Below are 72,089 nucleotides of genomic sequence, written 5' to 3' on the forward strand. Positions count from 1 at the left end.
CTTCATTAATGTAGTCACATAATTTAACTTTATTAGTGTGGTGGGGTTTGCGAAACACAAACTAAATTTATTGATTAGAAATAATATAAACATTTATATTTCCTAATAACGACGAAAAAATGTTTAATGGACCTTAAATACATCTATGAAATACATTATAGCTTTAACTTATCTGTAGCAACATTATTGTCTTAAAGTTTTCAAATATCTGAGCACAAAAGTTTTGTGCGTGTAGGGCATAGTTGTTTTCCTTTCTTTGGATCTAGGACAAGCCACGCACCTGTTTTCTTAGTGTCAGTTCCATTGGAACTTGTGTTACATTTCCTTTCCAGCCTCCGTTGAAGATTTCTTGGAAATCTACTTGATGACTACTTTGGATTTGATGTAACTTTCTACAATCCGAAGTCCAAGATTCTTTAGAAAATCCCTCCTCTTCAGTTTAGATCCAGTCTTTCAAGACAGTACTAACTGTACTTTAATTGCAGCAACATTCGTTGTTGAACAGAAGACTGTTAATGGCCAGTGCCCTGGATTTCCTTGATACATCCTAGTTTGAAAACATTTGGTCAACCAGATCGACTCCTCCTTGAGTCAAGTTAGAGATGATTATGATTTCTGTTTTTTTTCCTTTTTGTATATCCTGTTTCCGTACCCATCTTTTTGTCATGATGCATTGTTGGTAAACAGATCTACGAAGGCAAATTTACAATTTTTTTGCGACGTAGGAAACTTATATGGTGTTGCCTTTGAATCTAAATAAAGAAGAAGCTACTTGTTTCTTCTCTGTTTCAACAAACTCTTTCGGATTTTCAGATTTTTTTATAAAGTTGCGACAACTATAAACTTAGTTTTCTCTAAAAGATGAGTGGAGAGCGGAACACTGGAAAAATAATTATTTATAGTTACATTTCTTCCCATACCAGAAATTACAGGAATAATTATTCTGGCTAAATCACTAGGAGATCTGCTCGTTTTGAAGAGGGCTTCAGGTTGTTCCCTTTCATATATTTCCAGATTATCTGCGGAAAATGTCCACGAATCTAGCAGAGAAAATATTATTATTCCATATTTTCCTGGCTTATTAGGCATATATTTGGTAAATGAAGATCCACCACGGAATTAACGTGTCGTTTATCTGATGTCACCTAATCGGAGATACAGTAATGTTTTTGACAGTTAAACAAAAAATCTTCAAAGCAGTTTCTCGCAAGAGCCAGTTTGTCGGTTTCTCTTCTTTGCGTTCTAATTTACTTATCTTATGAACGCAAGTACTGAAGTCGAAAACGAAAACGCCACTAAATGGCTGAAAGAATCTCCAACTAAGACTATGAGAACTCAAGCCCACAATATTATTATTGTCTTATCTTGGACATTCCTACGACAGTTCCGTCAGTTGCCATAGATCTTCAACGTTCAGCCTCTATGATCTATATAAGGCAGCAAAGCACGTACTTGCTCACAGTCAGTTTTCTCCACAGCATATTGGTGAGCTGAAAAATATTTCAGAATTTCTTGCACAGTAAACTTCGAGTTTTCAGTCACATTTTGTTGCATAGGCTGGGTGATACATCATAATAATAGTTTCCAAAATTGTTTACTGATTTTTTCATTTCGCTGACATCAGGCAAATATTAAATAATATTGTGGGCTTGAGTTCTCATAGTCTTATTTGGAGGTTCTTTCAGCCATTTAGTAACGTTATCTATTCCTGAGAAAATTATATTGCCACTGGTTGCACCCTTCGCAATCAGTTTGATCTTCAGCTTCCTCTTCTTCATCACTGTCATTGCTACTAGTGTTCGAATCATCAAGTCAGTCATCTGCTTCAAGCACTCCCCTTGGCTTAAATCGTTCCTACTCTACCTCTAGCAATAGCTTTCTGAGACTTTCATTTTCTTCTTCGGAAGACATCATTAAGGAAAAACCAAAGCAATTTAAAAATATGAACTTGAAAATCAGGTACAATTTTAAATAAAACTTTCTTGCATACGGGGAACTTGCAATAGGCATGCGTTACAATTTTACCTGAAATCTACAGTTTATGATCTGATTAATAAATAATTCATGGACAACAACAAAAAAATGAAGCTAGTGTCTGGACAGATATCACTGGTGAATTTGGAGCTAGCGAAGAATTAAGTTATAATTAAACCCAGACCTTTCGCTGTCCACAGGCGTTGATAAATCTCAACGTGTATTGCAATTTGAGCTAATCATAATTGTGAAATAAGAGAGATTCAATTATTAAGGTGGGATTTGAGAAACCCTAGCGACCAGAAACGCATCTCTCTTCCTCAACAAACGAAGGTAAAGTGTCATGAAGTACAAAAATGCCATCTACATTGTAAAAGTAAGCTACCGAACCGTTTAAGGTAATTTTAAGTGCCATCTCGTGCCAACGTTTTGAAATGCACTGGCTGGGATGTGTGAAACTCCAACGCAATAACGAAGAGTTATCCACTGTTTGTAGCGCGAACCACTTCAAGACGTGTAGGAAAAGAATCAGTGATGCTCTGGAAGATATCGACAGGGACGTGGAGCCATGTCGACTGTGCCTTGCTGCTCGGTACAGCGGATCCCACATATTCTCAAATGGGTTTATACCCATGGAGCTTGGTGGCCAGGCGAATACGGTAAATTTATCCTAGTGCTCTTCGAACGCGCACGTACACTGGCAGCCGTGCGACTCGTGGCAATGCAATGCTAGTAGATGCTATCGTGTTGCGGAAAAACAAATTCCCTTTAGAGGTCGATAAGGTACCTAAAAATAGATGCGTATTTTTGTTCATCCGTTGTGCTTTCCAGATTAATGAGAGCATCCAGGGAATGCTACGAATACGTTACCCGCGGGTAATGATGCTTCCTCCGGCCTGGACGCTTCCGACGATTCCTGCAGTGTGTATGCTTTCAGACGTTTCATGTCGCACATGCCAACGGCGATCTGTAGGATGGAGCATTGAACGTAAAGGCCACCAACTGTCAATCAGTGGAAGTGAAGTTACGGCACTGGCGTGCTGATTTCAGCCTCTTTCGCTGGTGAATGTCGTCTATAGCCTGTGGCGTACCACAGTTGCCTCGGCGCCGGTTTTGGACAGCGCCATTTCGCCACGTGTGGTATATTTTAACCTCGGTAGCACGAGGAAAGTTTACAGACATAGTTGTTTCGGAAATGCTTCCATCCTTGGCTCGAAGGTCAATGATAAGGCCCTGTTGGACGTCAGGTAAATCGCTCCACATCCGCATTACGACAAAGACTAGATGTTTTCTGCGTTAGCCGGCCATTGTGGCCGAGCGGTTCTAGGCGCTTCAGTCTGGAACCGCGCTGCTGCTACGGTCGCAGGTTCGAATCCTGCCTCGGGCATGGATGTGTGTGATATCCTTAGGTCAGTTAGGTTTAAGTAGTTCTAAGTTCTTGGGGATTGATGACCTCAGATTTTAAGTCCCATAGTGCTCAGAGCCATTTCAACCATTTTTTTCAGCGTTAGCCGACGTGCTTTATATACCCTCCACTGCTAGTGCTGCCACATGAAGTCTGTGAGTGACGTTGACGTTGAACATAGGTCGTGGTCCCATTGCTGCGGCTGGACCGTGTATACAGGCATGTAGTTCACTACCAGACTTGTTCAGGGTTGTTTTCTTGGTATTTTAGCGTAAGGTACTCTTGGTCTGTGGGCGCTCGTTACACAGTAATTACACTTCGTTCGGTTTCTTACCCCCACTTGCCTTTGTATCTGTATTGCCATGAAAATATCTGCATGACATTGAAAATGTCTACGGCATGCGCTGTGTGACTTGTTTGGAAAGAAACTTGCTCCATTCACTTACAGTTCTTCCTGTTGACAACAGCAATGCCCACTTTGTTCTTCCCCCTCAAGCGTTCCTTTAGCATGGCGCGGTTCGGTCTGGAATTCTTTCTTGCAGTGTGAGTGGAACTTTAAAAGTGTTACAGCAGTATGCACAGATTTACTGATAAACCGATGACCGATATGCAACCTCGTATAGGGGTTCACTTAATACTATTAAAGTACAGCACAAAAATTCTATGCCCAGCTGTCCCACAGTGACGATAACCACACCACAGTTCTTTCGCAACTGTACATTACTGTTTGTTTAGTGTTGTCCATTTTGTTTGTTGAATATCGCAGGCTTTCTTACTTTTATAAGGATTTTTCCACAGAAGCAGTGCTGACGAACCAGCAGAGTCACAGACTAGAATACTTAACGTCCGTATGCTGCCGAATCATTGATCATGTTCTAAGTAAAATTTCAATAAGTTTACTTGAAAGGGGAAAAGCTATACCCGCAAATCAACACGGGTTCAGAGAGCGACGGTCGTGTGCAACTCAATCTGCGCTTTTCTCTGACAGTTTCCTACGAACCACGGACGAAGGGCAATGGCCAGATTCAGTATTGCCACTTACGGGAAGCGTTTGGCATAGTGGCACACTGCAGACTGTTAATGAAGGTCCGCGCATACAAAGTAGGTAGTCAGATACGTACGTAGCTCGAGGCCCTTTTAGTAGCAGTACCCACCCCCTTGTCCTGAACGGCGGTTGTTGTCCGAAGACAAAGTTATAGCCAGGGGTAATCACAATCAAGTCTAACACTGAAAGCACGTCTATTACGAACATCAATCTAAAATAGAGCTGAGAGCCTGGACACAGAATACCGCTATTTATATAAAGATGGAATATCTCAGGTTATACAGACCTTCCAAACACAGAAAATTTCGAGAACCTTCCAGAACTGCTAAATACTAATACATTTTAAAATACATAGTTCAAGAGATATGAGATCATCTTCACTGAGATGCCGCATTGAACTTAAGGTCTTAGTACATTTCCTACTTCTTACTAAGACATTCCCAAGTCAACTGAAGGCAGTCTCTGACAGCCTGCACGCTTTTGACAGTTCTCAACTGCGAAACACAAGTGGCTTACAGAAAAAACAATAGTCATCTATAGAGCTATGAAGTGACGTTGCCATAGAGACGGTTACAGAACTGTGTTGTAGACACTCTAAGAAGTTACGCCCAGAGTACAGGAAGTGGTCGGAAGTTTTGTACGCCTATTTAGTAATTTATGTTGTTTTTTTACGAATACATGGAAATGTAAATTTTTCGATATTTCACTACAAGAACAGTTCATTTTTTCTTTCATTTATAGTGGAAAACTGACAAAATCAATTCCCAGGCAACGTCGGGTTTCAGCTAGTGTTCGAATCCTGTATTAGTGGTGTGATAATTACATAGTCATGTGGATTAAATATCTAGGTGTAAGATTGCAAAGCGATGTGAAATTCAACGATCACGAGAGGTCGACTGAAGAGTAGGCGAATGGCCTATTTTGGTTGACTAGAAGAATTATAGGAAAATGTAGCTCATTTATATATGAGACCGCATACACAACACTTGAGCGACCCATACCTGAGTACTACTCACGTATTTGGGATCACCTCCAGGTCGGATTAAAGCAATATACCAGAGCAATTCAGAGATGTGCTGCAGTATTTGTTACCGGTCGTTTCGACCAACACGCGAGTATTACGGAGAAGCGTCGCCAAGTCAACCGGGAATCTCTGGAGGGAAGACGACGTTCTTTTCACGAAACAGTAGCGAACCAGCATTTGCAACAGACTGCAGAATGCCCCTACTGCCACGGACGTACATCTCGCGTAAGGACCGAAAAGACAATGGATCGTACGGAAACATATAGAGAATCATTTTCCCGTTTTGGTTGGTTGGTTTAAAGGCGGGAGAAGGGATCAAACTAAGAGGTCATTGGTCCCCTGTTAGTAATAAAACAATGCCACAAGAGTGATACTAAAACGGACGAAACATATAAAACAAAACGGAAATAAAGGAAAAGCCACAAGAACGAATGGAAGACAACGAACACTAAAGGGAAGAAAAGAGAACGAGAGATCCACAGAGAGACGCTACAAATAGAAGAGAGTAAAACATGAAAGCAGATTACAGTGGCTGGCCAACCATGTGAATAAAACGGGAAAGCCAGCCACTCTGCAACACATCAAAACCCCAGCCTAAAAGCACTAGGTTGGACGACATAGAGGGACAAAGGACATGCGCCAAAACCTACATAGAAGTATAAAACCCACTCTCACAGATAAAACGTCAAACTAAAGCTGTTGTGGAGGCATTGTCGCCCAACACCGGAGGCAGGGTGCTGGGAAAGTTAAAAGTCTGCCGCAGAGCGGCTAAAAGTGGGCAATCTAGCAAGAGGTGGATGACTGTCATTTGGGAGCCACATTGACACTGAGGTGGGTCCTCGCGACGGAGTAGGTGACCATTCGTCAGCCACCTATGGCCGAGCGGAGCCGGCAGAGGATAATTGATCCCTACGAGAGGCCTGCATGGAAGACTTCCACAAATTCATAGTCTCCTTAATGACGCAGTTTTATGTGCGTGCTGATATGCAATTCCGTCTCCCAAATCCGTAAAACCCTGCGGTGTAAGACAGAAAGCAGGTCAGCTTCGGAGATGTCTATCTCTAGAAGCGGTTTCCGTGCCGCCTGTTTGGCTAGCCTGTCGGCAAGTTCGTTGCCGGGGATTCCGACATGTCCTGGGGTCCACAGAAACACCAGGGAGCGGCGAGACTGTTCCAGGGCATAGATGGACTCCTGAATGGACGCTAATAGAGGGTGGCGAGGGTAGCACTAGTCGATAGCTTGTAGGCTGCTCAATAAGTCAGTACACATGAGAAATGACTCGAAAGGCCATGAGCGGATGTACCCAAGAGCACGAGATATGGCCGCCAGCACTGCAGTGAAAACACCGCAGCCAACTGGCAAGGAGTGCTGCTCAATATGTCCTCCATGAGCGTATACAAAGCCTACGTGACCATCAGCCATTGAGCCGTCGGTGTAAAGCACTTCAGAGCCCCGGAACACGTCAAGAATCGAGAGGAAGTGACAGCAGAGAGCGGCGGAGATAACGGAGTCCTTAGGGGCATGCAAAAGGTCCAGAGGAAGCTGCGGCCGAGGCGTACACCATGGAGGCGTACGTGAACGGACGGCAAGTAGAGGTGGTAAAGGGAAGGACTGCAGTTCGGAGAGAAGGGACAGCACGCGAATCGCAATCGTTAGCCTTGATCTGGGCCGCCGATGCGCGAGATGTACTGCCGCGGACAGGAAAAGGAGACGGTAATTCGGATGCTCGGGGGAACTATGAATGTGTGCTGCGTAACTGGCGAGCAGTTGCGCATGTATGATCAGCAATGGAGGGCCACAATCCTCCACCAGTACGCTGGTCACCGGACTCGTCCTAAAAGCTCCTGTCACTAATCGAACAGTGGTGCACAGGGTGCACAGTGGTGCACAGGGCCGAGTAAATGCAATGCTGTAGGGGCTGCCGAACCATAAGCCACACTCCCATAGTCAATTCGGGATTGGACAAGGGCTCTGTAGAGCTGCAGCAGTGTACAGCGATCTGCACCACAATTGGTGTAGCTCAGGGAACGGAGGGCATTGAGGTGCTGCGAGAACTTCCGCTTAAGCTGACGAAGATGACGGAGCCAAGTCAATCGAGCATCGAAAACCAGTCGTAAGAATTGATATGTCTCCACTACAGTGAGCAGATAGTCATTAAGGTAAAGTGCGGGTTCCAGATGAAAGGTACGATGCCGACAGAAGTGCATGATACACGACTTTGCGGCTGAAAACTGGAAGCCGTGGGCTGGAGCCCATGACTGCGCCTTGTGGATGGCTATCTGGAGGCACCGCTCAGCAACAACAGTACTGGAGCAGCAGTACGAAATGCAGAAGACGTCTGCATACAGAAAAGGTGTGACGGAGGGCCCGACAGCTCTGCTAAAATTAGAGAGACACTCAATACAGAGCCCTGCGGGACTCCATTCTCCTAGATATGTATGGAACTTCGGGAGTCACCAACTTGGACACGGAAAGTATGGAGCGACAGGAAGTTTTGGATACAAATCGGGAGTGGTCCCCAGAGACTGCACTCATACAATGTGGCAAGGATATGATGTAGCCAAGTCTTGTTGTATTATGTAAGTCAAAAAAGACGGCAATCAGGTGTTGCCGTGTGGAAAAGGCTGCTCGGATGGCAGACTCGATGGACACAAGACTATCAGTGGTAGAGCAACCCTGGCGGAAGCCGCCCTGACATGGAGCTACCAAGCCACGTGACTCCAGGACCCAACCCAACCGCCGACATACCATACGTTCCAGCAGCTTAGAAAGAATGTTGGTGAGACTGATGGGCCGATAGCTATCCACATCAAGCGGGTTTTTACCGGGTTTGAGCACTGGAATTATGCTCCTCTACCGCCATTGCTATAGAGAGACGTCATCGCACCAGATCAGGTTGAAGATGGCGAGAAGATGTCGCCTGAAGTCAGATAACAAATGTTTCATCATCTGGCAGTGGATGCGATCACGCCCAGGAGCTGTGTCGGGGCAATGGGCAAGGGCATTGAGGAGGTCTCACTCTGTAAATGGGGAGTTATAGGATTCACTGCAGCATGTAGTGAATGAGAGGACATTCCCTTCCAGCCGCCGTTTGAGTGTGCGAATTTCTGGGGGTAATTCTCCGACGCAGAGGCTCGAGCAAAGTGCTTAGCAAAATGCTCGGCAATCGCGTTTGCGTCGGTACATAACTCGGCATTTATGGTCACGCTGGGGACAGCTGTTGGGGCCTGGTACCCGAAAAGTTTGATCTTTGCCCAAACTTGGGAAGGTGACGTGTACCACGCAATGGTGGAGACGTATCTCTCCCAACACTCCTTCTTCCGTTGTTTGATAAGGTAGTGAACACGGGCGCGGAGCCGTTTAAAGGCTATTAGGTGCTCCAGGCAAGGGTGCCGCTTATGCAACTGTAGAGCTCGCCGACGCTCCTTAATTGCTTCAGCGACTTTCGGTGACCACCAAGGAACTGCCTTACGCCTCGGGCACCCAAAAGAGCGAGGGATCGCCTTTTCAGCCGCAGAAACAATTGTGCTAGTCACCTGCTCAACTGTCACATAAATATTACCGTGTGGAGGAGATTCAACGGTGACAGCAGAGGAAAAGATCCCCAGTCCGCCTTGTTCAAAGCCCATCTGGGCAGGCGTACTTGTGCCTGACGCTGGGGCAGTGACAGGAATACAGGGAAGTGGTCACTACCACACAGGTCCGTTATGTGCTCTCCAGTGGATAGATGGGAGATGTCCTGGGCTGCAAATTGATAAATCAAAGGCCGAGTAACTACCAGGAGTCAGACGGAAATGTGTGGTTGCCCCAAAATTTAAGAAGCAGAGGTAGAATTTCGACAGTAAATTTTCGACATCTCTTCCTCGGCCAGTAAGTATGGTACCACGCCACAAGGTGTTATGGGCATTAAAATCTTCCAGACGTAGGAAAGGTTTTGATCAATCAGTGCAGCTAATACATTCAGGGGTACTGCACCATCTGGAGGAAGATGTACATTGCAGACAGTTATGTCCTGTGTCGCTCTTACTCTGGCAGCTACAGCTTAAAGAGGAGTTTGAAGGGGCACATGTCCACAACAGTCCGTGTTTAGGACAAACGCAAACTCCACCTGACACTCGGTTATAGTCGCTACAGTTCCTGTAATATCCCTTATGGCCGCGAAGGGCAAGGTTCCACATTTTTGGGAACCAGGATTCCTGGAGGGCAATGCAGATAGCAGGTGTAAAGCTTAACAGTTGCCATAGCTCAGCCAGGCGGTGGAAAAACAGCCGGTTCCACTGGTGGAACATATCGTGAGACTGGGAAGGCGTGGAACGTTCAGTGCGGCAGTTTTCGCGTCAGAGTCACCTGCTGCCACCAATTGATTGCCTGAGCAGTCTATATCCATTGTGTCTGAGGGTATGGCGAGATCTAGGTCCTCAGCAGACGCCAAAATCTCCACCCCACCCTCAACCACAGAGCTTGTAGGTAGCGGCGGTGTGAGTGCCACTGCAATTTCCTTGGTCTTAGGGGATTTCTTTTTGGATTTATCTGGCTGCTCCTTGGGTTTCCCTGGCTTGGAGGACTTCACTGGCTCAGTTTCCAGGACACTCATCCTGAGTGTGAAGCCCTATAACCAGCTGCTTATGGGCTCTTCAGCCACTGGCGAGTGTTGCCTTTCCCACTACAAGAAACCTGGGAAGGGAGTGACGTAAGAGACCCCTTCCTAGAGAGAGAAGCCGAAGAAGACTTAAGCTTCTCTGTCTTAGAAGTGGGGACGGACGTCCCCGATGGTTGGGGGGGGGGGGGGGGCGCGTTGCCCGCGAAGTTGGTGGCACAGGAGCAACAGGGAGGGAAATGCCCACACCATCAAGTGGGCAGGTCTAGTCTTCCGGCTCCGAGAGGTGACCTGAGTTGGCAGAGCTGATGGTGCCAGAAGTTGTAGAGGTGGCATAAGATGATGTCATACACAAAGGATGCTGGTGTTCAAATTTTCTCTTAGCCACATTGTAGGTCAGTCTGTCCAAGTATTCCATGATTTTCCTTTCTATCTGGAGAATCCTGCAGTCAGGTGACCAAGGCTAACAGTGCTCTCTGCAGCTGACACAGATGGGAGGCGGGGCACATGGTGTACTGGAATGTGATGGGCGCCCGCAATCTCGGCATGTGACGCTGGATGTACAGCGGGAAGACATATGGCCGAACCTCCAGCACTTAAAGCAACGCTTTGGGGAAGGGGATATAGGGCTTTACATCACACTGGTAGACTATTACCTTGACCTTCTCGGACAATGTATCACCCTCAAAGCCCAAGATGAAGGCACTGGTGGCAACCTGATTATCCTTCAGACCCCGGTGGACACGCCGGACGAAATGTGCATCTTGCCGCTCTAAATTGGCGCACAGCTCATCGTCGGACTGCAAAAGAAGGTCTCTGTCAAATTGTCAGATATGATACCCTGGACCATATTGAAGCTCTTAAGGGGCGTGATGGTTACAGAAACATCCCCCAGCTTGTCACAAGTGAGTAACTCCCGTAACTGGGCAGTGAATGCTGTTTTGCTCAAGACTGATGTAGATCTAATTTTGGACAAGCCCTCCACCTCCCCGAACTTGTCCTCTAAATGCTCAACAAAAAAGTGGGGCTTCATCGTCATGAAAGATTCCCTGTCAGCTCTCGAACATACAAGTTACTGGGGCAAATAAGATCCGCTGCCACCTTTAGCCTGACGTTCCTCCCATGGTTTAGCCAGTGAGGGGAACGATTTGGGGTCATACTTCTGTGCATTGAATTGTGCTGGTGATCGCATAGAGACTGCTGGTGTTTCACCACCAGCAATAGATGGTGGACTACATCGCGTGTCATCTGCCAGCCAGCCGCAGGAAAGGCTACCTGGCAGGATGGCCATTGCCAGGACTTCCGATGCCCCAGGAGTATGCGCATCTACCCCTTGGCTTACGTGAGGAGTTAACAGCGCAGACATCAGCAGAGTGATCCCTGTGTGGTCAGGGGGCTACAACCAACAGGGAACATGGCAGCCTCACCACAATGGACTGGCTACCGTGCTGCACATCAGGTGCAAAGATGTCCATGGTCATCGGCGACGTAGAAATCGACACGGCATACCACATGGTGCAAAACGCGCCCAGGAAGGTGTACTCGCCCAAGAGATGGAGAATGGGCAGGACTGCATTGCGACGACGAGAAAATGGACAAGTTCTCAATGCATGATGGACATGATGCACCTTGTAGGGCGCCCTTCCCTAATTGGCTCGCTCTTCCAGAAAATGTTGAAGAATGGAGGTCAAACCCTACAAGGGACCATCACATTAAGGTCGAAACGAGTGAAACTCCTTTTAGTCGCCTTGTACGACAGGCAGGAATACGTCGGGTCTATTCTAACCCCCGGACCCAGACGGGGGCATTTTTCCCTCTCTCATTTTCGAGTGGAACCGGAAAAGGAACAAGTAGCAGAGATACAATCTAGCCTCGATGATGAACCATATCATGGATTGCAGATTTTATATGTTGGTATAGATATACCTAGATGTAATTGTGTTACCAATCTGAATTAACAACAACTAAAGTGTTCCTGCTCAACGAGGATCGAACCATAGCCCCTTGGACGAAAATATTCAAAAAATATCCGTAAAATGCCTGTGAAATTTCATGTGTGGAGTTCGGGGCAGTCTGAATCTCATTTATATTTAACGGTGTCAATTCGTTCATACAGAGAGTACCTCAGTCTACTGTTCTTTGAAGTGACTAGTGACCATTTCCTAATGAAACTAAGAAAATTGAGCACTGAGAAGCACGGCAACTTTCACATGTTAATACAACCAAATTTTTCCCCACAAATTATTAATAAATATGGTGCGTCAGTTTCCAAAAGTAATTGAGTACAAATTTTTTTTCTTGCAGAACTGATATTAAATGCTTCAACCTGGTTTGGTCTAATATGGATAATTGGAAAAATGCGTTCATATCGATTTTTTTATACAAATAAATGTACACATCGTTGTATTTTTACTTGGCCTGATGGTTCAGCGTGGAATATCCACGCCTATATTTTATTTAAAATAATATTCACGACAGTATAGTATGCGGAATGTGACTGAACTTTCATCCTATTCTCGTGATACTGATGAAAGGGACATCATCGTTAGTAAAATAATAAATGTCAACAACGTAATATAATATTCTGTAAAAAATTATACCTCACGTTATACCCATGTAAAAAGATATTGACAATCTCAATCTTTTGTTATCTATAATTTTTGTAGAAAATCCTTTTCCTTGTTCGAAATGTTGTAGTTATAGGATGTGATTGTGATTGATGTCTCACAGCACAGAGGTCTGTTAAAAGCTATATTATGTTGCTAACCGATATTTAAAAAGTAGAGTATAAGGATTACTGAAATGAATGAATCTTCTTTGTTGTGAGTTTTATTTCAATGTAGTTTTCTGCTCAGCCACAAAAGAGCGCAGTTTATTAGCGAATGGTGAATATTAAGTCTTGTAACATCGAGAAATATTTTCAAATGTTAATGCACATAGTGAAGGTGCGAAAAGATTTAATATAATTTATTAGGAGTAAAACACATCGTTAACCACGATGGATAAGTGATTATAAAAATAATTGATCATATCTTTAACATTAACAGTATTTTATTTGAAAAAACGTGTGTGAAATCGGTTACCATAATATTTACATGTATGTGAATAAAGAGTGGGAAGAAGCCTAAAACCTAGCACCACCGATGTCCTCTATATCCGCAATTGGAAGGGAGGCGCAGATTGATGTTCTAGTATAGTCACAAAGAAAAAAAAATTGCAGTTCAAGGACGTTGAACGGACGTTTAACGTACTTTTTCGAAAACCGAATTACATGCAGTGATGTGACAGTTAATCAGAAGACGCACAGTTTTATGGCTTGGTAGCTGGACGCCCAAAGAAGATAAAGGCCAACGCGAACTTCTTTAATTCACACGTGTGCTCCTGCAGCAGGTTATATCGCCGTCATTCCCAGATGACCACTTTCGGTGCATGTGTCATGATAAACGACCCACGTTCATAAGGGATGCTTTCGCCATTCAGCAGTTTTTATTTCCCTTTTATATGGGCCAACTGAGAACGGTAATAAACATCCGCTGCGCCGAATACACGAATGCCACGCAGTATGTCCCCAGACAACTGTTAATTTTAAAAAATTATCATCGCCCGTTGGCTGATCATCCAGTGAAATATGATCACTTAAGATGCCCACCTTTTCTTACGATCTACATAAATTCTGAAGTGTGCCACGGACGTCCATTTATAACTTTTGCTTATTTTACATGAGTTACTTCACTATCATGACTTTTCTTTATTGAGGAAGCTGCTGATTCTCCAAAATTGTATTTTTAACATAAATGACTCAAAATATGTCACACTGCTGAAATAACTTGAAGCACACTACATTCCTCCCAGAAGGTCCTGCACAGATCTAGTGGTTCCTCAAAAGATCTGACAGGTTCTACATTGGTAAGTTTATAGGGACTGTCACTATTCAGTCTACTGCCACCCGAAAAAAGCATCGCAGCACAAATTTTTCTAGATTAGTTTTAAATTTTTCTGCTCCAGATCTGTGATTTCCACCCTGCCGCCGAACCCCCTTAGGAGGCTGTGAGTGTCTTAAGAGGACAGAATATTTCCTCAGTTATTTATATGTGCACTAATTTTGGTTAAATGTTCAAATTTTTTTAAATTGACACATTGCCATCCATGGAGAAGAAATAAAAGCTTTAAGGTTCGCCGATGACATTGTAATTCTGTCAGAGACAGCAAAGGACTTGGAAGAGCAGTTGAACGGAATGGACAGTGTCTTAAAAGGAGGATATAAGATGAACATCAACAAAAGCAAAACGAGGATAATGGAATGTTGTCGAATTAAGTCGGGTGATGCTGAGGGAATTAGATTAGGAAATGAGACACTTAGAGTAGTAAAGGACTTTTGCTATCTGGGGAGCAAAATAACTGATGATGGTCGAAGTAAAGAGGATATAAAATGTAGATTGGCAATGGCAAGGAAAGCGTTTCTGAAGAAGAGAAATTTGTTAACATCGAGTATAGATTTAAGTGTCAGGAAGTCATTTCTGAAAGAATTTTTATGGAGTGTAGCCATGTATGGAAGTGAAACATAGACGATAACTAGTTTGGGCAAGAAGAGACTAGAAGCTTTCGAAGTGTGGTGCTACAGAAGAATGCTGAAGATTAGATGGGTAGATCACATAACTAATGAGGAGGTACTGAACAGGATTGGGGAGAAGAGGAGTTTGTGGCACAACTTGACTAGAAGAAGGGATCGGCTGGTAGAAAATGTTCTGAGGCATCAAGGGATCACCAATTTAGCATTGTAGGGCAGCGTGGAGGGTAAAAATAGTAGAGGAAGACCAAGAGATGAATACACTAAGCAGATTCAGAAGGATGTAGGCTGCAGTACGTACTGGGAGATGAAGAAGCTTGCACAGGATAGAGTAGCGTGGAGAGCTGCATCAAACCAGTCTCAGGACTGAAGACCACAATAGCAACAATAACATTGCCAGTTGGATCGCCATGCGACCTTTGCAGACGTTTATATAAAACTGTAGCGAAAGGCAGGAAGACTTGAGGAGGATCGACGCTTGGTGCAAGGAGTGGCAACTGAACCGAAACATAAACAAATGTAACGTTTGGCGAATACATAGACAGAAAGACTCTTTGTTGAATGATATTCAATTACAGAACAGTTACTTCCATAAAATGTGTTGGAGTATGCTTGAGGAGCGATTTGAGGTGCAACGAGCACATAAAATTTATCGCGGATAAGGCTGATGCCAGACTGAGATTCATTGGAAGAATTGCCCAACAACATAGGAAGTAGATTAGAAATACTCGCTCGATCAAGAATATTGCTGTTCATTCTGGGATCCGCACCAGGTACGATTGATAAGCAACGTAAAGAAGTTCCTTAGAAAAGTAGCAAGTTTCGTGACAGGTTCATTTAGTAAGAGTGAAAGCATCACGGAGATGCTCAGTCATCACTAGTGGCAGACGCTGCAACGGAGGCGCTCTTTATCACTGCATGGACGACTGTTGAAATTCTGAGTGTGTTCTTTCCTAAAAGTGACAGTCAGTATATTGCTTTCTCCTATGTATATCTCGCAAAAAGGCAATTGAGATAAAAGTTGAGAGATTTGAGTACACGCAGTGGTTTACTAGTGATCGTTCTTCCTGGGAAGTATTCGCGACAGAAGTATTGTAAAAAGACGCTTTTTTACCGCGTTACAATGCGATGTACTATCGTTGAAATATGTTGAACATTTCCATGATATTCAAAGTGCCTAACTACGGGTATATTTGTTTATAGATTTGTACGACAATTTTTGTGGTTAAGTGCATCATAAGGTGACAACTACTTTCCGAAAGTGGTAATATGAATAGTACCTTAGCGATTATGACGTAATAAATTACTATACAAACATGAAAATTTTATTACCATTCACGAATCACAGCATCTACAAAACATCATACTCCGCAAGCCACCGAATGGTGTGTGACGGAGTGTACTTTCGGGACCTCTATCTGATCTCTCCAACACTGTTCCACTCGCGAATAGTGCGTAAGCCTCTGCATTGGCTCTAATTTCTCTAATTTTCTCATCGTCGTCAATACGATAGATATATGCGGGGGAAGTAATATATTGTCCGACTCCTCCTGAAAAGTGCTGTCCCGAAATTTCAGTAGTAAATCTCTCCGTGATGCACAACGCCTCTCTTGTAACGTCTGCCAGTGGAGTTTGTTTAGCATCTGCGTAACGCTCTCTCGTCAGCTAAACGATCCCGTGACGAAACCCGCCGCTCTTCGTTGAATCTTCTCTATCTCCTTTCTCAGTCCTTCCCACAATCATGCCAATTGTTCTATGCGCTATGTTCTGCCACCTTCCTAGTAATATTCCAGTTACTAAGTCTGATGTGTAGTTGAAACTGCTCCTGATATTACAACGTCAGGTAACATCCTCTGATTGGTTTGTTGGGACCCACTGAAAATTCCAGTCTTAAGCCAACCTCTTCGTCTCAGTATAAAGCTTGCATCTTGTATTTCGTCTTCTGACTGGATTGATGCAACCATCAAGAATTCCAATTTCCAGCTAACAACGCCGGCCTCTGTGGTCGAGTGGTTCCAGGCGCTTCAGTCCGGAACCACGCGGCTCCTACGGTTGTAGGTTCGAATTCTGCCTCGGGTATGGATGTGTGTGCTGTCCCTAGGTTAGTTAGGTTTAAGTAGTTCTAGGTCTAGGGGATTCATGACCTCAGATGTTAAGTCCCATAGTGCTTAGATCCAGAGCCAGCTAACCTCTTTGTCTCCGAACAAAACTTTCACCCCTACATCCTCAATTATTTGTTGAATGTATTCCAATCTCTCTCTGTCCCTGCTGCCTCTTGTACCATGATGTCTAGACACGTGTCCTGTCACCCCATCGCTTATTCTTGTCAGTTTTCCCTATGTTCCTTTTTTCGCCAATTCTACAGAGAACCTCCTCATTCCTTAGCTTGTCGGTCCACGTGATTTTCAACCTCCTTCTTAATACCACTTCTCAAACACTTCGATTCTCTTCTTTTCCGATTTTCCTACAGACCATGTTTCGGGGCCATACTATGCTGAGCCTCAAATGAAGTTTCCTGGAAATTTTTCCTCAAATTTTAGCCAGTGTTTGGTAGTGTCAGATCTCTTTTAGTCAGAAGTTCCCACTTTTCCTGTGACAGTCTGCTTTGTCGAGTCTCCATCCTACGTTCATCATGAGTTACTTTGTTTCCTAGGAGACAGAATTCTTTAATGTCGCCTACTTCATTGTTACAATATTGATGTTTACTTTATCGCTAATTTCGGTATTGCTATTCCTCATTACCTTAGTAGTCTTTCGGTATACTCTCAGTCCATACTCTGTACTCATTGTACTATTAATGCCATTGAACAAGCCCAGTATTTCTTCTTCAGTTTTGCTGAGGACATCAAAGTTCTCAGCAACTCTTATCATTGATGTCCTTTCATCTGAATTTTTATCCCACTCCACAAACTTGCTATTATTTCCATTGTTAGATATCACCTCTCTTCTTACTCCCATTCTACTGCTGCAGGCTTAGTGTCAAGGGCAAGGTTGTAGTGGCCACCCATTGTGAAATATCAAATATAATATATTTGATCTGAAGTCGAGTATTGCCTCTTTGGTATTTATAAGACCTTGGAGTCAATCTTCCATTGGCCTTACAACACGGAGACTACAGATACTGTTGCCTTGCATGAAGAAGATTTTATTCACTGTACCAGTCAGAATTTGAGTCGTGTTGCAGTCCTACTGACGTATATAGTATTACATTTGCGCCAGGCCAGGACAAATGCAAATAATATTGAAGTGAACACTGATTGCTTTCCATTCATGAAACATTAATAAGCTAATACGAGAGACATACTGAATGTACTCATGTTTGAATATATACTGTATTTGTGTTCAGTAATTCATCGTTTCTTTTTTACATATTGAGAGAGTATATGTAGCTGTGAGATCTTTTATTTTAAATTAATTGTAAGGGCGAATCTTTTATTTTATTATTAATTGTTACGTGAAATTTATAGAGCTATTTATTCTTTGTTTCCTTTGTGAAGGACAGAATTTAACTGTCGAAGGAAGTTGAACTGTCAATATGCTGTCAGATTGCACTATTAAGACAATGTTATACCGGGAAACTTACAGTATCAGTTGATTTTTTTTGTTAGGCACCTACTTGTGCGAAATCATCCGAACAACACGTAAAGTTCAAAATTTTACTATGCATTCAGGAACTGATGGAGGAACTTTGCTAACTATATTAAATCCTTATGTAGAGTAGCAGAACTGCAGATGATCTGAAACAGGCGGACGGTCGCGATGATATACGTCCCCCTTGACTCCAGTGAAACGTTCTCACACTCCTACTTTTTAATAGAGTTGTCTATTTCCATTTCTTTTCTAGTCTAATTAGAGTAGTTTTTGGTCTGTGTCTAATACGTTTCTTTCGCGAGAAATCAAGACGGGTGAAACTAACTTCCATGTAAGGTGCAGACAGATTCTGATCTTGTAAAATATCGGTGTAGGTGTCATCGAACAATCGATGCAGTATTCGGTCTCGAACTTAACATGAGGAGACGCAACTAAAGAGGACTAAGCCCAGGTTTATAGGAAGAGTTTGAGACTGTTGACTGGAACACACGTTGTAAAGATCTGATGGTGGGAGCAGAGAAAAACAGGTAACGTAATGTTATCCACAACCTATACACAACCTAGGTTGCTATTATAGGAGTCAAAGGGATGAGGAAGTTGGGATATAGTTGAGACAGAAGTGACATAGGATTGTAGGCTCCTATTCGACCTGTATATTGGGCAAACAGTAAAGGAGACCAAAGAAAAACTAATAGAAGGAGTTCGAGTTCAAGAAGACGACGCAAAATGTTTAATCTGCTGGGAAGTTTCAAAATGTTTAATATTTTCCGATAAAACACAAAATCTGTCAGAGACTGGATAGGTATTGGATGGAGTTGACGGTGTCTTGAGAAGAAGCTGTAAGGAAAATATTAAGAAAACTAAAGCCGTAGGTAATGAAGTGTAACTGAATTAAAAAAGGGGTTCTGGAATATTTACGTTCTAAATTAAGACATTAAAATTAGTGCACGAGGTTTGCTATTTGGAAATTAAAGTAAACGAAGATTTTCGATGTTCAGTAGTATAAATTCAGATAGGGAACAACAAGGAAACTGCTTCTCAAAAACATACATTTTTATTGAATTTGTGTTTTAGGACGTGTTCTCTGAAAGTATTCATCTAGGGTTTCGGCTTGCGTGGAAGTGAAAGGCGGACAGTAAACCAGAGAGACAGGAACAGAAGATTAGGAAACGTGGTGCAAAAGAAGACTACTGAACACACGACAGGTAGATCAAAAACGAATGAATAGCTATTGGATGGAATTGTACAAAAATGAGTTTTATAGTGCTGAAAAAAGGGATCTGTTTAAAGGACGCTTCCTGAGGGGTTAACTCACAGTATGTTAGGCACTGAAGGGACAGTCACATTAATGTGACCACCTGTCAAGACCTTGAATAATGACCTTTTTGCAGTGCGGACTGCTGCGAGATGTGCAGGAAGAAAGGCTGTGAAGTTGTCGAAGGTACCGACAAAGATGTGGAACCATGCCGACTCCATTGCCATTACCAGGTGCAATAGGCTTCTCCGTTGAGGATCCGTGACGCCAACAGCATTATAGAAACGGTCGTACAGATTCTCGATTTTCTTTATATCTGAGGAGTTTGGTGGCCAGGGGAGCACGACAAACACATACCGATGGTCTTCGCATCACGCACGTACATTGCGAGCTGTGTGACACATTGCGTTGTCCTGCTGGTAGATGCCATGGTGGCGTTGAGAAACAAATTGCATGTAAGGGTAGACATAGTTGGTTGGTTGGTAGGTTTAAAAGCGGGGGGAAGGGATCTAACTGCGAGGTCATCGGTTCCTTGTTCTCAGCAGAACAATTCCGAAGGGAAAGAAGAAAACAAAGAAGATTTATTGCACAATAACAGGAGAAAGGAAGATTGTTTGGTTTGTTTAAAAGAGGGGGGAAGGGATCAAACTACGAGGTCATCAGTCCCTTGTTCCGAATAAAACAATACTACAAGTGTGAGAATAAAATAAACGAGACTGACAACACAAAACGGACTGAAAGGAAAAATCACAAGAATCGTGAAGGGTAACAAACGTGTAAATCTAATAAAGGGGGACAAGAAAACCACAGGAACCCAGGAAACGTGATGAAGAGAGTAAAACAACAAAACAGATGACCATGGCTGGCTGACCATGAGAATAAAAAAGAGAATCCAGCCACTCTGCAACACATTAAAACCTCCACCCTAAAGGCACTAGGGCGCCGCACCGACACTGAGGCGGTTCTTCAAGGCGCAGGAGGTGACAGTGGTTCGCCCGAGCGTGGCCAATGTGGATCCGGCAGAGTACAACTGATTCCCTGAGAGAGACCTGCATGGAAGGCTTCCACACATTCGTAGTCTCCTTAATCACACGCAGTTTGTTGTACATACTGTTATGCCATTCCGCCTCCCACAGTCTAAAAACCTGGCGGCTTAAGTCAGAATGCAGGTCAGGTTCACAGATGCCCACCACCAGAAGCAGTATCCGCGTAGCCTGTTTGCCAGCCTGTCGGCAAGTTCGTTGCCTGGGATTCCGACGTGACCTGGGATCCAGACAAACACCACTGAACGCAAGGACCGTCATATGGCATAGATGGACTCCTAGATGGTCACTACCAAAGGATGATGAGGGTAGACCTGATCGATAGCTTGTAGGCTGCTCAAGGAGTCAGTACACAGGAGAAATTACTCGCCTGGGCATGAGCGGATGTACTCAAGAGCACGAGATATAGCCACTGGCTCGGCAGGAAAACACTGCAGCCATTGGGCAAGAGGTGCTGTTCTATATGTTCTCAATGAACATAGGGAAAACCAGTGTGACCATCGGCCATCGAGCCATCAGTGTTAACCACTTCATGGCCCAGGTACATGTCGAGAATCCAGAAGAAATGGGGCTGTCCTTGATCTGGAAACCAATAAACATGCCCATCTGGACGTTAGATTGATCGCTCCAACTCTGCGTGACAACAACGACTGCATTGTTTTCCATGTCACCCCCAACATTCTTTATATATCCTCCAATGCTATTGCTGCCACCTGCTGCCTGTGAGTGGCGGCCACCTAAATGTGATTAGAATTTGTAGGCTATTGATTGACTAAAGTGCTGTTTAAAATGAATGTAAAATGTTCAAATGTGTGTGAAATCTTATGGGACTTAATTGCTAGGGTCATCAGTCCCTAAGGTAACACACTACTTAACCTAAATTATCCTAAGGACAAACACACACATCCTTGCCCGAGGGAGGGCTCGAACCTCCGCTGGGACCAGCCGCACAGTCCATGACTGTAGCGCCTTACACCGCTCGGCTAATCCTGCACGGCAAAGTGAATGTAAGCCGCAAAATTTATACAGAAATGAAGAGTTTGCACACGACAGAGATGCATATCGCGTCGAATTAAAACAGACTGAAAACCACAGCAATGCGCAGGAGGTAAACTGCTGCTGTATTAAAGGAAGATCAGATTCTCAGTAAGGTTTTAACGGCTGCTGGATTCGCTAAAGACTGTAATAGCGCAGAAATGAGAGCGAGATAGAGGCTGGAAGTGGCCGTGTGAAATACGGGAAGCGTATAGCGTGGCCGGCGGTGTTCTGGCCAGGCTTGCAGCGATGTGGGCCGGTGTGGTGGTTGGCCGTGAAAGGGGGGGAGGGGGAGGGGAGGGGTGGAGGGAGAGTGCAGCGGAGCGTTATTGGCGCCGATAATGCGCTTTACGACCGCGGGGGCGGTACGCGGCCACGGGCCAGCCGTTAGCACGGTTTGGCCCCGCGCCCTTGCCTTAGGCCCCAAACGAGTGGGGGAATCCCCGGGCAATCGCCGGAATCACGCGGCTTCCTGCGACCACTGTGCCAGGCCGGCCCCACCACCCATCCTCCACCTAATTACGTGGTCACAAACATCCGCACGTGCTGCTAGGTCTGTCTTCAGCTTCTATGGAAGGACTCGATACGGGACGCGCCGTATCTGACTCACGGTAGTGCAGGAAATTTAAATGGATTGAAGATCCTTTGTATTTTGTCCACCCCTGGCAACTGTAGCTGTACACTTATCATCCGGAACATTCTGACCGTCGATATAAACTCGACTAGGCGGTAACAGTGTCACCTGGCGGGGAATGACTGTTAGTGTGTCACATGCACGGTGCTTGTAATAACAGTGAGAGTGCTGTTCATATGTAGAATGGGGAAGGCGAGTGATCTATCTCAACTGGACCGAGGGCCGATTTTGATGGCTCGGAGGCTCGGCACGAGCATTTCGGAAACTGCACTACTTGTCGGGTATTCGAGGAGTGCTGCGGTGAGTGTTTTCAACACGTGGTGAAACCAAGCTCAAACCACTTCCTGACGTCGTGTGTTTGAGCGGCCAGCCCCACATTGCAGATCTCGGACGCCGTAGGCTGGGGAGACTTGTAAAACAGGAAAGACGGAGAACTGTGGGGGAACTAACATCAGACTTTAGTGCTGGGCAGAGTACAAATGTGTGTGAACATGAAATTCGCCGAACACTCCTAACGATGGGCCAGGCGACGATCTATGCCAATGTTAACACCACGGCTGAAAAGTGCACGTGACTATCGGCACTGGACGTTGGTGCAGTGGCAGAGCTTAGCATGGTCTAATGAATCCCGATACCTTCATCATCATGCCGAGGAATGAGCACAAATCCGTTGTCTTTGAGGGTAATAGCGTCTTGACACGTGTATTGCGAGACGAAGAAAAGCTGGCGGCGGCTCCATTATACTCAGGAGAACATTCACGTGGGCATTCATGGGTCCACTGGAGCTCGTGTAAGTCGCTATGTCGGCCAAGGAGTACCGTACACTGGTTGCGGAACACATAAACTCCTTCGTGATGATTATTTTTCCCGACGGCGCTGACATTTTTCAACAAAACAATGCTTCATGTCACAAGGCCAGCAGTGTGACCAGCAGTATGATGAAGTGGTTCCAGGAACACAACGTCTAGTTCCAATTGATATGCTGCCCTTTCCCAACTCGTCAGACGGAACCCGATCGAACAGATTTGGAGTGTAATTGAACGTGGCGTCAGAATTCATCGCCCTCGTCTCCCGTAATTTACGGGAAGTAGATAATTTGTGGTGTGCAGGCGTGGTGCCAATACCCTCCAGCAAGCTACCTCATTGCTTCTTTTGCACGCCGCGTTGCCGCTGTTATCCGTGCCAAAGGTTAACAATCGGACTATTAGGTAAGTGATCAAATTGTTCTTGCTGATGAGTGTATTCGACGAAATAATAAGCAACCTGTTGCATAATAGAAATTTAATTCTCTTACCAGCTTCGTCCACCTACCACACTGTCAGCGAGTGTCAACAATAGGATGCATACATGAAGCTGCCGTAATGCCAAAACTATGCGGGATTGCTAAGATGCTGGAATCGGTAAGGAAATTAAATTCCTTCTATGCAACTACTTGCTTATTATTTCGTTTGATTGAAGATCTCCCACATAGAGGTTATGCATAACTGTTTTGGGAAAGTTGCGATTTCATGAGAATAATGTGGTACAACGCTTGAGGCATGCTCCCATAGGTATAGATGTGTTTCCTGTTCTGGTTATAACTTGGAGCAATAAATATAGGAAATACAGTGACTACATAATATCATGCCGTAATTGTGAAATAGCATTACAAAAAGGGAATTGCAAATGTCTGCCGTAACACCAGAGAAAATACATCGGACGTTTCTTATGAGATACGAGGTCTATAGTGACGGACATGAGTGCATAACAACAGTAGATATGGACTACAGCAGAAATGAGTTACGAGGAAATCAGAAGATAGCGATAAACGTGGGACAGCAATTAAGCCGCTAAAAGACACGAGTTAGATAATGAGGGCAAAAAGTAATGGGGGAGAAAAAATAAAAGATTGTGGTATTTCAAGAGTTATGTCACCAATGGAACCATGAAGTATATGTCCTTAATTTGCCAAACGACTGCGAAGTACCAAACAGGGAAAGTAGCATCGCAAAAAGCACTGTTATCCAACAAAAATGTGTCAGAGGAATAACTCGTAGCCGAATGGATTACATGTATAAATTTTTACAAAAATGTTATTTTAGAAAATTAGTTGCTGTTTCATAAGGATACTGTATTACACATCATTAGGAATACTATGCTTCATAACAAAATTTTTTCCTACTGCACCCATGCTTTGTGAGAGAGACAGAAATACACTATGTGAGCAAAAGTACCCGGAACCTGTCTGAAAATCAATTACAAGTTCGTGGCATCCTCCATCGGTAATGCTGGAGTGCAATATAGTGTTGGCCCACCCTTAGCTTCCACTCTCTCAGGCAACACCTAACTGAATAGTTAGGTGTTGGAAGGTTTCTTTGGGGATGGCAGCCCATTCTTCACGGAGACTGCACTGAGCAGAGGTATCGCTTTCAGTCGGTGGGGTATGGCACGAAGTTGGCGTTCCAAAATATCTCAGACATTTATTAAGGATTCAGGTCAGGACTCTGTGCAGGCCAGTCCATTACAGGGATGTTACTGTCGTGTAACCACTCCGCCACAGGCCGTGCGCTATAAACAGGTGCTTGATGGTGTTGAAAGGAGCAATCGCAATCCCCGAATTGCTCTTCTAAATTGGGAACAAGAAAATGCTTAAAACATCAATGTAGGTCTGTGCTGTGATAGTGCCACGCTGAACAACAAGAGGTGCAAGCCCCCTCCATGAAAATCACGACCAAACCATAACATCACAGCCTCCGAAGTTTGCTATTGGCACCACACACGCTGGCAGATGACGTTCACCGGGCATTCGCCATGCCATTGGATTGCCACATTTTGTACCGTGATTCGTCACCCGACACATTTTTTTTTACTTCTTAACTGTCCAATGTTTACGCTCTTTACACCAAGCGAGGCGTCGTTTGGCATTTATGGTGTGATGTGTGGCTTATGAGCAGCCGCTCGACCATTAAATCCAAGTTTTCTCACCTCCCACCAAACTGTTGTAAATTCTTGCAGTGGATGCTAATGCAGTTTGGAATTCCTGTGTTATGGTGTCGACAAATGTCTGTCTGTTACACATTACGACCCTATTCAATTGTCGGTTACCTCTGTAATTCAACAGAAGAGGTCAGCATGTACTCTTTTGTGCTGAAGGTGTCTCTTCAGTTTCCACTTCACTATCACATTGGAAACAGATGACCATGTATAGGAGCGTGGCAGTCTCGCGTACAGAAGTATGGCAAGTGACACCCAATCACCGGAACACGTTCGAAATCTGTGAGTTTCGTGGAGCACCCCATACTTCTCCCTCACGATGTCTAATGAGTACTGAGGTCGCTGATATGGATTACCTGGCAATAAGTGGCAGCAAAATGCACCTAATATGAAAAAACTTAAGTTTTTTGGTGTGTCCGGATACTTTTGGTCACACAGTGTAGCGTGAGTGGAGATCAGCATCCAGATACTGTCATACATGAGATTTCCTCTGGAGGGTGGAGTAGCAGACAATGAGAGGTTCCCAGCAATGGGACTGACTTTTTGAAACCATTAACGTTGGTGAGCCTTAATGTTCAAGTAATCGACGGAAAAGTATTTCGGAACTGCACGTTATGATCTGTAGTTTGCAAAATACTAATGGTTATCAGACAGACGCCGTAGCGTAACAGTTATCGTGTGAGTTCAAATCACGTTAGGAGATTTTTAACTTATTCTATGTTTTAATCCGTATTGAAATCATTTTCACCGTTATATATTGTTTAATTAACTGGTTAAAATGTAGTGTTTCAAGTTTCTATTCATTTGTTACATCATTTTATTCAGCTTATGAACCGTTTCAATTGCTGCCATTTCTTCTTCTTTTCATTGTTTCTCAGCATGCAGTCTTCGTGCATGTGATTTTAATTGTTATATTATTATTTATTATTTTGACTTAATTTCATCTCTCTTACTATTTTACATTTTTTGTTCGTATCACAGTATACATTATTTTTATTTCTCATTTTTCTGAAATTTTATTTTACATATAATCCCTTCTGTCGTTTAAATCTTCATCCGTTTTATTTTGTGCCAAGTGCAATAAGAATTTATGTTTGAAATCTTTATATGACAATGGCCTTCAAAAATAATGTACATCTTGTAACTGAAAATACATTTATGACACCACTGCTCAGTCACTATGAATTAATTATTTCGTCTTTTATTCTCTAACTGATAGATCGGCATTTTTAAGTGTTTACATATTAAAATGAAAATAATAAAATTGACATGCACAAAAACTTGTAACCTCCCCACCGTAATTTAAAAGAATTGTAAGTGACAATACTTAATACAAATGGGAGCCGAGTGTAACCTCCCCACAGAAATTTAAAAGAATGGCCAATATTATTTAGGGATGCTAATGGACATTGCGCTAAACGTAACCTGCGCACAATGAAATGTACTGACAATGGCAACAAAAATGTGAAATTCGCAATCTGACTCAAATATAAATTCCTGATGAAAAATTAAAGTCCATTCAGTGATAAGAAAATACAATTAAATCGAAATATCGGTCTTTGGCCCTGTGTAAAACAATCAGAATTAAAGTCTTACCTCAGAATAAATGGACGTCACATATCTGCTCTTGTTGTTGCGCACCGCTTGGAGGAACTGCATTGCAAATAATAATATTCTCCTTTTTTGTGATTTTACTAAAAATTTTCTTTTAAAGAAGTGGAGTGAAAAGGGAAGTGCAACGAAATCTTTAGTTCCATAAAAAATTAAATTTTTGAAAAAATGGTTTTGAAATAAAAATTATTATTGGGGAACTTGTTGGAGAATAGTTACAATAAATAAAATTTTTCATTATCTAATAATTATATTAATTAACAGTATACCTTATTCCTCATCTTGACCAGTGTTGCCGACCGCCTACATCACACAACCGCACTGGGCTGCTACTACTGACCTACCGCTCTGCATGACGACTACAGACTGAGTTCTGCTCTCAACTAGACAGAGCTACAGACACGCAACGACTGAACTGACAGACTCGCAACGACTGACTGACTGAGAACCGCTCGCAACACTCGTGCGGTCAAGCGCATACTCTCTGGTCACAGATGCTACAATGCCTCGCCATCGCTGCTATGTTACATACGTGTTTCATAACCCTCCACTGGGGGGGCAAAAATTTGGCAGCGATGGTGAGTCATTTGGACTTGCCAAGCGCGGCAAAATTTTTCTTTAATTAACAAAATTCTACAACTTACAGAGTATTTAAATGTTGTGCACACGCACTAAGTACAAAATATATCAGACAAAGACAAAATGTGAGTACAAAACATAGTAGCAAATCAGAAAAGTATATAGAAATTATTTGACAGATAATAAAGTGCACAGGCACTGAAAAAATTCTTTAGCATATTCAGAACAAATAAACAGACTGGCAAAAAATATTATGTTGACAAGTGACATAAGTGTACTCGCATTGGAGTTCAGCGAATCGAAAAATGTATAACCTATGAACATAAATGATGTTACCAAAAAAATTTTTTCTTTATGTGACAAGAATCAGGATAGGAAAGGGAAGGATTGCATCATGGTTGTAGCACTTTAGATTGCACACAGCTGCTCTGAAAGTCCATATCTTTCCACAGAAGTACAACACCAAGTGACACAACTTGAAGTTCTTTTCCCATCAGAATTTATCAGTGTAGCCAAGACACTGAACTGTCGTAGTAATGTTCCATGTTTTCATTTTGGCAGTACATTAGGTACACCAAACAGTGGGACCATAATAACGTCTTCATTGCTCACGGTGGTGGACAGCATGTCGTGTCAACACCACACTCTTACAAGGCACACCAACGTAGAATTAGTGTAAAACCAAATATAGTGCTCCATGATCACTAGGATAAACAGGACAAATGGACATTGCAGTAATTCAGGGTAGTCAGCTTATGAGGTGAAGGACATCAAGTCACATAATATTGACAATTACAGACTTAATTAGTAGTTTGTGGCATTCATAGCCCAGTTATTGAACATTTCTGTACCAAGTATGTAGCATTACAGAAAAATGTTCATTAATTGTTGTACATAGAATCAGTAGCCTTCTTTTCCTGGTTACAAAGCATTATGAAATAATCGCATTCTTTTCAGTTACAGAGTATAATCAAGAATCATCAACCTTCTCCTAATTACAGTTAATTAATCATTTGTCATTCCAATAATCATTAGCCTTTGCCTAATTACAGTTAATTAATCATTTGTCGTTAATTAATCATTTGTCTAATTACAGTTAATTAATCATTTGTCTAATTACCGTTAATTAATCATTTGTCGTTAATTAATCATTTGTCTAATTACAGTTAATTAATTGATCATTTGTCATTTCAATATAGTAAGAATTATTAGCCTTAATTAATTACAAAGCATTATTAAACAGTACCATAGTTAATTAATTATGTGTCATTCCAATCTATTAAGAATCATTAGTCTTTTCCTAATTACAAAGCATTATGAAACAGTCACATTCATTTCAAATTACAAAGTATCAACATTGGAAACAAGAGCTAATCAATGGCATAATTAATAACAATTCGTGGAGTGACATTAATTATTGGCACTCAGTGGCCAGCAAGTATTGAATAAAATCATCATTCAGTATTATTCAGATTATTACGAAGTCATTATTAAAAATCAGTTAATTACAGTCATAGCATTAATAATCATGGGCATTACAAGTACTCATTACAATAAACAGTGTTCCTCATTCAGTAGTATTCAGATCATTACAAAGGCATTATTAAAATCAGTTAATTACAGTCAAATCATTAGTAATCACAAGCATTATAAGTGGTAACATTACAATAAACAGTGCTCCTCCTTCAGTAGTATTCAGACCATTACAAAGTCATTATTAAAATCAGTTAATTACAGTCAAATCATTAATAATCACAGGCATTATAAGTGGTATCATTACAATAAACAGTGGCAGTTATTAGCTAGTGACAAAGCATCATTTTGAATATAGTCTCATTAAGAGGTCATTAATCAAGTGACATGCTATTCAGAGTTGATCAGTATTATTCAGAATTATCATAAACTAGTGACATTATGTGGCACTGGTAATACATGTTTTTTGTTAGCAATGCATTGCGTTGGGATCGATAATTAATTGCTGAGGCATAATACTTTTTGCTTTTGACCTATTGCTGCAAATGAGGATAGGTAACGTCATTCGTCATGAGTCAGCTGTAGCAAGATTATGTAACAAGGCAGTACATGTGATCACATTTATAAATGATAAACACAAATGGGTAAAAAATAAAAAATGCAAGTACTAGAACAGGTATAATAAGTAACAGGTTTAGTATCACGAAAAGCTTCTCCTGGAAAAAATACAAAATGGATTATTGACCTGTAAGAAGAAACGCACACTATGCTGAAAAGTAGTGAACTTCGAATTAACAGGTAGTGAAATGTGTATAAAAAATGTGTTCCATAGCTGTCCTTTCCAAAACTTTCAGTCATCCTACTATGCAATGTAACACCTGCTGTCAAAGCAAACTGCAACAAATACTTAAATAACTACGTAGCATAAATACATAACTTCAACATTATCCTCATCTGTAAAGAAAAAAAAACTTCATTATCCATATCATCATAACTTCACCATTATCATCACCTGTAAAGAAAAACTTCATTATTCATAATACCATTTCCTTCATCATTATTCATCAGTATTCATTATCATCTGCAAAAAATCACTTCATTACTCATTACACAACTATTCCTTATCTCTAGCATATTTCATCACTAAAACTAAGATGTGTAGTTCTCTCTGACAGCCTGCATCAATCACCTTGTATTCTGAAAGAAAAAATTAGTTAAGACTGCTATTCTGTGATGAGTATAGTATATTCTTGTTAATGTTTGTTAATCCTGATCCATTTACTCTTCCTCATAAAGTTATTGCATCTCCTTTCGTTTATTCCGTAGGTGAAATTCCATTTATGTTAAATTTATTTCTTAGAATCATCATTCCTTTCTGAAATTGATGAACAAAGATTAATGTCCTGCATTTAAATCATATACCCACTAGATAATGACTGGTTTATGGTAACATAATTAACCCTACAGCATAACATGACAGAAAACGTAATATGTCAAAAACATTGACAGTGTTCAAAAACAAAGATATACACAGAATAATACAATGCAGCAGCAAAAAAAAAAAAATGTGAAACAGTCACGATGTTGAGATGTCATAAGGCAAAAAAAATGTCAAAGTCGACTGGTGTGTGTTATATCTTAACTATTTCATAGTCCATACAAACAAAACTGGAGTACAGTCACATACACAAAAAAATGGAAAATGTGCACGGTCTGATGTGTAACGACAAGAAAAGCGACCTGCTAACCTTACCTTGCCGGGCACTTGCCAAGAAAAAATACGATAATCATCAATAAGTAGTCACATAAATATAATTGCAGAAATAGTCATAAATGTGTAAATTCATCTGGAAAAATATGCATGGTCTGATGTGTAACGACAAGAAGAGCGACCTGCTAACCTTACCTTGCCGGGCACTTGCCAAGAAAAAATACGATAATCATTAATAAGTAGTCACATAAATATAATTGCTGAAATAGTCGTAAATGTGTAAATTCATCTGGAAAAATATGCACGGTCTGATGTGTAACGACAAGAAGAGCGACCTGCTAACCTTACCTTGTCGGGCACTTGCCAAAAAAAATATGATAATCATCAGTAATTAGTCAGGTGAAATAATTGCGTTAGTAAATGGCATCATAGTGTGTTGAATCATACAGTGGTTTCACTCAATAAACGGTTTAATATTTGAAATGTGGTGATTGCCTTTCGATTTTCTAGTTCTCAAAGTTTCGACGTGTACAACATTGGGGTGAGGGATGCTGCGAATCCGATATGGACCTGCGTATAGAAGTTCAAATTTACTGCACTTACCTTTTAATTTACTGGATAAATAGTGTGTACGTATTAATATCTTCTGTCCAACGTGAAAGTCTCGGCGTCTACAAACCTGTTTTTGCTGTCTTCTCCGGCGCTCTGCGGCACGTTTGATGTTGTTCAGCGCAATGTTAATTATTTCGTGGTGTCGTAGGCGACGACTTTGGGGAATTCTATTAATTCTTTAATTTTGTTTGGTGGTTCAACGTTTTTCAGTATAACAGACGGAGATAGCATAGTGGATTCATTCGGAATGTAATTAATTACGTCTTGGAATGAGAGTATGTGTGTATCCCAATCAATATGTCTTTTGTGGCAGTATATTCGGCACAGCTTACCAATTTCTTTCATTAATCTTTCACAGGGGTTCGAAGAAGCATGGTACTTGGATATATAGATCGGAGAAATGTTTCTGGCTCGTAACATGCGTGTCCATACGCTACTACGAAATTGAGATCCATTGTCAGAAATTACTCTCATCACATGCCCTACATGAGATAGAAAATGTTTTACAAATGCTTTCGAAACAGTTTTAGCAGTAGCTTTGCGTAATGGAGTGAAAGTAACAAATTTTGAAGTGAGCTCAACAGCGACAAAGATGTAGCAAAAACCTCTGTTAGTTCTCGGAATCGGACCAAAAATATCTACTGCAGCCATATGTCTTAATTTAACAGGTATAATGGGATATAAAGGAGGAATATGTGAAGTGGTGTCTGATTTAGCTTTCTGGCAAATTTTACAAGACGCTAAAACTCGTCGTATACGTTTCTTCATGTTGGCAAAATAACAGTTCTGTCTCAGTATAAGAAAACATTTTCGTGCTCCGTAATGTGCGTAACTTAAATGAGTGTACCAGATTAATTTGTTAACCAGTTCGTCAGGTATGCATAATAACCAATTGTTGCTGTCAGGATGAGAGCGGCGAAACAGAATGTCATTGCGTACAGTGTAATGGTTTCTAATCGTAACATTATTCTTATCTTGCCAAAGGTGTTTAATTTCTTTCCACACATTGTCTTTGTTTTGTTCTTGTGCTATGTCCTGCAATGACGATGAAATAAAATTTTCAAATGCAATTTGCTGAATGTACATGACACTGAAATTTGTTTTGCAGAAGTTGGTTGCTACGTCTTGCTGATTGTTGCCGAGAGAACGCGATAGTGCGTCTGCTATAACATTTTGCGTGCCGGGAATATGAACAATCGTAAAATTAAATTCTTGTAAATATAGTTTCCATCTACTTAATCTGTCGTGAGTAAATTTAGCTGAAAGCAAAAATTGTATTGCTCTGTGGTCTGTGTAGACGGTGGTGTGTCTGCCGTAAAGAAAGTGCCGAAATCTCGTAAAAGCCCATACAACACATAATGTTTCCAATTCTGTAACGGAGTAATTTCGTTCAGCAGGTGACAGAATGCGACTTGCAAATGCGATGTTTTTGATTACTATTGAACCATCTTCTTCAATTTCCTGGAAAATATGTACGCCTAAAGCGGTGTTAGAACTGTCGGTGGCAATGGAAAAATTTCTACTAAGATCTGGGTGCGATAATAGTGGTGCATTCAACAAAGCATGTTTCAAATAACATTCTCGTGAACAAAATTCTGCGTGTCAAAAGTAATGTTTCCGTTACTGTAATATGCAATCTGTGCTGTATCTGGTTAAAATCTATCGTACGTGCCGTTATTTATTTTATGGGAGGATGCTGTGGCATATCCACTATATGAACTGTTCTGTTGTTTCTTACTGACGTGTTACGCTATAGATGACACCTATTGTCTGTTTCATTCATCATAATATGTTGTTGCTGATGTTCTTGCTGCTGAAAAGATCGACTATTATTAAATGTACGCTGAAAATTGTGCTCGTTATTTTTACGTCTGTCATGATAATAATTTCTATACGGCGCATTGCGATAGGAATTGAAATGGTGTGTTGTCTGGACGCAGTTATTTTTTTGCTGCCATGCGTTACTATTTGTTATACCAGGGACTATACGTGCACGCGGCGAAACATTAAAGTTTGGTTGACCTTGTAGACTGCATTGTTGGTTACGTATGCTAAGCGGCTGACTTTCATGCTGTTGTGGTGGAAAACGTCTATTGTTACCAAAAAATGCATTTGCTGTTAATTTTACACATACTGATGATTACGATTCTATCTGTTATTAAAATTACGGCGGTTCTGGAGTGCCTAAAGAATGTTGTCACTTTCAGTAAAAATTTGTCACATCGGGTTTTCTTTAGTCATTTTTCTTAATTCTAGGTAGAGCAATAGTTAAAGAGCAGTTTGGATAGATATAAAGGATAGTAGAAGAAAAGGCAGCAGTGCAGAAAACTAAAGATGAAACAGCACTACTACAGCTCGGGGCCCTATGCTCGCTACGGCACATATTCATTAAAGCGTAATGAATCCCCTGAGGTCTTTTACGCACTGCAAATAAATTTTAGCTTTTGCGTTGCAAGCAATAGCGGTAAAATTCCAAAGGCAAATTGTTGTATCCGTGCTAATTCCAGTTTCTGCATTATAGGCAATGCTGTTGTAAATACAAAAATAAATTGTCGCATCTGGTTCAAAGCTAGTTTCTGCATTACAGGTAACAGCGGTGAATGTACAAAGATAAATTGTCGTATACAGTGCAAATCGTGTACCTGTACGCTATCATTATTAAATTCCTTACATTTTCTTACAAATGCAAATTGCTCATAATCTATGTTCTCGTCACCGAATTTGAGAACACGTTCAGGCTTGTATGTGAATCCGTTCGTCTGTGTCATTTCGGATTTAAAGTTGCATAGCTTTTCAGATTTTAAGTCGCGTGACTTTTCGGATTTTACGTCTCGTAGTTGCTGTAAATTGCTCACATTATACACGCTGCGTGACTCTGATAAATGCTCGCAACGTGGCGGATTCTGTGACATATTGGTGACTGAATTAATTGTTAATTCTGTTACTTTAATACTTTCGTCAATCTGGTTGTTGTGTCGTTCACTTTTATTAACAACTTCCGTATTAACAGTGTGTAAAACTTCCACTGACTCTAAATTAACTTCGTCGCGAATCTGTACTGCGTTTTTAGGGCATTGTTCGGTGACTACATTAATTCCGTGGATCTGTGTTGCATTTGAATTATCTAAGCCTTGTGCAACAGTGCCAACTTCTTCATTACTGTTATTAGCACAAGCCTTAGTATCCGCATGTAATTGTTCTTTACTGTCCTGACATTGAACGGTAACAGCTGTAATCTCTTCCCTAACTTGTTTGTTCTGTTCGTTAACATTATCGTGTTTTTCTCTCGGCTGTTTAATACTTTCAGAAAATTGTTTGTTCCGTTCTCTAAATTGTTTGTTTTCTTCTTCCAGTCGTTTGTTCTGCTTATCAAGTTTTTCATTAATTTTATTCAATTTTTCGCCCTGTTCACTAAGTTGTTTGCTCATTTGTCGCAACAAAGCCATAATTGGATTCGACTCAAGGTCAGCATTTCTATTCTCTGTGCTGTTCAATAGTGGATCTGGAATTGTTTCACTTTCTGTAACCATTTGGTCATTTTGAAATTTACAAAAAGGTTTGTCAGTCAAATGTATACTATCAGTCATTGTTTCGGAATTAAATAAATCTGTCCTACTTTGTGTGATCTGTTCATTTTCATTAGACAAATTTGTCTGTACATTACTTGAGTTTTCCAAATCGGGTGTGTTAAGCTCTGCAGCGCTCATTACAATAGAGCGTTCTGCGTCATCAATTGTCGTCAAATTAACAGACGAGACAATTGAGTTCGCTTGTTCATCATTAATATAAAAGTCATCACTAGTGGTTATAATGCACTGATTGTTAGTGGACGCAGGATTGTCATGATTACACTGCGTGTCACTAGTATTATTGGTGAAGTTACTTAATTCGCTTATTTCGTTCATAATACCTCGCGATACACTATTCACAGTCCTTCGCGGCATTTTAACAACGGTCACAATTATTCACAAAACAATAAGCACAAATGCAAAAGCAACACACAAATACAATAGAGTAAAGAATTGCCATTGACCTGTAGAAAGAAAGTCACAAGTTAATAAAAGCGTAGCGCCAAATCCTAATTATATCTAAGCAAATAAGAGCAGATATCTGACTGTCGTTCAAAAGACTCTCAACGAAATTCGATCCTGGCAGGGTCGCCAAGTGTAACCTCCCCACCGTAATTTAAAAGAATTGTAAGTGACAATACTTAATACAAATGGGAGCCGAGTGTAACCTCCCCACAGAAATTTAAAAGAATGGCCAATATTATTTAGGGACGCTAATGGACATTGCGCTAAACGTAACCTGCGCACAATGAAATGTACTGACAATGGCAACAAAAATGTGAAATTCGCAATCTGACTCAAATATAAATTCCTGATGAAAAATTAAAGTCCATTCAGTGATAAGAAAATACAATTAAATCGAAATATCGGTCTTTGGCCCTGTGTAAAACAATCAGAATTAAAGTCTTACCTCAGAATAAATGGACGTCACATATCTGCTCTTGTTGTTGCGCACCGCTTGGAGGAACTGCATTGCAAATAATAATATTCTCCTTTTTTGTGATTTTACTAAAAATTTTCTTTTAAAGAAGTGGAGTGAAAAGGGAAGTGCAACGAAATCTTTAGTTCCATAAAAAATTAAATTTTTGAAAAAATGGTTTTGAAATAAAAATTATTATTGGGGAACTTGTTGGAGAATAGTTACAATAAATAAAATTTTTCATTATCTAATAATTATATTAATTAACAGTATACCTTATTCCTCATCTTGACCAGTGTTGCCGACCGCCTACATCACACAACCGCACTGGGCTGCTACTACTGACCTACCGCTCTGCATGACGACTACAGACTGAGTTCTGCTCTCAACTAGACAGAGCTACAGACACGCAACGACTGAACTGACAGACTCGCAACGACTGACTGACTGAGAACCGCTCGCAACACTCGCGCGGTCAAGCGCATACTCTCTGGTCACAGATGCTACAATGCCTCGCCATCGCTGCTATGTTACATACGTGTTTCAAACTCCAAGTGAAAAGAGAAACATAGGAAGAAGAAATGAGAGCAATGAAACAGTTAATACGCTGATTAATATGGTACAACATAGGAATATAAATTTAAAAAAAAATGTAAACCAGTTTATTGAATAAAAGTAACAATCAAAGTAATTTAAGGATTTAAAAATAAAATCTATTATAACATCTGGCGAAATTCAGACCCACAACCATTAGCACCGGAGACCCAAATTGTAACCGCTACACCACGGAAACATATTGATTAACATCTCTTATTTTAAGCCTGTGGAGTATCAATTGAGATTCTGAAATAATTTTTGGTCGATTACTCGCAAACCAGGGCTCACTGGGGCGAATCGCTGCAAAGTGTGATACCTTGGACCCTAACTCACATCACTAAAGACTGTTCCGAAAAGCCTATCCCACCGCTGTGGAGCTTTGCTTGTAAGATCTCGGTGTGAAATTAGAAAGAATATGATTGGCTTCCTGACGAAACTGAACATGGAGGATTCAATATCTTCATTTATTTAGTTCGTAGTCATCACTCTTAATGCTGGTCTGATGCGGCATACCACGAATTCCTCTCCTCTTCTCAGCGTAGCAGTTTCATCAGACGTCCTCCATTATATTCACTATGTATTCCAATACCTGTCCTCCTCTACAGTTTCACTCCTCTGCAGCTTCCTGAAGTCCATGCCAGTTTTTGGCTGATATGTTAGTAGATGTAGTGTCATTCTGTCCCCCCTTCTTGCCAGTTATTTCCGTGAACTACTTTCCTCGACGACACTGCGGAAGAACTCCTTGTTCCTTACCTTATAAGTCCACCTGCTTTTCAATATTCTTCTATAGCAAAACAGCTGAAATGTTTCGAGTCTCTTCTGTTCCGGTGTTGTGCTCTAAACGTACATCCTCAGATATTTCTTACTTAACAATGTGTGATTGAAGTAGGCTTCTCTTGGTCAGGGATTCCCATTTTGCCAGTAACTCCAATTTTACCCGTCTTAGTCTGCTTTTATATCGTCCTTGCTCCGTCCATCTTGGGTTATTTTGCTTCTGAGATAACAGATAACAGAATTTCTTAACTTTCTCTACTTTGTGACCCATTCCTCTCCCCACCCCCGCCATACATTCCAATTTTACATTTCTCGTTATGTAAAACTTTGAACATAGCTGCTAAGGTTCAGTGACCGTGTCAGAAATATATTGTAACAAATAAGCCCTCGGTCACAAATATTAAGTCAAAATTGACCTGGTTTCGACGCTACTATGAGCGTCGTCTTCAGAATTAAATTAACTGTACTAAAACATTAGGTATATAGTACATTAATAAAATTAAAGTTTGTACTGACTCGAAAAGGTGCAGTACTTACAAGTCACATATTAAAAAAGATCTCAGCCGGAAAGGCGACGTCATGAACACTTGTGCGATGGCTAGTCGCTAAGGGCTGCTCGTACTGTGGACAAGGGCTGCATCAAGACTGAGGTGCCCACTTTAGAAAGTGTGAGCAAGTAAACAAGGCGTTGCTACGAGCGCCATATAGTAGCCGCAGAAACAACTAGGCTACTGCACATTCAAAAATAGACACATGAAATTGTGATGCAGCTGATTCAGGCATAACGTAAGCATTAATAATAACAGGATGAAGTTACATATTTATCTGCTTTAAGTGGAGATACATTTTGTAACGTAAAACCGTTAGTTATGACATACAAGAAAACAGCTAAGATATGACAGGAAAACAACATTTCGGTAAACTGCATGAGGAATCTGAATCAAAGATCAAGCAATGGCTTTATCTAGTCAAATAACTTTTTACTGCCCAGCTGCAGCTGTTCGTTGAGAATGAGGCCATCATGACGAGTGAGATGTTTGAAAATCTCCAATTCCTCTAAGACATCTAACCTACGCCCCTTCTTTTCGGTATGCAGAATATTGTTATCGCCTATGGCTTTAGGCACGTGTCCAGTAATTAAGAGATGATCAGCAAAGGACGAATTTAGGGGACTGGTGCCGTTCTTTCTCAAAAGATGTTCTTTACATCTGACGGTGAGAACACGTCCGGTTTGCCCTATAGAACAGGAGGAGTAGGTATCGCAGATGATCTTATAAACGCCAGAACTTTCTGTAGGGGAGCTAATGGATTTCAAATTACGAATGAAATTTCTGTTTGGATTATTATTGGTAGAGAAGGCAACATTGCAGTTGTATTCGTTGCGAAGCATGCGCTGGACCTGATAGGAAGTGGGTCCTATGAAAGAAATAGAAAAAGGTTTTTTATGGGTTGATTTCAGTGCATGAGGTGTTGAGCGTGGTAGTTCTTGCAGTTTTCTGTTTTAGGATATCGTCCACTATGTTAGGCGTATATTCATTATTGACTGCTATGATTTTAAGTCAGATATAAAGAACATCTTTTGAGAAAGAACGACACCAGTCCCCTAAATTCATCCTTTGCCGATCATCTCTTAATTACTGGACACGTGCCTAAAGCCGTAGGGGGTAACAATATTCTGCATATCGAATAGAAGGGGCGTAGGTTAGATGTCTTAGAGGAATTGGAGATTTTCAAACATCTCACTCGTCATGATGGCCTCATTCTCAACGAACAGCTGCAGCTGCGAAATAAAAACTTTTTGACTGTATAAAGCCATTGCTGCATCTATGATTCAGATTTCCTCATGCAGTTTTCCGAAATGTTGTTTTTCTGTCACATCTTAGCTGTTTTCTTGTATGTCATAACTGACGTTTTTACGTTACAAAATGTACCTCTATTTAAAGCAGATAAATATGTAACTTCATCCTGTTATTATTAATGCTTACGTTATGCCTGAATCAGCTGCATCACAATTTCATGTGTCTAATTTTTAATGTACAGTAGCCTAGTTGTTTCTGCGGCTAGTAGATAGCAACGCCATGTTTACTTGCCCACACATTCTGAAGTGGGCACCTCAGTCTTGTTGCAACCCTTGTCCACAGTACGAGCAGCCCTTAGCGACTAGCCATCGCACAAGTGTTCGTGACGTAGCCTTTCCGGCTTAGATCTCTTTTAATATGTGACTTGTAAGTACTGCATCTTTTCTAGTCAGTACAAACTTTAATTTTATTAATGTACTAATACCTGATGTTTTAGTACAGTTAATCTAATTCTGAAGACGACGCTCATAGTAGCGTCGACACCAGGTCAGTTTTGACTTAATATTTGTGATCGAGGGCTTATTTGTTACAATATATTTATCATTATTCTCATATCTTCTGTTTCTTATTACTTTCGCCTTCGTTTGACTTGCTCTCAATCCATTCCCTTTACCCATTATACTGTTCATTCCATTCAGTATATCCTGTAACGCAGTCTCGACTTTCACTGAGTACCACTGTGTCTTCAGAGAATCTCATGAATGAAATTATTTCACCTTGAATTTTAACTCCGCTCTTAAATGTTTCTTTTATTTCCGTCACTGCTCCTTCCAATAGATTGAACAACAGGTACGAAAGGCTATATCCCTGTCTTAAACCCTTTTAATTCCGATCCCGCGGTTCTTGGTCTTCCATTCGTTTTGTTCCCTCTTGGTTCTTGTGAATATTTTATAATACCTGTTTTTCTCTATAGATTATCCATGTTTCCCTCATAATTTCGAATATATCATTTTGCAACTGTTTTACGTTTTTTACATGTCGGCATATCCTATGAACCCTGCTTGACTTTTCTACAGTTTCGATTCTATTATCAATATCAACGTAAAACGCTTCTCTGCTGTCTTTACCTTTCCTAAAGCCAAACTCATTATCGTGGAACATATTTTCAGCTTTCTTTTCCATTTTTAGTGAGTTATTCTGGTCAGGGACTTGGATGTATGAGCTGTTAGGAGGATCCCTGCACTTTTCGGTTCTTGCTCTCTTCAAATTATTGTGGATTATATTTTTCAGAAAGGCTGACGGTATATCGCTAGTCCCATATACATTCTACACAGCATCTTGAATAGTCTTATTATTGCCAGTTCTCCCAATGATTTTAGAAATTCTGGTGGGATGTTACCTACCCTTCCTATTTTATTTACTTTATTTGATGTTAAACCGTCACAAGGATTCACGAGTGGCGCCGCTATACCCCTATACCCGACTGATGGCGGTTCGCGCAGGTCGAGGCACGGATGGTGATTACATTGTTGCCGCTTCCAAGCCACGGTTGCGGTAAGCGCATATACATACTCTGCGCTTGGAGAATACATGGCAGGCCGGGGTGGCCGAGCGGTTCTAGGCGCTATAGTCTGGAACCGCGCGACCGCTACGGTCGCAGGTTCGAATCCTGCCTCGGGCGTGGATGTGTGAGATGTCCTTAGGTTAGTTAGATTTAAGTAGTTCTAGGTCTAGGAGACTGTTGACCTCAGAAGTTAGGTTCCATAGTGCTCAGAGCCAGTTGAACCATTTTCTGAGAATACGTGTGTACAGCGAATTATGTCTCTCGCTTGCTTGTGGAGAATTTGTCGATTGCCACCACCATCAGTCGTGACAAATCACAATAAACGGAAGAAAGATTCACTAAATAACTCGCTACGATCACGTTTAATGCTGACGTTGACTACGACGTTCAAATGGGAGCTTTGAAAACACTCCAAACGCTCGTAGGTGATCGGGAAATGTGTGACGTAGATGCGCAGAACAAACGTGAACTCGACAGCCATCGTTCGCTAGTAACTCAGGCTCCCTCGGCGAATAGAGACGTAAGATGCTTTTGTTACATGCTAGCCCCGAGATGAGTCAGTGACGTTCCCCCATCATCTCAGCGCCCTGTCTGCCAACTGCAAGTCAGAGCACATCCTCCTGGGCAGCGCTTGTATGCCACAGGGTGTTCGCTGCGCCTACCTCATCCACTGCGCGTGAGGAAGTATTAGAAAACAGTGCTCAGACGAAGGCGCACTCATGATTTTTCACATCGGATGAAATAATAAAGAATTGTTTTGTTCGTCGTGTGTTTCCCTGCTGCCTGCCACAGCGTTTTGCTGTCACCCTGGCAAACCATACGATCCTAGACACTAATTTCATTGTGTAGTCGTTCCTATCTCCCTCTCTATCATACGAAACCAAGTCACAACAGGCAGGAGGCGGAAACGTCCTGAAACCACGACCAAACAGCGTTCACTGCATCCCCGACTCATTTCAAGTTTCATCAAACAAATGTTATGTGTTTTCTCGTGAAATTGTGTACAACTGCTGTTTCCTCAAGTTCTCGGTATTTAATGAGCTTTTCGTTTTCCGTAACGAAACGGATAGAGAGTCCTTAGTAGTTGCGTATTCACTCACGAGGAACCCTATACATTTTATTAACCTTCCGACTGACACACTCCTGTACCGGACATATCTTCTTTACTTACATTGCGAGAAATTAGGATTTCAGCCGCTTACAGGGGCTGAACTAAATCAGTGGTGAAGGTTGAAAATTTGTGCCTGACCAGGATTCAAACCCGGATCCTCCAATTCTCTTGAACGGTTGCCTTAATCTCTTTTTTTTTTTTTTTTTTTAATTCGATGCTGTAACAGAAGGAAAATCTGGTGTGAAAGTGACTAACATCGGCGAGGTTGCCTATCTAGTCTCCACAGCATTGTCTCGTTTCGCTTATATCTTCATACACCTCTTCCACTTCAAGCATTGGCCCTAATACTCCGAAAAACCTATCTAACCTACAAACGGAAACAATAGCTAGTGCCACCGCCACTTGCACACTAAAAGAAAACTAGGACGGATGTTTGCCACCACTTCAGGCTCTGCCCATGAACAAAACCGAAATAAGTCTGTGATCGTTTGGGTACCACATCGGCCATAATACATCGGCACTGAATGTACCTAGAGACGACCTTGCTCACATGCGTGGTGATTCTTATTAATATTTAAAAATTTCGAAGCGATGTAGATAACGCTACATTTCCGTGATGCATCTACATCTACGTGATTACTCTGCTATTCACAATAAAGTGCCTGGCACAGGCTTCAATCAACCACCTTCATGCTGTCTCTCTACCGTTCCACTCTCGAACGGCACGTGGGAAAAATGAGCACTTAAATTTATCCGTGCCAGCCCTGATTCCTCTTATTTTATCGTGATCATTTCTCCCTATGTAGGTGGGTGCCAACAGAATGTTTTCGCAAACGGAGGAGAAAAATGGTGATTGAAATTTCATGAGAAGATCCCGTCGTAACGAAAACCGCCTTTGTTTTATGATTGCCACTCGAATTCACGTATCATGTCTGTGACACTATCTCTCCTATTTCACGGTAACACAAAACGAGCTGCCCTTATTTGTACTTTTTCGAGGTCATCCGTCAGTCCCACCTGATACGGATCCCACACCGCACATCAATACTCCAGAATAGGGCGGACAAGCGTAGTTTAATCAGTCTCTTTGGTAGACCTGTTGCACCTTCTGAGTGTTCTGCCAATGAATCACAGTCTTTGGTTTGCTCTACCCACAATATTATCTATGTGATCGTTCCAATTTAGGTTATTTGTAATCCCACACCGCACAGCAGTACTCCAGATTAGGGCGGACAAAGCGTAGTGTAAGCAGTCTCTTTGGTAGACCTGTTGCACCTTCTGAGTGTTCTGCCAATGAATCGCAGTCTTTGGTTTGCTCTACCCACAAAATTATCTATGTCTTCGTTCCAATTTAGGTTATTTGTAATTGTAATCCGTAAGTATTTAGTTGAATTTACAGCCCTCAGATTTGTGTGACTTATCGCCTAATCGAAATTTAGCTGACGCAGGTAATTTAATATAAGACACATGGGGCCGAAAATGTCGGGAAATGCCCCAAAAATTGACGACAAATACATGTAGCGTCACCAATGACGTGCCCCGCCCGCCTCACGTGCAGCGGTTGAGCTTGTCGATCCTAAATGCCGGTAGTGGGTAGTGCAACACATCGCTTCACTACGGTACTCAGTTTTTGTTCTGGCATTACCCAACGTGATACGGTAGTGCTCCAAGTAACGGTAACGCAAGACCACACTGAATCTGTCCATTTACGAAAACAGCGTAGCCCGGCAGAGCAATGTGTAGCACTACCCCTACCAGCGAGAGACGGTGGACAAGCCATGTTGAAAATTTGTCATCCTCTTTTAAAGCATTTCCCAACATTTTCGGCCGCTTGTGTTTTATGTTAAATTACTTGTCTCAGCGTTATTACACTGATTCGTGGTTTTTTAAACCTTAGAAACAATCTCTCTGCATAAAAATTCATAAGTGGTGTCTGTTCTGTTAGACACGACCGGCAGAAGAGACACCATGTTGTTCTCCTTTGTCTTCTTAGGTGGTCAGAAATTAGGTGTTACGCCTCTTCTCCCAAGCACCCCAACTATTTTGCTAGACATATTATCGGACAAAGGAAGAAGTACAAAAGGTAGATCGTCAAGTGATTGTTCAGCAATTTCGTGTTACGTTTTTCTTTTCTGTGTGTGCTAACATTATACTCCCATAGCCATTCTCTCGGAAAACGTACTTAACATGATTAATCTTGGAATCCAGTTGGTCTCTTCACAAACATTCCTTCATCTATTAATGAATTTAAAACAGCTTTCTTGTGTACTGGATGGTGAAAACTGTGAGCTGAGATACAAACCATTGTGTCATCTTGTGGCATACACGGTGAGTCAGGAGGGAAGGTGCATGCTTTGAGGAGTAACGGTATTAGTGACTCTTTCCGAGAGAGAGCGCATTTAACATAGATTATTATTTATTTTCTATATTATGCAGACAGTGTCATTGTTTACAACGTACCACGGGAGTGTACAGGTGGTAGAGACGAACAATTTGATGCAAGAACAGCGTGTTATGCAGTCAAAACCACAATTTAATGCAGGCCACTTGTGCTCTATCAGTTCGGAAAACTACCTCAATTGGCTTAGAAAAACCATCTAGCTACTCTGCAGCGCTTGGGCGTAGTGTGAAATTTTCAGTATTCTTGCGCTCCCAACGCGCAAACAATTAGTCATAGAGGAAAAATGAATAAGACGTTTATTGCAGAAAATTTAATGTAGGGTAATCTTGTTGTGCAACGCTGCTTTCACGGGAGGGCGTGGTTTTCAAGTTAGTCAAGAAGGACGTACAACACTGATATGAAATGTACTGTTTCGGAAACCATTGGTAATAGGGTCTAAGTAGGCTGTTTACGTTTTTATGTTGGTAACGCCACGTAGCGCTCTGTATTAAAATCACTGACTGTTGTGTGCAGTCTGTGGCTGGTTGGCATTGGAATATTCGCTATTGTAGTGTTGGGCAGTTGGATGTGAACAGCGCGTAGCATTGAACAGTTGGAGGTGAACCGCCAGCAGTGGTGGATGTGGGGAGAGAGATGCCAGAGTTTTGAGAGCGGACGATCTGGACGTGTGTGCGTCAGAAAAAGGAAATTTGTAAGACTGGATGTCATGAACTGAGATATATATATTGCCTTCAGTAGTTACAATCTTCTATTTAGCTGGCAGTATTGGCGCTCGCTGTATTGCAGCAGTTCGAGTAACGAAGATTTTTGTGAGGTAAGTGATTCATGAAAGGTTTTGGTTATTGTTGGTCAGGGACATTCTTTTGTAGGGATTATTGAAAGTCAGATTGTGTATAAAAAAATACTGTGTATCAGTTTAACGATGATCAGAATAAGTAAAGTGAAAACTGTTTGAGTACGCTTTTTGCTCAGCTGTTTGTAAATCAAATAACGTAGAAGTTCACTAGCACAGTAACTCATAATTTCTCTAAGGGGGTGCTTCAAGGGCTTATGCCCATATAAAGTTGCTTATTTAGAGTCACTACCTTTACTCCTGATGAGCCATGTGTAGAGTGGCCGAATAGTCTTTCGTCACTTACGTTCAACCAAAATATTCAAAATGGCAGCTCGCCTTCCCTCGCTGTCTAGACGGTGAAACCGCTGTCCGGATCCATGTTACTCATGTGGTTGATGAACTGCCCCAAAGCTTCAGTGACTTGTGCCTACACCGTAGATATTCCCTCAGCACATCGATAAAAGAAAGATGATAAACAATTTCGCTGAAAACTGCAGAATTTACACAGATTCAACGTGGCTAGTAAATTGAGAATATTTTGTACGAAAATTGTCTCGAGAAAGTTCGATCATAAATTTCTCTGTTGTTGTACGTAACTTTAATTTACTTACTGACAACATCGAAGAATACTGTAATGATCCACCTTGCTATAAGACAAATTACAGTTGTTACACACAAAAATTATAGTAATCTGGGTCTTTGGATCACAAAGCCGCTGTAGGAAATTATTCTTTCGTGCATTCAGTCATTGTGTTCTATAGACACTTTCAAGAATCTTCAGGTGTCGCACTGGAAATAGCAAGAGGCGGGAGATAATTTTTGCACGGACCAATACACAAAAAAAAAAGATTCCATAAAAAGTTTAAAAACCACCGGCCAGGCTAGGTGCTATAAACTCTAAGTCAATGGTAAAGCGACACCAGGCAGAACTACAGACGACTGCCTGGGTAAAGAAATATGCCAAGAATAGTTGCCAAGAAAAATGTCGACTTTTAATTAGCAGGTTTCAAATTGACCCAACTTTTAATGTGTCCTTTTAGTTCTATAGCTGCTACCTATTAATTGGCATAATAGTTTCTGACAGAGTGGACTGTGTAAATAGGAGTGGCACATGTGTATGTTCCTTTAACTGACGACTTTGATGTGTTTTTCCATTTCGCCACATATATATCACCACTAAATTAAAAACTTGCATGTCACTCGTGTAAAGGGAAAAGTTTCATTGCGTTTTATGGTTTATACATAAATTTTATGTCGCCAGCGTCCACTCAGTTTTACTGGAGTTCTGTACTGCCCTGTTTAACATGTTCGTTTACTACTCATAATGCACTTTAACGTTTTTCATGTAACTTTCTATATAATGTTTCCTTTTCCATTTTAAATGTAAATAACTAATTCAAATTGTGGACAGCCGGGCTTGTGGTAGCGCGTTCTTCTTCCAGTCAACAGATGGCAGTACTTATGCCACTCTGCTTTACCAGTTTGCTTCTTCCTCCGCGTACGGTACTCCATGCTCCGCGCTCGCTGGTAGCACGCCACGTCTTGTACTCGTCCACCGCAGCGCTTAGTCACAGCGTCAAGTATAAGTGTACTGGTATTCTTAGAATACTTCTTTGCCGGGCAGTCGTCTGTAGTGCTGTCTGGTGTCACTTTGACATTGACTTAGGTTTTAAGCAACTAGCTCGACAGGTTGTTTTTAAATATTTTTATGGAATTCTTTGGTTTCTCATGTGTATTGCTCCGTGTAAAAATTATCTCCCGTCTCTTGCTCTCTTGCTATTTTTAAGTACGACACTTGAAGATGGGTGTATAAAAGTCCGAAACCGGTAGTGTCCGCGCCTCCCCCGTCGGAGGTTCGAGTCCTCCCTCGGGCATGGGTGTGTGCTGTCCTTAGCATAAGTTGGTTTAAGTTAGATTAAGTAGTGTGTGAGCCTAGGGACGGATGACATCAGCAGTTGGGTCCCATAAGACCTTATTACAAATATCCAATTCCCGGTTGTTTCCTAAGTAAAAGGACCTTACAACTGTAGCCGATAGTGTTGTTAAAGTTTAAAGGTTCTGAAAGACTATCTTGCGACATAATGCTTCAACTAGAATCCGAGAGGTATACTTTCGGAAGTGGAACATGGCTCAGCGTTCTGTCAACTTTAACCAGCAGCCGTGGTCAGTATTACCTCTGCTGCACAAAGTGACTAAGGGAGTCCTACCGTCAAATGGGACGACTCATTAAGTTTGTTTACTTATGGAAGTCACGTAGCAGCTGCGCTTCTGTATATTAAGTCCTGTGCCAACAGGCGCCGTCACAGCATACGTGACCTAAGGACCAACGGCTTCTCCCGCTTCCTTCTTTTATTAGCCAAGAGCAAACATTCCCCACATCTATACCGAAAAAAACCGGAGACGCAAGATGACTTTTCGAATGAGTTTTGTGTGATGGGTTCGATGAAGTTTAAATCTTCAGAATCCCTTATGATCAGGGACAGTCAATATTTTGTACCTATTGCCAATTTTGTATCCTTGTTAGCATTAAAATGTTCTAACCGCCTACCAGTTATACAGCGAAGGCGATTAATAAAGTAGGGAAATAAGTCTACCTTATAAAATTTACAAAGCAGACCTACAACAAGTTAAAACATATAATAATACACTACAGGTCATTAAAATTGTCACACCACGAAGATGACGTGCTACGGACGCGAAATTTAACCGACAGGAAGAAGGTGCTACTCTATTCAAATGATTCTCTTTGTAGAGCATTCACACAAGGTTGGCGCCGGTGGCAACAACTACAACGTGCTGACATGGGGAAAGTTTCCAACCGATTTCTCATACACAAACAGCAGTTGACCGGCGTTGCCTGGTGAAACGTTGTCGTGATGCTTTGTGTAAAGAGGAGAAATACGTACCATCACGTTTCCGACTTTGATAAAGGTCGGATTGTAACCTATCGCGATTGCGGTTTATCGTATGGCGAAATTGCTGCTCGCGTTGGTCGAGATCCAATGACTGTTAGCAGAATATGGAATCGGTGGGTTCAGGAGGGGAATACGGAACGCCGTGCTGGATCGCAGCGGCCTCGTATCACTAGCAGTCGAGGTGACAGGGATCTTATCCGCATGGCTGTAACGGATCGTGCAGCCAAGTCTCGACCCTTGAGTCAACAGATGGGGACGTTTGCAAGACAACAACGATCTGCAAGAACAGTTCGACGACGTTTGCAGCAGCATGAACTATCAGCTCGGAGACCATGGCTGCGGTTACCCTTAACGCCGCGTCTCAGACAGGAGCGCCTGCGATGGTGTACTCAACGACGAACCTGGATGCACGAATGGCAAAACGTCATTTTTTCGGATGAATCTAGGTTCTGTTTACAGCATCATGATGGTCGCATCCGTGTTTGGCGACATGGCGGTGAACGCACATTGGAAGCGTGTGTTCGTCATCGCCATACTGGCGTATCACCCGGCGTGATGGTATGGGGTGCCATTGGTTACACGTCTCGGTCACCTCTTGTTCGCACAGACGGCACTTTGAACAGTGGACGTTACATTTCAGATGTGTTACGACCCATGGTTCTACCCTTCTTTCGATCCCTGCAAAAACCTACATTTCAGCAGGATAATGCACGACCGTATGTTGTAGGTCCTGTACGGATCTTTCTGGATACAGAAAATGACCGACTGCTGCCTTGGCCAGCACATTCTCCAGATCTCTCACCAATTGTCTGGTCAATGGTGGCCGAGCAAGTGGCTCGTCACAATACGCCAGTCACTACTCTTGATGAACTGTGGTATCGTGTTGAAGATGCATGGATAGCTGTACCTGCACATGCCATCCAAGCTCTGTTTGTCTCAATGCCCAGGCGTTCAAGGCCGTTATTACGGCCAGAGGTGGTTGTTCTGAGAACTGATTTCTCAGGATCTATGCACCCAGATTGCGTGAAAACGTAATCATATGTCAGTTGTAGTATAATATACTTGTCCAATGAATACCCGTTTATCATACGCATTTCTTCTTCGTGTAGCAATTTTAATGGTCAATAGTGTAATCACTGTACCAAACACTTTATGTCCAAGTTTTATGAAAACTTATTGCCAAAATTTTCATAACCAATACCACCTATCGCCTACTATGAAAGTAGGAACGGCCAGTAGTGGGCGGTACGGACCACGTTGGCTACCACTGCTTAAGAGCAACGAAATATTAAAATAATTTCTGTAGAGATACATAATTGGAACACAATCACAGAACACTTTGCCACCAACATGTTACGTGGCAACATGTAGAATTAATTATTTGAGTTCATTATATTAATATATTTTTTTATTTCATACTACAAAGTGTATGTTTTGTTACGTGTACGCCGATGTGAACTGGGGAGTGTAGACGGATACTTCACTGTATGCATGAGGACGCATGGCAAGATGAAGTGCTGAGTTTAATCGAAGAGCTTCCAGCGCAGGACGACAACTGAAGCACTACCACTTATCTTGCAACGATTCTTAAGTTACAGAAAGGTTACATAAACTGTATCAAAAGAAATCCAATTCTTTGCATTTATTAGTCAAGGAAACGTCATCTGTCACACAAGTCCGCGAGGGTGTTGCATGCGTTGTAATTAAAGCTGAAATACAGAGCAGTTGACAGTACTCTGTGTGCTCGTTTCGTTATGTGCGTGAGCCAACGTGCTCTCAATACCCTTCGTCTTCGCGGTGCTAGTGTCGTAAAATTTTCGAAGACTCAGTAGAGTACATTCGCCTTATCACACGACGTTAAACCGCAAGTGGAGGAGGACCTGGTGGCATCACAGCATTGAATCCCACGTTCCACTACAATGCGAAGCTAGAAATGAAGAATCTGTCGTGTCAGATTTTTGCGTCGCGGAGAGGAACGTAGCCAACGATATGCGACATCGTTCTTACGTTACCGCCGTGTCGTATAAAGTTAAACGTGACTTTTTTTCATTTTAGAGTACCTGAGATGAATATGAGTTGTTTCGAAGCATCAGAAAATTGAAGATCTCTTGGAAACGCGTCATTTTAGATACAATTTGCCTTAATAAAATCACAGGAAGCTACACGTTGCTAGTTAAACGTTTCCCAAGTCTTTTTTATATTTTTGGAGTTATAACTTGTGTTATCAAAGTATATCATTTCTATGCTACGGCACAATGATGATCTGTCAAAAGCGGGTCGTTTTGGTAGAGTCTCTCAGGGTAGTTCATGGTGTCGTGGGCAGCTGTTCCGCTCATGTGGTCGTAGCGGTCGAGTTGCTAACGCCCTCGAAATCCATAGATGGTAACTACCTCTCTGAACCTAAGTAGATATCAAGTAGACAGTGTGCAACACACTACTAACGACTCTATCTACTATTTCAAAATTTGGGTTTTCTTAGTGGATGAAAGAGTAAGCCTTGGTTCTACTGTTCACTTCGAGTTAACATCAGCTCTGTCGCTAAGTTTACCGTTATTCCAGTGGAAGGGAACTTGAAAAATGTGCGTGCCTTTAACCTCCACATGGCGGTTCCAAACGAAGCCATAAAACGCAATTTACAGTCTTAAGGAAACGTTCAGTTCAACACTGAATGGTGTGTGGACAGATTTTTCCCGTTCGTCGTCCTTAACGGAATCAGATCTATGGAAGTTAATTAACCGATCCCGTTTTTAATGAGTATTGGAGTCTGTCAGGGATATATTACATACAAAGGACAATTACCAGCTTGCTTCATATGTAATGAAACAGATCAACTCGAACAAGACTGACCGAGTCCAAAATTCAGTCTTGAAATCGACCTAACTAAACATAGACATTTACTTTCGGACCTCGTAGCAGGCGTAAGTAGTGAAGCGGTAGGAAACAGTAGCAAAACGGCTGAGTGTAGTTTAGTTGCTGTTAATTATTCCGAAACTGTAAACACTAAGCCTGAACAAGAAAATGTTTTTCCAGTTGTTTCAGACGAACGTGTCTCTCCGCCTTAAGCCTACGTGAAATCCGACCGTTTTAGAAACGGGGAATACTGATCCATTTCCTGACAGTTACCCCCCCGGCTACTATTATGGCAGAAATTGATCGCACAGCTGATACTCGCGTTGTCGAAGCAACAAACGGTAATCAATATGGCCTCAAACAGCCATTGCAGTTGCGGTTGAACAGTTTACAACAACGAACTCAGAAACGTGAGCGATGGAGGTCGTTCACAGGGACGGGGTGGGTGGTGCTCCAGAGCGAAATCTTGAAAGTAAATCGATAACACGTTCAACGGAAGCTTCTACGGGTTCACCGTCAGAAATAATAGTATAATCACAGATGGAGGATATTGAGTCTACTGGTAAAGAAAAGCTGGATAAACTTTCGACTGAAAACTAAGAGGAGAATTTCTGCTGGTGGTAACGAAGTGGGGTAAAACGATGTAGAAAAGAGTCCGCAACAATTTATGTTAGTGACCTATGGAAAAGTGCAATTGAAGATATAACACTGTCTGACTCGAAGTGATGTCGCAAGCCGAACAACAGTTGTCTGCGACAATCTAAGGGAAGAAAAAAGTACAGAAGCTGGGAATTTGGGGTCGAGCAGAACGAAGTGGAAATACAGGAAAAGAGAAGCGAAGTCTAATTCACTCTCAGTCAAAACTCCAAACATATTACAGGATCAGGTAGAAAAAATACTTACTACAATATTGACTGTATCAATGATGCCTTAGAGCCAACTTTCTTGTAGTCAAGTTGTAGCATAAATGTCATTTCTCCTCAGCTCGATTGAGGAGGTCTTCAGTATTTAGCAGCTCTATCCATGTGACCTTCAGCATTATTCTGTAGTACCACATTTCGAAAACCTCTATTCTTTATTTTTCGGTTCTTATATCGTCCAAGTTTCAAGTCCGTACTCAGTAACACTCCACATACATTCAGAAAACGTTTGCTAATAGTTAACTTTGCATTAGGTGGCAAAATAATTTCTCGCCTTTATGGACGTTTTTCTTGCTGTTGTCGGTCAGCGTTTTATGTCGTCTTATCTTCGTCCACCGCCAGTTATTTTGCCGCCTAAAAACCAGAATACGGCAACTAATCTTTGTGTCTGATCTTCCCACAGATCGACTTCCAGTTATCTTTCTATTGTTTTGTAAATCATTCACATTAGTAATCTGGGTCCGTGAGTTACGAAACTGACGCATAAAATTAAGAATAGAATGTGAAAATGGCTCACAGTTTTTAAAAGGCTACTTTTACTATTATGGTTTCGCAGTTGATAAAGCAATTGTTCTCGAAATAGAATATCCACCATCACGATTTACTGTTTATTTAATTATGTCCTTCACTTTGGGACCCTACTTGACCAAGTGATGTACTCATATGGTTTATCTCGGAAATAATCGCAGAACGTTTCATGGCCTTGAAAGAAGGAATGTTGTTCTTCAAAACATCACAACATACTTCTGATCCAGAGACATACGTCGCTTTAATGGCACATTGAATTTTACCATTGGCTTGTCTCTAAATTTCTGCTCGTATATCCGTCATTTAGACAAAGTAGACTTCAATATTTCTTTAGAAATCCATTTCAAGTCGTTGGCTGATCTGTCTTCTTCCCACACCAGCACCTTTCGAAACTTCACTACAATATTCCTCTGTTCACAAGGTGAAATGATATCTTCTTTCGTTCGATATTTCTGTGGCATGAAACTACGTCCAAGAATAGGAAAATAGTGGGTAAATTCAGAGAACTCTTTAGTGCATTCCATAAAATGTGTCAGCACATAGAGCTTTACAGAATTCTTGTTCTGGCTGGTGCTCAATTGTCTGAAAGAACAGACACCACGTGGAACCCGCAGCTGCGACACATGTTAGGTGAACTGAAGGGGGAGGGTTAGAAAGGGAAGGGACTACTGACATCAGCTGCATGAGGACTTGTACGGCATCAGCGAACTGCGCATCTGCACTGAATGTGGCTCGCCGAAATGGTCCGCGCAACTGCGATTAACGCTGTATCAAAATGACGCAGTGGTTAAGGGCTCTTCAGGAGCACCTGGATTCGAATTCGTGTCTGGCACACGTTTTACTCGTCGCCGCAGATGCTGCATAAAGTCCTGATGAAGATGATATTAATAATCCCTTCACTTTCCTTTCCTTCCCTTTCTCCGCCTTTCTCCTTCAATTTACATGTCTGAAAGAACAGATACCACACATTCACGTAATTGATTCTCCTCGATGGGCAAAGAATGCAGCACATTCAACAAGGCTCCGCAATTAAGAACGACCTCTTACAGGAACCTCGTAGTAGAGAGCATGGAGGATATGTGTAGGGACTGCGGGCGGGAGACGCTAGGTGTGAACGTAGGTTGGTCGTGAGGCATGCCGGGACAGTCCGCGCAGTTCTAATAAACATTGTGTCCAGGTGATGCAGTGGTTGACGCAACTGCCTAGTAGGCAGGAGATCTAATGACGGTCCGGCACACATTTTCACTCGTCGCCACTGATGCAGCGTAACGTTCTGATGCAGCTGATATCAATAGCATCATTCGTTTCCTTTCTCCCCCTCCTTCAATTTACGTATTATGATTCCACTCTATTAGCATATTCATACAATACTGGCCGGTACTTTTTTTCTGAAGTCAAAGCATGTTGATGTAAATTCAGTTTCTTTATTTATTCTTTGTGTATTTTTTCTTCAATGGAGTTTGGTCCAACATCATCTTGATTATTTTTCGATCCCTCTTTTTACATTTCTGCAACTTCTCAGAGTCGGTTTAAAATAAATTTCATGCACAAAGTCTCTGTGGTTTGATCACTGTATTGAAGTGTCCCGGTTTCTTGTATCTTGAAGCAATTTTTTCTTACAGTGGTCTTCAGTAAGTCTCGAGGCTGATTTCATTTTGTGGTAACGAATTTCGTGTCTAATCTTTCTCATCGCCTAGGTATACGAACTAAAAACCTGCGAATTATGTTCCGTTTGTTGCGACCACAATGCTGAATACAAGAGAATGTGGCTGCGATCGTGATACGAGTTTCAAAGAAGCCGAATATAAAAAGTAAAATAAAAGCAGCTGTGGGGCTCCTAAAATGTTTGGCTGTGCTCACAGTAATCATCATCTATATGAGGAGTTTGACCTTTTGGTCCATTCCGTCTTCTTGAATGGTGGTCAAGCCGTGTGTTCATTGCTCTTCCTTAAGATCTTTTTCGTCGTGGTTTGTATTGGTTTACTGTTTTAGTGATTCTTCCATCGGGCGTTCGGTTTATGTGATTTTCTCCATCTTAACCGATTTTTTTTTATTGTATCAATTGTGTTTTGCATGTTCAGTTTACCTCGACTGTCTTCGTCTCTATTTTTACCGATTAAAATACAGGGTGACGCGAAATTCGGTTAACACTTAAAAATGCACTAATTCACGGACTAATGTTGGCAGAGAGGTCAAACCTGACGCACATGCCTCACTCAAATTACATGATTTAACTGCACCCGAAAACGAATGCAAAAATGTGATGTACTGCTGGTGTACTGCTTCTCAAACGGGCAGCGCCACGGGTGCGAGATACGCCGATATGCAACAGATTCACATCATCCCTAGCACGCCTGTTACCAGCTGCTGGAAAGCACACTCATGCAGCTGATACACGTGAGAAAGATCTCTTGTGTACACCTTTTGATGAGGGCTGCGTGCTGAGCTACCACACCCGTCATGCTTGGCCTCTCAGGTTCCTGACCTCATTCCGCGTTATTATTTGTTGTGGGGTTACCTGAAGTCTCACGTCTACCACGATTGTTCATCTCTGTTCGGGATGCTAAAAGACAACATCCGACGGCAATTGGTATCTATACCTGCTGAAGTGCTGAACTTTGTTGATCACAAGATTCTTTCTCGACTACACGTATTGCTGATGAATGACGGCCGACGCGTTGAGTATTTGTTGTAAAGAACATTGTCTTAGTTAAAAATCAATTGTTATCCTAATTATTGGTTTTGCATCGCACACAGCGCCATCTGTTTGTCATGCTGTGCAATTTATCACTACAGGCGTATATGTTAATTTTTGCCCCTCTAACTACATTATTCCATGAACTAATGAATTTTCAAATGTTAACGGACTTTTGGCGTCACCTGTATATCCAGCTATGTATTCAAGGATGTTCATTTCACATGCTTCTATTTTCTTTTCAACTTCATTATTAAGGGTCTAGTTTTTGTAAACATAGAACAGTGCAGATGTAATCTCAGTCGTACAGGTCTTCAGCAGAATATGTCTGTGGACTAATTTTCTGTGAACGTTCTGCGTTTAGTTCCACAGAAATAGTTGGATGGGTCTAACTAATATTGTATTCAATTATTTACTCCATATGTAACAGCGCACCCTAAATGTTTAAACGTAATAACGTGCTCTATGATCTGGAAGTCAGTTTCCTTCTTAACTCGCATGAGTTAGTGCTCTAACAAAACCTTGATTTTGTCTTTGTGGTGGAGATTTTCAGATGATATTCTCTGGCTGACTTACTTAAACTAAGAACAGCTTCTTGTAGGTCATTTTCATTCTAATACTTAGTGGTTTGTCAGCAGAAAGCTGTGCACTTGCGTCCACATGATTAGTTTTAAAAAGTTTTATTGTCTGTAAAGAAGTTATTTCATAATACCAATTTATTTTTCAGTTTAATGCCCGTGTACAGTAATACACTTGCGGACACGCCCAGATAACCTTTGCAAACCATTGAAATGGAAGGTCTTCGATTTCGAGTCCAAGCAAGCGTTCACAACATCAATCAAAGCTTAATCGTTGTCAAATCGTTGTCCTTTAAAGTCTTCTTAGGTTTGGGAAAAGAAAAAAAGTCTGACGGAGCTGGAAAATATTCATGATTACTTAACAATTTGAACCCGCAGTCACGCAGAGTTTCCGGTGTGGCTAGCACTTTGTGCGCCGCAGCCTTATCCTGATGCAAAACATTCTGCAAGCTCATTTTGCACGACCGTTTTTCTTTATCTCTTCTCTCAAACGGCTCAGGAAGGTGCTACAGTATGATGAATTGATAGTTAGTCCCTCTTGCTAGTAATCCATCATAATAACTCCTTCTGCATCCTAGAAGACCGATGCCATATCTTTACTGGTTGATTGTTGCACCTGGTATTTTTTTAGGGCAGGGGATGAAGGGTGTTTCCATTTTTGTGACTGTTTTGTCTCACGTTCAAAATTGTAATCCGATGTTTCGTCCAATTGTCATATAGCTTTCAACAAAGCCGTCTTCATCCGCTTCAAATTCTTCACAGCACTCCACATGCTCTCGTCTCTGATCTGCATTCACAGCTTTCGGGACCCAGCGAGATGAAACTTTCCGCAGTCCCAAAATATCCACAACAGTGTCATGAGCACGCCAATGACAGATTCCAAATGTGGTTTGAATATGTTCGACGATCCTGCAAAATCGTATCGTCAATTGCAGTGACGTTTTCATCAGTGGAAACGGTAGCAGGCCTTCCACTGCTTGGTGCATCTTCCACACTCGTTCTTCCACGTCTGAAGTCGGACACCCAGTTTTTTACTGTTTCACAAGACTGAACACAGTCCTTAAGGGTATGCCGCATGTCCTCAACTCTCTCGGACTTCCTTCCCTTAAAATGAAGATACTAAATCACAGCATGATTCTCGATTCTCTCGATATTCGCCATTGTACATTCACTACAGTTTTTAACGCATCGTCGCGGCAAAACTAACGAAGTTGGAGTTGCGAAATTTGACTTGCATATCCACAAAGGGTCACAATAAAAGAAGGTGGTGGTGTTTGTGCGAGGTATTAAGGTAACTGTCTTAGGCTAGAAACTTTTCGACCGCCCTTCGTATATGCAGGGTGAGTCAACTGCCCTTCCACTAAGTTTTATGCAACCTGCAATTCCTTCTAGTACCTCACTAACTACATTCACTTAGGTCCACAGAAAAAATGAGAAGGACTTCTTTGAAACCAATTCAACGTAATTAAATTTTGTACTGGGATACGGCTACGCTAGAGGCTGTATGTACTTATCGAATTAGTCAAGAAAATAGTAAAATGTGACGTTAAAATGCGGTTTTCGTGAATAACTCGAAAACCGCGGTCTCCAGCGAAAATGTATCGCAGTACAGAAGACACCTACACTAAATTTCCTATAGGAGAATCGTGTTAATTTTTTCTGTAGGACTAAAGTTTGCGTATAGCAAGCTAGAGAATTTGAAAATCTTGTGGGTACTCTTATAAGGCGTTGTGGGTTGCATAAAACCCAGCGGTAGTAGCAGCTGAATCGCTCTTTGTATATATATTTCAGCCGTATCTGTGTCCGCTGCACGCTGTTTCTATTTGTTTCGTTATTAATATATAAAACCTGTGCAGCTTTAGAAGATGAGGTGGGATCCCCGTGGTACTTACTCACTGTAATTATATTATCTATTATTCTAAGCTGCAAAGACGTCTAGCTGACACACACCGTGAAGCCGCTGGTAGCCACAGACAGCATTAGCCAGCTCCAGGAAGATTACGTTACTCAGAGTGCTACAGTGTACAGAGTGTGTGGGCTGGGGCAGCCACAACGGGCCCGGCGCTAAGTGCTGGGCGGCCGCGCAGTGCCCGCCAGGGGCCTGAGGGCTCGCGTTTCCCACCGTAACGACCGCCGCCGCCGCCGCCGCCGCCGCAGCCGCAAAACTCTTCTTGCGCGGACAGTGGCGTCATTAGGCCACGGAGACGGCCCTCGGCCTCCCACGTCGGCAAAAAGGCCCACAGGGGTTCTTGCGCCGCCGCCGGCCGCGTCCGCCGCCGCTATCAGGCAGCGCCTTACAGCGTCCGGGCACGCGGACTTGGACCTCTAGGACTCAAGGACTCAGTCCCTCTGTCGGTGGCTGTTCCAATAATTGAAGACTGTTCGGGGAAGTTATTTTAAATCACACATTAAAAAATGTATTCACGCAAAAAGGTATTAACGTACCGACGTTTGAGCATCGTACAGATTGGCAAAAGAATATTGATATTAGCGAGCCCAGTATTCTAAAATAAATAAAACTGGGCTCTGTCGGAATTCCAATTAAATTTTATGTTTAATACGAGGAACTAGCTTCTTTCCTAGTTCGTATTTATCGTGATTCTCTTACGTAGTGAAGAGTTCACGAGGCTAGAAAAGAGCACATGGTACTCATTCTTACGAAATTGGCAATAGACTGGAGGCCTAGTGTTAGAGACCAACTAGCATTGTCCCTGCTGCTTCGCCTGTGTATTTGTTTCATACATACACTGAACACACCTCCTCGACCACCTCCCATCGTCCAAATCATCCATCTCTGTCTCGTCCTCCCCATTCTGTCTCTTCATCTCCTCCTCTCCTTCTGTTTGTCCCATTTCTCCACCCCTCTCTCTGACCATATCTTCCTTCTTCCACACACTCACCATATCCTCCTCCTCCTCTTTGGTCTTTCTATCTACACCATCCCCTCTCCCATTTTCACCTCCCACTACCCCTCTACACCTTCCACTTGACTCATTCTTCTCCCGCTCCTCCCTGTCTCTGCCTATTTCGACCTATCGCTGGTCTGTTTATCCTCTCCTCTACCCATTTCGAAATGTCCCCAACCATGGCATGTACAGCCCGAGCAATACATTTCGGTAAAACAGTATGATACTGCTCCCTCAGCACGCTTGTTAAACATTTCAAGCTGCATATCAGGGGCCTGAAAATCATTTATTTGACCCTAATGTGAAGGCCATCATGCAAAGCAGCTGTAAAGCAGGCCAACAATATTCTGATGCAACATGCCTAATGCCTATCATATAGGGCAGCCTACATGTCAGGCTCTGAAAACTTTCTTGCTCCTGACATGTACTACGCCCTGCAAAGCAGGTTGTAGAAGATTGTTGCTGTTTCCACAAAACAATGTGCAAGGCAGCCTGTATGCCAGGGGTTGGAAAAACATATTTTTATGCGTATCTCTGCTCCTATTAGAGCTAGGAGTTAATGAACTCAATATTTTTGATGCTCGTGAAGCCTGCTGTTAGTATGTTAAATTTTTGTGAAATATATCTACAGGTGTGGGAGGAGTTTCTGGACATAAACACTTACACTCTGTTTTTTATATTTGTGTAACAGATGTCAGAAATGTCTGCTACAGTATCCTATAGGCTATAGCCTATTGTTACTTTATTGTTATATGTCGCTAAGCAATATTCTACCATTTTAGTATGGTTTTTTTTGCCATTATCTAGTGGAGTATAGTAGAGCAATGGGCCTGTGATGACAGTCTGCACATGACACAGTGGGTGGTATGACGCCAGAAGCATCTCTATAGCCTCTTTAATCAGAAGGAACGCAGTTGCTGGAGGGGGAGGGGTTAGGGAGTGCATGGAACTCTCGCAATAGCCTGGTCCACAGTTACTGAAAGGTGTGCTGGTATCTGCACCACTGTGGCCCTCATATAAAAAGTGATGGCGACATTATTTCCTTCTCTGTGCAGTTTCGAAGGTTCAGACACCATGGGACCATTTCGCTAGTGTGGGAGAGCCTATTGTGATTGCTCTAAAAATTTTCTTCGGCCAATAGTATTGTATTATTCTGGATAGAGTTATTCGTGAGTGACGCTGATCAATCACGAAGAGATATTCGACCGATTTCCGACTCCTTGTTCAATAATGCGTGTTGTTGTATACAAAAGGAGGGATGTTCCGAGGATTTTCTTCTGCTTTCTCTTGAAATTAGCAACAATTCTCGCCGGTCACATTGGCAACAGCACTCCCTCCACACAGAATTTTTCAGAGAGCAGAGAGCTGAGAGCCATGTTCTAGAATCTTGGGCATTTGGGTCTGGGCCGTCGTAGGCAGTGTGTTCTTCTTCCGGCCGACAGAGAGGACATCAGCTCCAGCCGCCTTTTGGCGTCGGTAGGCGCATGGTAGTTGTTGAAAGGCAGCACAGTTGCAGAAGCATGACCCATATTCTGCACAGCTTCTGACTTTCTTGCTTGTATTTCTTATTTTCGTCATATTTGTGGTTTCCTTTCGTAACGTTGACTTTCATTACACGAAGGGGTCCAGATAAGCAGATCTTGTTGTGCGGGCTCCACACAGTCTTCCACAGTCTACGGTAACTCCCACAGTGTGAACGTCATTTTGTTTTTTAATATGAATTACAAATGTCTTTGCTCTCCGTTAATGTCGTTGTGATTTACATCAATCTGTTAACACCTTTAGTGCCTAGATCACATCTACATAACACAATAAAAGTATGACGTCTAGCAAGTTTCGGTTCTAAGTAGCAAACATCTTCAAATCAGGTATATTTTTAATGGGGGTTGAAAGACTGGATGAACATGTAATGATCATCATGCGGTGGCACGCATTATGTATAAAACAATACGGATAAGAATTTTGCTAGTAACAAACAACGAAACAGTCAGGGTGTGCACAATATTCATATGAGACGCAGTTTGAACGAACTGATTGTATCAATAAAATCGTTAGATTTTTCTGATACAAGCAGTTTATGCGACCTGTGTCTCAACAAATATTTTGTAGAGCTTGGCTCAGACTCATTGTTGCTGTTATCCCCAAATTTCCTATCGATGTTGCTCTCTACACAAATGCATGTCACTTCCTGATTACCGAGCGAGGTGGCGCAGTAGTTAGACACTGGACTCGCCTTCGGGAGAACGACGGTTCAATCCCGCGTCCGGCCTTCCTGATTTAGGTTTTCCGTGATTTCCCTAAATCATTCCAGGCGAATGCCGGGATGGTTCCTCTGAAAGGGCACGGCCGACTTCCTTTCCTAATCCGATGAGACCGATGACCACGCTGTCTGGTCTCCTTCCCCAAACAACCAACCAACCAACCACTTCCTGATTATTATTATTGGTAATTTAAATGTGTTCATCCCACATTTAATATGCACATGAACTAAACATGGTTGTTACTTACGTTCGGAACTAGCTAGCTATCACCTTTTTACCGTCTAACGATTTCTATAATTTTTTTTTAATTTTAGTGAACTACATAGAGGTCCCTTTCTCTCCATTCCTGATAATGTCGGGCATTATTAGTTTATGTTCGTCATTAGAGCAAATAAACGAATGTTAACCACACTTTATCTTGTTTTAAAGATTGTTTACCATGAAGTAGAACTTGTCCTGATTCTATTCCCAGCTAGTTTATTTCACCATGTCGACATTGTCCTTGTGCACACCGGTCTGCTCCAAGGACGAGTTACTTACTATTTTTCCAAAGTTACGAGCATTTCACCCACTCGTCTTACATCAGTAAGATTTAGTTTCAACTGATATGCACTGTCAAAGAACGGGCATCACACTCTCTCGACTTCCGTCAGTAAACCTTACTCTTTAGTGTAGTTGTGTGAAAGCAACGAACATTACACGCTTTCTACTTACGTCACCGGACACACTGGCTTAACCGTTCAACATTCTAAGTTTAGACATTACGACTTTTCTCGAATAAAACAAGGTTCCCTCAAACAGTCATCACGGATTTAGAAATAAACTACGCGCGTGAAACACAGCCTGATTTATTCATACGAGTTATGCAGCAGACGATACATGAACAGGTACATTCTGTCTTCCTAGATTTCCGTAGTTTACTGGACACTATACCACATCGCCAGCTACTAAATAAGATACGATCATACACAGCATTTTCGCAAATATATGCCTGACTGGAAGAATATGTGACTAACAGAACCAGTACTATGTACTCTATGGCGAATGCTTCACTGAAACCAACGTAACATCGGATAAGACATTTAATGTTTTAATGCGCAGAGGGACAAAACGATAATTGTTTACAACGTACAACATTAATGTAGAGGGAGTCGAGACGAACAGTTTTATGTAGGACAAGTCGGGAAACGAACACAAATTGGCCAAGGAAAGAAAATTACATAAAAGGACCTTTTTCTCCATTCCTGATAGTGTCGGTCGTTATTAATTTATGTTTGTCATTAGAGCAAATAAACAACTGTTGACCACACTTCATCTTGATTTCAAGATTGTTTAACATGACGTACCAATGTATAAAAATTTGTGACTGCCCGGACAATCTATCATATTCGACTTTCTATCTGCTTCATGGTGTGTATGGCTATTCCCCGCTACGGCACGTACGCGGTGCTCAAGATTTTGAATATTATACGTAAATTGAAGGTGGTTATGGGAAGAGAGGAAAAGAAGGCAGAGGATCGCTGTTTCAGCTGTGTAGGGACATTACGCGGAATCAGGGGCGGCTATTAATGATGTATAGCGGACCGGGACTCGAATCCGGGATTGCCCTCCTTGCTACACAGGTGGGGTAACCACTGTGCCAATCGGGAGACAGCGCTGTCGTAACTGCACGTACTATCTCGGCACGCCTCACAGCCGATCCACACTCGCATCGAGCGACACCTGCCCGCTGACGCTCTCCATTTCCTTCATGTTCACTTTCTGAGATTCCCGTAGGAGGTCGGACATATTTGTACATCCGCTCTGAAGATGGTGGATCCGTTGCCCAGCTAGGCCTAGCGAATTGTACAGTATGAATGTGTGGTGTCTGTTCTTTCGGACATTTCCGAAAGAACAGACTCCGCGCATTCATATAATATTGAGTTTTCCCTCGCTCTCAGCGAGCAACCGATTTTTCATAGACAAGAAATGAATACCACCTTTTCGTAAGAAATATAATGTACTTTAATATTGTACTGGGACATGTTTTTGCTGAAGTCAGCAATTTTCGAGTTATTCAAGAAAAACATACGAAAGTGGCCTTCAAACGTCCTCCCCCTTTCACAATCACCCCTCACCGGTCAGGAATTTTATTTGTTCTTCATGACACTCTCTCCTATCATTGTACAAAAATTTGTGACAGCAGGGACAACCTCTCACATTCGACTTTCCTTCTGCTTCATGGTGTGTGTGGTTATATGTACATACATAATAGTGATCTCCAGTCCGGAGACCACTTTGAGGCAGCTATCGAGACTGGTCTGACCTTAGCAATCCTCTTCATCTCTGCACTATAGCAACCTAGGCCCGTTTCACCCTGTTTTCTGCGTCCAAGCGTTGGTCTCTCCCCTCCACCAAATTTTTCCCTGCAGACTTTCTTCCATTATCAAATGGACAACTTCCTGATGCAACAGCATGTGATGCGTCTTTCCCGCCTTTAAGTCGAATTGTAATATAAACTGCTTTTTCACAAATTCAATTCGGTATTTTCTCATTTGGCATTCGATGGACCCATATAATCATTATCATTCCTCTCCAGCATCAAATTTCAAAAGATTATATCTTTTTTTGTCTAAATTGCCAATAGCCCACATATTACTTTCATAGAACGCTACACTTCAAGTAACTTTAGAAATGATTTCATAACACATAAATTTATATTAGATTCCTTTTGCTTCAGAAGTGCTCTACTTATTATCCCCAGTCTGCATTTTACAGGTTCCCTGCTTCTGACATGTTATTTGGCAAAAGTCCCCTACTACATTTCGTGTCTTACTTCGCAATCAAATTCTTTCAGCGTCACCCGAATAACTTCGACTATATTTCATTATCCTTGTTTTACTTGCTTTAGTTTTATGGCTGTTAATTTTACAATCAATTTTCAAGACTGTCCATTCCATTCAATTGCTTTTTCCAGTCCTTAACCTCTTTGACAGAACTGCAATCCCATCGGCAAATCGCTATAATATTATTTCTGTTACGTGAGGTTCGCTTCCATTCTTAAATTTCTCCTTGGCTCCCTCCACAGCTCACTTAGTGTACAGATTGAATAACATCGGGGACAGGCCAGAACCTAGATTTAATCGCTTCTCAACTACGGTTTCCCTTTCATGTCCTCCCACTCTTGAAACTTACGTCTGGCGTCCGCAGCTCGTGGTCGTGCGGTAGCGTTTTCGCTCCCCATGCCCGAGTTCCCGGGTTCAATTCCCGGCGGGGTCAGGGATTTTCTCTGCCTCGTGATGACTGGGTGTTGTGTGATGTCCTTAGGTTAGTTAGGTTTAAGTAGTTCTAAGTTCTAGGGGACTGATGACCGTAGATGTTAAGTCCCATAGTGCTCAGAGCCATTTGAACTTACGTCTGGCGTCTGTACAAGTTGTAATAACTATTCTCTTCTGTAGATTATCTCTGATACCTTAAAATTTTCAAAAAGTCTGCTCCAGGTCACATTGTGAGAAGCTGTCTCTAAATCTACAAATACTATAACCGTAGGTTTGCCCTACTTGAACCTATCTCGCAACATATGTCGTAGGGTCAGTATTATTTCTCGTGTTCCTATATTTCTCCGGAATCCAAAATGACCTACCCCAAGGTCGGCCTCTACATTCACATTCTTCTGTAAATACGAGTTATTCGTGTCAGTATTTTGCCACCATGACATATTGAAATGATTGTTCGGTAGTACCCACACCTGTCAGTACCTATTTTCCTTAGAGTTGGAATTATTATTTTCTTCCTGAAGACTGAGTGGCCAGCCGCTGTGGCCGAGCGGTTTTAGGCGCTTCAGTCTGGAACCGCGTGACCGCTACGGTCGCAGGTTCGAATCCTGCCACGGGTATGGATGTGTGTGATGTCCTTAGGTTAGTTAGGTTTAAGTAGTTCTAAGTTCTAGGGGACTGATGACCTCATGTGTTAAGTCCTACAGTGCTCACAGTCATCTGAACCATTTTTGAAGACTGGGTGTTTCGCTTGTCTCTCGTATTTTGTACACAGGGTGGAATAAATTTGTCATGGCTTTCTCTCCCGAGCGTCTCATTAATTCAGATGAAATGTCGTATACTCCACTGGTCTTTTTTTAAGTAGGTGTTTCAACACCTGATCAGATTCTTCTCGGAGTACCTTATCTCCCAATTTCCCATCTCATCTACTACTATTTCTTGTTTTCTCCACGTACAATTGTCTTTAACTATATTAAAGTTTTCATAATTTTGAGATCTTTAACCACCCTCCTCTCGTAAAATTTTAGTGCAGCCGAGAGTTACTTGCTCCCGGCTTTGAGTACTATGGGACTTAACATCTACGGTCATCAGTCCCCTAGAACTTAGAACTATTTAAACCTAATTAACCTAAGGACATCACACAACACCCAGTCATCACGAGGCAGAGAAAATCCCTGACCCCGCCGGGAATCGAACCCGGGAACTCGGGCGTGGGGAGCGAGAACGCTACCGCACGACCACGAGCTGCGGACGCCAGACGTAAGTTTCAAGAGTGGGAGGACCCCACACCTGCTTAATATCATCATCCTCCTCATAATATTCCCCGTATACTACTGTCTGTAATTTTTTTCCATCTTTAAGCTTTTCCTTCGTTTAAAATTTTTTGCGTGGTTGTTCCTGGAAAAATAGCGGTCTTTATAATATTATAACTTATTTCAATACGCAAAGTCGAGATTGCATTTGAGTTCTTTCTTTTATTTTTGATGCCGCTTGCGATCTTTTTAGATACCTTCAGATCATGCTTCCTGTAAAGAGGAATAAAACAGAGCTTCAGTTACAAAATAATATAGCAAAAAAAGAACAGCTGATATACCCTTGATAGCTGTATGAACCTTTGGCGTGGCAGGTCTATCTGTGCATGTGTGGAGAACACTGCTAAAATCGGCTCGGTTGCCGTTAGTTAAATATCGGAAGCCGCGCCCTTTATCTTTGCCATAACATTGGTAGCCAAAGGTCGTGAGATTTCATTATATAGTGCGCATAACATGTATTAGATGTATAATTAGAGGTTTGTCCTTAAGAGAACAAAGTAAATTTTGATGTTATGAAGGGAAAAATACGCAGTAAAGCAACGAAATAGTGAAACAATCACTATCCAGTTAGAGGGCTCATATAAATGTGGGTTACCTTCTGTAGGTCCTTCTGGTAAGCGTAAACGTAGCGAGAGCGATCGGTACGACGAAAGCCTGGTAATCAAAGAGACGATGTACGTTCCACCATTAGTCAAAGATATTATTAACTCCCACTGGCAAGAAGGACGGACGCCAGCAACTAGCATTGGAAACGATGCGGAATCGTTGAGTACCGTCATTGTCAACACACACTTAATCATCTGTAGCTAGTGTAATGCACTAATGTATATTTTACGCAAATTAGCTGCTTGTTATGTCGTTGACATTTTTGGGTTATATTTGTTCCTTGTTTAAATGACTGAGTCACTACTTACGAGAAAAAATACAGACCTAAAGCATGGGTGAAAAGACGTACAGCCAGTTTGAACCAATGCAAGATAAATGTATATATCAATAATGTACTTGATTCCGGATCGAAATGACTTAGTACCAAAAAGCGATAAAATTAATAACAGTACTAAAGAGCTATCCTCTACGGCCATTTACGAAATCTTTAGTTTTACGTACAGTTTGTAGCCTGTTATAGTTGTAGAATTGCACAAACATAATATTTATCGTTTAAATCTTCACGTCACTATTTACAAATATAATAATACACTCTTACAGTGTTGATAACTAAATGCGCATGTGTATTTTATACAAATGTAAAGTACATGCATACATCAAGAATACGAAAGATTTTAGATCGCAGATCAGTCTTAGCCAAAAATAACGATAAAATTACATACAGTGACGAAGTGGTGTTGTGAAAGCGGTTCAGCATAACTCTTAGGTAAATATTTCGGCTACTACTTGTAATATCATAGACTGAATGCTAGTATACAATACTATATTTATGTTAGATAAAATGTATGTCTATTATTAGAGGCTAAAATGCTGTAATGGGTAATTATAAAATACAGTAATGTTGGCCAAATATTCGATGTGTGTAACGTACATGTTGTCATGTGAATAAGCTTCTTCCCTCTAGAAACATATACCGCTGGTAGAAGAGGAGTAAAAGCACTCTCATGCTATGTGCCACCAGATCCAGTGGCCTTTCTGACGATGAGAGAATTTAGTTAATTTCCTATCCCTTGCTCACCTGTCTCAGTATTTGTCATTACAGAAAGAGGGATAAGATGCGTTTGAAGTTATCTAAAGCTCTCGATACAGGAATACTACTGAAGGAGTTAAGCGAAAGAAGACTGGATGTCTGTTAAAAACAGCAATCGTAGAAGCAAAACAGATAAACATACGCACAATTTGGTATGTGCGTATAGAAGCGAAATACTTTATCGATCGACGAAATCGGGAAGCACTAAAGTCTTGAGATAAAGACAATATAACAGTATAAGAAGCTTAGGAAATGCAAGGGAAGCCAAGGCATGGAGACCGTGAACCAACCAAAAGGGTTATCAGAAGTATTGTTGCAGTACATAGGAAGTCGAAACAACCTTCAGTGAAGTTAGAAGCATGGGTGTCAACATTAAGATTGCAGTGGGAATTCCACTGTCAACGTAGGGAGAGAGGGGGAGGGAGGAAACAGATGGGAAAGGTTACACTGAAGCCCTGTATGAGAGTAGGATTTTTCTGTTGTAACAGTAGAAGAAATAGGAATCGATATAGAAGTCATGGGTGATGAAGTATTGAAGACAGAGCTTAACAGAGCTTTGGAAGACTTACAAATAAATAAGGCAACAGGAATGATATTTCTTCGGAATTTTTATAATCGTTGATGGCAGTAACAACAAAACTACTATTCTGGATCGTGTGTAGAACCTACGAGACTGGCTACACACCGTTAGATTGTCAAAAGATTTTAGATCACAAAATCGCAAAGATACCAAGTACCAAATTTTGCGATAAACAGGCATCTATGTTGTTGAGAAGAATAATTTACAGAACAATGGAGCAGAGAATTTAATATCTGTCAAACGACGACGAGTTTGATTTTCGCAAAGGCAAAGGCACCGGAGAGCAATTTTCGATGTCGTGGCGGACAATGGAAGTAAGAATTAAGGAAAAGAAAGGTATTTATTTCATCTGTCTATACAGAAAAAGCGTTCGACAACGTAAAATGCTGCTAAATTTTCGACATTATGTGGAAAATGGGAGTAAGCTATAGCGAAAAGTGGGTGATATACAGTATGTACGAGATTCAAAAGAGAACAGTAACAATTGTAGACCGAGCCCGAAACGGTTGGTTACAAAGGGATGTAGGACACGTAAGCAGTATTTTCCCATTACTACTCAGTCTATACGCGTAAGGAGCAATGACAGAAACAATATGGAGCTCAACAGCAGAACCAAATATCAGAATGAAAGGATATCTATGATGAAATTTCCTGATGATATTGCTGTCTCAGTGAAAGTGAAGGAATGAGCTATCTAGTGAAAATATAGTATGGACTGAAAGTAAATCGAAGAGAGACAAAAGTAATGACAAGTAGCAGAAATAAAATAATTATGAACATAACATAAAAATTGTTGATTACGAAACAGACGATGTGAAGGACTTCTGTTATAACTTTGAAGCAAAATACTCTGCGCCTTTCGACGAAAGAGGGACGTAAAAAGCAGGCTATCACAGACATACAAGACACTTCTGGAAAAATAAAATTCAGTAGTGTCAAACATAGGCGTTAAATTTAGGAAGAAATTTCTGATAATGTACAAGGGTATATCAATTATTATCCGCAAAATAGTTATAAAATTTTATTGTAATCAATTAGGAAACTTTCAAGAACATAATTTTTCGACGCACTTGGTCCATCGCTGTACAAGCTTCCTGATGCCCCCATAAAAGAAGGTTGTCGGTTGAGCTGCGAGCTGGGAATGCACCGCTTCTTTCACTGCTTCGTAAGAGGCAAATCGATGGTCCCTTTATGCCTGTTTGAGTGGACCAAACAAGTGATAGTCAGAAGGCGCATAATCGAGACCATATGAAGGATGATCCAGTACTTGAAATTTGGGTTTCTGGAGAGAAAAAAGAAAAATGGTTACAATGGCTCTGAGAACTATGGGACTTAACATCTGAGGTCATCAGTCCCCTAGAACTTAGAACTACTTAATCCTAACTAACCTAAGGACATCACACATATCCATGCCCAAGGCAGGATTGGAACCTGCGACCGTAGCGTTCGCGCGGTTCCAGACTGAAGCGCCTAGAACCGCTCTACCACATCGGCCGGCAATTTCTGGAGCGTTTTAGCAGTGTGGGCAGCAGTATGTGGACGGGCATTGTTGTGCAGCAACACAACACTTTTGACAGCAATCCTCGGCGTTTGCTTCGAATTGTAGGCTTTAGCCTGGCGGTAGGCATCTCACTGTAACATACATTGTTTAGTGCTGTGCCCCTTTCCCCATAATGTTCCAATACTGGACCTTGTGCGTCCCAAAAAACCGTAAGCATCAGTTTTCCTGCGGACGATTGGGCATTAACTTTTTCTTGCACGCCGAATTTGTGTGTTTCCATTCCATACTCTACCGATTACTATCCGGCTCGTAAAGATGGATGCATGTTTCGTCACCAGTAATGATCCTGTCTAAGAAGTTGTTCCCCTCGTTACCATAGCGATTCAAATGTTTTTTGCAGATGTCCAAGAGAGTTTGTTTATGCATCTGTGTGAGTTGTTTTGGGACCCATCTCGCACAAACTTTGTAAAAGCCAAGTCTACTGTGGATGATTTCGTAATCAGAACCGTGACTAATTTGCAGACAATGTGACACTTCGTCAATAGTTCTACATCTACATGTACATCTGCATTCATACTCCGCAGGTCACCTGACGGTGTGTGGCGGAAGGTACCTTGAGTACCTCTATAGGTTCTCCCTTGCTTTCCACTCTCGTATTGTTCGTGGAAAGAAAGATTCTCGGAATGCCCCTGTATGGGCTCTAATCTCTCTGCTTTTATCCTCATGGTCTCTTCGCGAGATATACTGCTTGACTCCTCGGTGATGGTATGTTATCTAAACTTCAACAAAAGCCCTTACCGAACTACTGAGCGTATCTCTTACAGAGTCTTCCAATAGAGTTTATCATCTCCGTAACGCTTTCGCCATTACTAAATAATCCTGTAACGAAGCTTACTGCTCTCCGATGGATCTTCTCTATCTCTTCTATCACCCTATCGGGTAAGGATCCCACACCGGTATACAGTATTCAAGCAATGGGCGAGCAAGTGTACTGTAACCTACTTCCTTTGTTTTCGGACTGCATTTCCTTAGGATTCTTCCATTGAGTCTCAGTCTCGTATCTGCTTTACCGACCATTAATTTTATATGGTCATTCCATTTTAAATCACTCCTAATGCCTCTCCTAGATAATTTATGGAATTAACTGCTTCCAGTTGCTGACCTGCTATATTGTAGCTAAATGATATAGGATCTTTCTTTCTATGTATTCGCAGCACATTACACTTGTGTGCATTGAGATTCAGTTGCCATTCCCTGCACCATGCGTCAATTCGTTGCAGGTCCTCCTTCATTTCAGTACAATTTTCTATTGTTACAACCTATCGATACACTACAGCATCATACGCAACAAGCCTCAGTAAACTTCCTTTGTTATCCACAAGGTCATTTATATATATTGTGAATAGCAACGGTCCTACGACACTACCCTGCGGCACACCTGGAATCACACTTTCTTCGGAAGACTTCTCTCCATTGAGAATGACATGCTGCGTTCTGTTATCTAGGAACTCTTCAATCCAATCACACAATTGGTCTGATAGTCCGTATGCTCTTACTTTGTTCATTAAACGACTGTGGGAAACTGTATCAAATGTCTTGCGGAAGTCAAGAAACACGGCATCTACCTGGGAACCCGTGTCTATGGCTCTTCGAGTCTCGTGGACGAACAGCGCGAGCTCGGTTTCACATGATCGTCTTTTTCGAAACTCATGCTGATTCCTACAGGGTAGATTTATAATGTCCAGAAAAGTCATTATACTCGATAATAGCACGTGTTCCTACATTATATAACTGATCGACGTTGGAAAATATAGGTCTATTGTTCTGCACATCTGTTCGACGTCCCTTCTTGAAAACGGGGATGACATGTGCCCTCTTCCAATCCCTTGGAACGCTTCGCTCTTCTAGAGACCTACAGCACACCGCTGCAAGAACGGGGGCAAGTTCCTTCTCGTACTCTGTGTAAAATCGAACTGGTATCCCATCAGGTCCAGCGGCCTTTCCTATAATAGTTAATCGTCTAAGAGAATCATTTCACGTGAGCGCTCAATGGTTCCTTCATTTGTGGCGGTAAATGGTCTTCCGGCTGCTTCATAGTGCGTAATACTTGTGCGACAATTCGGGAATTTTTCAATCCATTCGTAGACACTCAGTTGTGGCAAAACACTGTTCCCGTACTGTGCCGAACTTCTTCCTTAATTTCGGCCCCTGATACACCTTCCGACCACAGAAAACGGATCACTGAATGTTGCTCTTCTTTGGTGCAAATAGGTAGCGGAGCAGCCATGATTAACAGCACGGCAACGATAACGAAACTAACCAAGCAGCTTGAACATTGCAAAGATATAACAACAAATAAACAAATCATGCGTCATTACGGATAGTATTTGACTTACCCTCGTACGTATGTCTGCAGCAGTGTCGTGTGGAAGCAGATCATGGATTGTTGTAAAAAACAAAAAACAGAGTATTGAAGCGATAGAGACGTTTGTGTTATAGAAAGATGTCAAGAATTAAATGGCTTGATTAGATAAAGAAAGAGGGGGTTCTCCGAGAAACATTGAAGAAAGGAGTACATGGAAACACTGACAAGACGTAAGGACAGGTTAGTGGGACATTTGTTGAGACATGAGGGATGAGCTTTCATGGTGGTAGATGGAGCTGTAGAAGAAGATGCCGGAAAATGGTATACTTGCGAGAAATATCAAAACTAGACATGATTGTCTTAACGGGATTTCCGCGATCGTTCATTCAATAAAAGTATGGCATTTCAGTCTTTGATCGCTAGTTTTTTATTTTCAATGACCAGTTTCAGGCTAGCTGCCCATCTTCAGATCATATATTGCAGTTACAGAATAACTTGTCAGTACAGAACTATCGGTCCGCTGTCATAACTCAGTTATGACAGCGAACCGATAGTTCTGTGTTCTGACAAGTTACTCTGTAACTGCAATATGTGATCTGAAGATGGACAGCTAGCCTGAAACTGGTCATTGAAAACAAAAATCAGCGATCAAGGACGGAAATGCCATATTTTTATCCGAGAAATAATTCATGATGTAGGCCCTAAGAGCTACTCCGAGAAAGCCTGCCACTGTGGCAAAGCGGTTCTAGGCGCTTCAGTCGGGAACCGAGCGACCGCTACGGTCGCAGGTTCAAATCCTGCCTCGGGCAGGGGTGTGTGTGACGTCCTTAGGTTAGTTGGGTTCAAGTATTTCTAAATCCAGGGGACTGATGACCGCAGATGTTAATTCCCATAGCGCTTAGAGGCATTTTTTACTCCGAAAAGAAGGTTGCACGAAGAAGGCTGGGCCACATCAAACCAGTCAGAAAACTGCTGACTTAAAAAATAAAAGTTGTTTGACAAGAGAAGGCGTAATGAGACCTAGAAATA

The sequence above is a fragment of the Schistocerca piceifrons genome, chromosome 6 (assembly GCF_021461385.2).
Source record: "Schistocerca piceifrons isolate TAMUIC-IGC-003096 chromosome 6, iqSchPice1.1, whole genome shotgun sequence".
Taxonomy (NCBI): Eukaryota; Metazoa; Arthropoda; class Insecta; order Orthoptera; family Acrididae; genus Schistocerca; species Schistocerca piceifrons.